We start from the raw sequence: 72,089 nt of genomic DNA, 5'->3' as shown, positions 1-72,089 counted from the left end.
TTAAAATGAAAAATGTAGTTAACTTTATAAAAAATTGATAATTAAAAATAGTTGAATAGTTTGATAAATTTGATTAAAATTAATTGCATTTGAATTTTATTTTAATTTAAATATAAAATAATAAAAAATATTAATCTCTTATTTTTAATTTGTTAATAAATAAATTTTATTTTGGGCTGGATTAATAAATAAATTTTAATCTTCCTACTATGTCTAATGTAAAAACTTTTAGGACTATTTTCAATATTTTTTTATGGACATGGGCTAAGCTCTTCTCGTATTAGACAGCAAGAACGTGGAAGAAGAAAACGATGAGAGGATGAGAATTTGGGCTTGGATATCTGAACGATGCCCAATAATGTATAAAACATAACAAGATAGGTTTTTACTTGGTGAAAGGAAAAAAAATCGTCCCAACTCCTAACAATTCATTCCAACAAAATGAGTTTCAAATAACTTTTTTTAAAAAAACAAATTCACCAAACCAAGTTAGTTGATTAAGTGGTCAATTTACTCATTGATTTAAACAAGTATCAAAAATTTAAATCCTGTCTTGTGCAAACATGCAATAATTTAATAATCAATAATAAACTCTTAAATAAAATTTATATCCGCCGATAGATTAATACTTCACCTGTTGAAACAAGGGATATGGGTGACGAACAACAATTCACCAATAAAACACATAAAAAAAATTATCTACAGACTAAAGAATCCATTACTATCAGTCAAAGATTTCTTATCGTTTATGGTCAATTAGTACCTTCTTTTGGGTGACTGGGTTTTACAATTTATTCCTAAAACAACATTTATAATGATTCATATGAATAAATTAACATCACCTATTAAAGCATAAATCGATATAGATATGCATGTGAATTTATAAATTGGTCAATAAATTAAACACAAAGATTCCTAGGGATTTATGAAACAATTTACCAACTAAAACACATAAATCGTGTTAGGTTGGAAAGTTCCACAATTTCTTTTAATGATTTAAGAAGTATAAAAAAAAACTCCGTAATTCAAAAAAGATCAAATATGTTTTTAATCTTTGAAAATTTTAACAATATTTTCTAATATTTGATTTGATTTAATTTTATTCTTAACATTTAAAATACATTTTAATTTTATATTCTAAATGCTTGAAATCAATTTTTTTTTTCTGTTTATGGGGTGATATGGTCCGCAATTTAATACCTTAATTATAAAAACAAATTAATAAATATTTTTTTCAATACAAAAACGGAAATCTATCTTTCTTATTATTTCCCTAAAAAAATTAAAAGGAAAAGATTTTTTTTTAATGAGAAGATAAATTGATATTAGAACGTGGTTAGTTGCTATCCCGTAATAATCTCATCAAATCAAAAATCAAATTAGATAGATCTCAAATATTTTTGAGTTCCTTTAATTTGAACGAATCCTTTCAAATTCAAACCCTAGAGAGGATTAACTATATATATGTATAGATTCATAGAAAAAGCAAAAATAAAACACCATGAAAGGGTTCCAAGAAAAAAGAAGAGAAACACAAAATCTTGAGCAGATTTACAAGAAGCTGGAACAAGATTGGCACGCCATGAAGCAAAATTCTAACTCGTTGAAAAAATCATTGAGCAGTTACAATCACTATTCTTCTGATTTAACGGAAGAACAAGGATATGAGTACGTTTCTAATTTTTCAAGAAAAATTACGTGTGAGCTTCAAGGTGAAGACAAGAAAGATTATTGTAACTTCGACCCGATTATCGTGTCGAGGGACAATGACATTGAAGCGCGTGAGGCGATCCATGAGCGCGTGGAGGCTATTGAAAGTGGCAAATTGAAGTGTAACGTGCCATTGTTCAATCCAAAGGAAGATGATGTCGAAATTTTTGAAGATATAAATTCGAGTCCTTGTTGTATCGACGAAATTAGGTCAAATTTTTGTGATTACGATGATAACGAGTATGAAAAATGTTGCCCTAATAATTGTTGTGCCCTAAATGGAGGTTGTAATTGCAGTTGTGATCCGTCATCGGTGTCTTCGTCGTCGTCTTACAATGCTGACGTGGACAATGAAGAGGCAGCTAGAGCGGTGGTGGATATGGTGGCTAGGGTTTTGGAGATGAGACTTGCTAGTGTTGAGAATAAGAGAAAAAGGAAGAGGATGTTTGCTAGTATTTTTTGTTGGTTTATTGCTTTTGTTTTTCTTGTGATTTTTATGTTTGTAATTTATGTTGGAATTGGTGTTGGTGGAGTGGGTTTAGTCCCGACGTGAATTTTCATCAAGTATATATCTTTAATTCTTTATTGTTATTATAAGGATTATTAAGGACATTGATAGTTTAATACTTATATATTGTATGAATATAATTTTCATTCAACGAGTTTTTATAATGTGTTGTCCAATTAATTTGTGTATGCAGAGGGATCATTTTAACTATGAACGCCATTTACATGATTATATTAGTTTTTGGATATTTACTTATTTTACTTGGATATCATCATATCTTGTTATTAACAATAATATGTATCCTTTGGTTTATCACACGTTTGACTCATTCGTCCAGAAAACAAATATGAAGATTTAAATTCTACTATGTAAAACACAGTAATTTATGGCTATCATCAAATTTTTAAATTAAAAAAAATAAATAGATCCTTGATTTTTTAACCTACAGACATTTAAATTTTTAACAATTTAAAAATATATTTAAATTTTAGACTTTTTTAAATCTTTCATTATATTGGCTTGATCGATATACGAATGCACACGTGGGAGAATTTTTAAAATGAGGCAATTATTAGATCCATATATATATATATATATATATATATATATATATATATATATATATATATATATATAAATTTAAAAAAAGTCAAGAACTTAAATGTATTTTCAAATTTTCAAGAATATAAATGTCTGTGGACTAAAAAGTCAATGATTTATTTATTCTTTTCTCTTAAATTAATTTATAACTTACATAATTTTACATAACTTTAGTGGATTATATTAGTACAAAAAGTTTAAAATTTATATATTTTGTAAAAGGGGTTTAGATAAACAATCAATTGTATATTATACTATATTAGTAAAAATAAATAATTTTTAAATACACAACTTGAAAAAACATCTAAATTTTTTTTTAAATCTTTTTTTTATTTTTCATTGGTATTTTTTTGTCTTACAGGCTAAGGATTAATCTGTTGTGGATCAGAGCTCTATTTAAGAGTTTACCAATGGGTTGTTGCATATAAGTGAAATTCGAATTTTTGACACTTGTTTAAATAAACTAGTGAATTAACTACTAAACCAACTCAACTTGATTAAAAGATTAAACTCTTAGTCAAATACACTTTTGTCACTTCCCTTTTATTTTATATCAATGGAATTTAGATTGAAAATCCAATCACCACCACAATTTTTTTTAGTGGATTGGACAACCTCCAATTCTAGGTACCTCAATGGATTGGACAACTCTCAATTCTAGGTACACAACACACCCACACACTTTTCACACATTTACCAAATTTTTTCTTCAATTACAATCTCTAAGATTTAAACCCTAAACCTTTGATCACCACCACAATTTTATTTTATTATTTTATTTTTGGCCTTTGGCCCAATGCCAAACAAACCAAGTGACTGGGTCATGAAACAGCAGAACTATACACTACGGAACTCATCTATCTTCATCCCTATCGCTTTTGATTTTCGTCAGCTGCGCAGCCATTACCTCCACCTGTCCGCCGTCGATTCCAGAGGCTGCGCTGGCACCGATTCTCGCCGCCCTGCTGCCTCAGGCCTTCAGTTCTGCTATGGTCCAGTTCTTCTCCCTTGCTGCAATAACCGATTTCCACCGCAGTTGCCTATTGCTTTCGTCCGTGGGTGAAGTCGATTTTCGCTGCAACTCCTCCATGAATCTTTATCGCCGGCGAAGCTCCGGTTGGCTCCTCTGCCACACCGAGTTTCTCCTTCCCTGGCTGATCGCCTTGCCCAGATGTGTTAGTGTTATTCACGGAGATGTTTCTCCTTTTCAGCGAAGTCACATTAGCACCGTTGACAACTAAGAGAGGGTTTAGAGTTTCAGAGTTTGGCATCAGGTCTCTCCGCCACATTGATTTTTCGAAATTCGGATTTCCTTGTCTCTGAATTCTAGAATGCAATGGGTGTTGAGTCTTGCCCATTGAATGGCTTCGATTGGAGCATCCATTATGGTTTGAAGCTTCCCTCTTTAATTGTTCTGATATCTCTCGTGGGGGCTTCCGTCTCCAGTTTTCCTCTAATTGGCCTGTCAGGGAACATTTCGCCACTCTATCTGCGACTTTATTTCCCTCTCTAGGGAGACCCATGTGAAGCCATAATTGGAAAGACTCTCAGCTAGAAGAAAAATGTCTCAAAGAATCGATTCCACCTCTCCTATATAAGTCCTTGATTTCATTGCTTACACAAGAGGTAAATTATCCGATTTTATTAAAATTTGCCCCAACATTAAGATTTGTAGCCAAAATTAGTGCCCTTCTCATTGCTTCTGCTTCTGCAGCCAAGCTGGAATGGGCTCTGATTCTCATTGATTCTCCTGTTAACAGTCTCCCGAAATTGTCCCGAATCACAATTGCAGTTGCTCCCTTTGCCGTCGATCTACTATACGCAGCATCTATGTTAGCCTTCAGCCAGTCCCCCGGTGGAGGTCTCCAGGTAATGCTCCTTCTGCTCATACTCCTATTTTGGTTTTGCCTGAGCTGCTCCGTTTTTTGCATTGCTTCCCTGATTTCTGATTCTAGGATTTTAGCTCTGATGATGGTAGCCTTGGGGTTGGGGATTGTGTTTTAGAATATATTCTGGTTTCTTGTTTTTCAAATCTGCCAAAGCATTCCGATTCTTCCAATCAGATCCTCTGCCTCTTCCTTTTCTTGTCCTCTAATTTTCCTGCACATTTCAAGCAGCCATTTTGCAAAAGATTTGACTGTCTCTGGTGTTGGTGAACATTGACTCTGTGCTCCAAACCATGTTGCTCTAGTCCAAGGGCATAGAAGAATTGCATGTTCCATGGTCTCTATTCCTTCCCTGTAAATTCGACAGATAGAAGTATTAGTTATTTTCTTTTTAAATAAATTATTATATAATGGTATTATATCATGTGCAACTTTCCATAAAAACATTTTTATCCTCGACGGAACATTCATTTCCCATATCTCTTTCCAAAGATCCGTCATATCTGTGCTTGTTGAAGGTCCCGCTCTCTCGCTGACCTATTTTTCCTTCTTTGCCACATGATATACTACCTTAACAGTGTAACCCCCATCCCATCTAAAAGGCCATATTAGTCTATCCTCGCTCCTCAATAGACTTATGGGTGTTTGCAGAATTTTGTTGCTTATGTTCTCCGAAAATAATTCTGTTATTCTTTTTTGTTTCCATCCTTCTCCCTCGGTGATGAGCTCGTTTACTCTGTCCACTGAGTAATTTCTGCTCAAAAGGATTTTACCCATGCCCATTACCCAGTTGTCTTCCCATATATTTATTTTTGAGCCCTTTTCCAATACTCCATCTCACATTCCTTCTCAAAAAATCCCTGTCTTGGATAAGGCTTTTCCAAACCCATGATCCCCCACTCTCGATGCCTGCTTCCCAAAAATCACTATCCTCAAAATATATTGCTTTTAGAATTTTTACCCATATTGCATTTGGATTTTCAATCATTCTCCATGCTTGCTTGGCCAGATAGGCTAAATTCTAACACTGTAAGTCCCTAAAAAATAACCCGCTATTTCTCTTACTTTTGCAAACCTTGCTATAGCTTTTCCCATATATCCCCTTCTCTCTCTCTCTCTCTCTCTCTCTCTCTCTCTCTCTCTCTCTCTCTCTCTCTCTCTCTCAGAATTTGCCTACCAAAATCTTACAACTTTTGATCCTATTCTTTGGCAAAAATTTTTGGGCAGCAAGATAATGCTCATAGCATAGTTGGGTATGGCTTGAATAACTGCTTTAATCAAAGTCTCCTTCCCTGCCTGGTTGAGTAGTCGCTCTTTCCACCCTTCAATTTTGTTGTCTATCCTTTCTTCCAGCCATGCCAATGTTTTGTTCTTCGACCTTCCCCAATGTGCCAGTAACCCAAGATATTTTTCAGGATTTTTCCAAGTTTGCATGCCCATAATCTCTTCTATATTGACCCTTGTCTGAATTGGTACCTGCTATCCAAACACTATGCCCGATTTTTCTAAATTTATCTTTTGTCCCGATGCATCCGTGTATCTGTTCAGAATTAAGATGGTTTGATAAAATTCCCCTTCTTTGGCTTCCGCAAAAAGAATGCAATCTTTCGCAAACAGAAGGTGGGTGATAACTGGTGCTGTTGGAGCAAGTTTAACGCCTGAAATGCATCCTTCCCTTTGTGCTTCTTCCATAAGTGCTGTGAAAACCTCTGCTGCCATGATGAAAAGGTATGGTAACAAAGGATCACCTTGCGTCAGACCTCTTTGAGGTTTTTTCCTCTTAGACAGCTTACCATTTATTTTAAATTTATAACTTGCGCTTTTGACACACTCCATTACTAACTGTATCCAGCTCTGCTCAAAACCAAAAGAGTGTAAAATATTTTTCAAAAAGTTTCACACTAACCTATCATAAGCCTTATTCATGTCAAATTTTACAGCTACATTTTGGGAGCCAAACCTGCCTTTTCTATTCAAATTGTGGAAGGCCTCCTGAATAATAACAATGTTATCTTGTATGAGTCTTCCTCCCACGAAAGCGCTTTGAGTAGGGGAGATTAATTTATCAAGAAACTTTTTTAACCTGAGGACAATGATTTTCATCACGATCTTGTAAATGTAATTACAACAGCTGATAGGTCTTAATTGGCTAAGACATTCTGGTTGTTTAACTTTGGAAATCAGGACCACCGTAGTCTCTCCTATGTCCTCTGGCATTCTCCTGCTAGCAAAAATTTTCTTAATAACATCACAGACCTCTCTACTGATGATATCCCAGTGATTTTGAAAGAATAAACCGTTAAGACCATCCACGCCAGGCGCTTTCAGGCTTCCCATACTGAAGGTTGCATCCCTTATCTCCTTAGCTAACACTTCCTTTAGAAGCTCCCTGTTCATTTTAATTGTGACATTTTTCGGGATAATTCGGGTGCATTCCCCTACCTTGCTTCTTGTGGTTGTAGCAAACAGATTAGTGAAGTGTCCCTCCACTAATTCCATGATGTCCTTGCTTTCTGTAATCCAATTTTTCTTTACATCCTTCAATCATTTGATCTTATTCAAGTCTCTTCTTTGAATTGTCGTTGCATGGAAGAAGGATGTATTTTTGTCCCCAAACTTTAGCCATTTTAATCTTGCTCTTTGGCCCCAGTACTTTTCTTCTTTCTTCCATAGCTTTGATATTTCAATCTTCAGATCTTTGATCCTTTCCTGCTACTGTTCTGAAAACTCTTGATTCTGCAGTTTTGTGATTTCTTCCTTAAGTTGGTTAATTTTCTTATCTGCTCTAGTGAAAGTTCTTTTGCTCCATTGCTCCAATTTCTTCTTGCAACTCTTGAACTTTACTTGTAGTTTTTCCCATTTATTCTTTTTATTCTCATTCTTTTTCCATCCTTGCTTGATGATCTTCTCACAATCTTTGCGATCTTCCCAATATGCTTCATACTTGAAGTGACGTTCGAATTTTTCTCTCGGTTCTAGCCTTAAAACCAAAGCGCAATGATCCGATCCTATCACTGGGAGGGCTGTGAGGGTTGCATTCTGATATAAGCTCCTCTATTTCCAGTTGACAAGCACCCTGTCTAGCCTTTCCCTTGTGACGAAGCCATTCCTAAGATTGCTAAACGATGTGAATTTTCCTCCCTTAAGATCAATGTCCATCAATCTATTGCCATTCACAAACTTCCTAAATTCTTCCATCTGCTCTCTTAGCTTTGGGTGTAAGCCCACTTTTTCTTCCTGATTCAAAATATCATTAAAATCTCCAATGAACAACTGTGGTTCATTTTGATTCTGATTTTGAGCTACTAAATCCCTCCATTGCTTCCTTCTCTACCTAAAATTGGGGTCTCCATACACAAAATAGCAATCCCATTTATTTCCTTTCCTATCTGTAATATAAGTTTTAATGACATTATGACACCAAAAGTAAATATCAAGATTCATATTTTTATTCCATAAAAGGCTTAAACCTCCGGACAAGCTCCGGAGTTTGACGAATGGGTTTTTGACGGCTTAGAATTTCACAAATGAATTCTCGTTGCAAGTATAGTTTCTAAACCAAGCAATAATCCTTTCATACAAAAAGTTGTTTGTCACTAAAACAAACCCCTAAATTTATAAACCGAAGTATTCAAACCTCGGGTCGTTCTCCCTAGGAATTGTAATGAAGTGTTTTGTTATTGGTTGAGTTATTTTTGGGGTTTTGATAAGAGGCATGAAAGATAAATGGCAAGAGAATAAACTAACAACTATAAAAGGCTCTTGGCAAGGTATGAAAATTAGAAGTCCTATCCTAGTTATCCTTCTCAATTGTGATGAGAATTGTTCATTGCTACCACTTAGTTAACCCTTACTAAAGAAAGGAAAGTCAAGTGGATGAATTGACTTGAGCCACAAGTCCTAGCCAACTCCCAAGGAAAGACTAGCTTTAGTGCACTCCAAACCAATTAGCAATTTCTCTAATTACCAATCAACAAAGGAATTAGATAACTCAAGTGTCACTAATTACTCTACCTAGTCCAAGAGGAACAAAATCTATACTATATCTAGAAGAGGCATTTCAACAAACACATAAAAGGCAATAAAAGTAAACAACATAAATTGCAAGAATTAAAGGGAGATCTAACTACAAAGGCAAAAGATCAACAATAGAAAAGTAAAGAAGAACAATTATTATGAATTACCTCTTATTGAATTGGAAGAATGTAGAAAGAACAATACTAGATCTACAACAAAATATAAGAACAACATAAAGAAAATTACAATAAAAGAATGGAAGGAGAATGAATGTAGCAACAAAGAATTGAAAGGTAGAAGTAGAAGAAAGCAAAGATTAAAACCTAGATCTAAGAACTAATCATAATCCTAATCCTAATTCTAGAGAGAAGTGAGAGCTTCTCTCTCTAGAACTACTTCTAACTAATCCTAATGAGTATGTAATGATTGGAATCCCCTTGGCTCTTCAATCCTTGGCTTTAAATAGCATCTTTGGCGCCAAAGTTGGTTGCAATTGGGCCCCACAACCCTTCAGAATTCGTTGGTTGCGAATTCATTAAAAAATCATATATCAGCACCGACGCGTACGCGCACAGCACGCGTACGCGTCCATGCGGTAATTCGCAGGTGCGCGCACGCGTCCATGGGCGAGTTCAACTTCTTTGACTTTTCATGATTTCTCCACTTTGCATGTTTTCCCTCTTCACTCCTTTGATCCATTCCTAGCCTTTTCAATCTGAAATCACTAACAAACATATCAAGGCATCTAGTAGAATCAAAGGTGAATTAAATTTAGCTAGTTTAAGGTCTAGAAAGCATGTTTTCACATCTAAGCACAAATTAGGAGATAATCACAAAACTATGCTATTTCATTGAATAAATGTGGGTAAAAGGTCATAAAATCCCCTAAAATCAATACAAGATAAACCGTACAAATGGGGTTTGTCAGAGTTCTACACAAAAGAATTTATTAAAACGGAGTTCTCTCTTTAACTTTCTTATTTTGCATTCCTTAGCTCTTGTTTTCATAAGGAAAATTATGGCCGGCTTGATCTTTTTGCAAAGATCTTTTAATTCGAAAACTGTCGCAGTTGTCACCACACCCCGACAGTTCCAACTTACTATACTCATGGCTGGGGTTGGGGCATGTATAGGCCCGCCTCTTCAGCCTCTGTACTACTAAGAGCAGTTTGCATTTCTCCTACACCTATGTCTCTTTCTGTTGCCTCTTCCTTCTTGGTCCTTTTGTTCTTGGTGCTGTCTTGAAGCAGTTCTTCTTCTTCTTCTTCCTCTTCCCCTGCATCTTTAATCATCAGAGTGTCCTGCTTAGCCCTCTTCCTCTTGATATTCAATTTGCTTATGATATCTATTGTGAGCCTCTTCTCCCACTCAGCATACAGAGCTTGTGTCTCCTTTCTCCCTCTTTTATCTTCATCCTCTTCCTCAGCTAGCTCCACAAAATATGTGCCTCCTCCCGTTGCTCTCTGTATGATTAAATTCTTCTCTTTTGCCATGCCATCTTTCTCTTCCTCCATTATCCTGAGCGCCCAAATTTTTCTCCATTCTCTTTTGCCTTCGTTTTGTTGTTTCATTCCTCCTGCTGCATTTGTTGTATTTTTAGCACCAAAAATTGGCCATCAGAATCTCCCTTATTGTTTTTGGTCCCAATTCATCCTCCGTATTGTTATACAGCCTTCTACATCTTTCTTCTTTTTTGCCTTTTTTTTGTATCTTATTGGTCCACTTCCATGAGGCTTGTATGGTCCAAATTGTTTGGACTTCTTACTTCTTGGCTAATGCTTTTCTTTTTTCTCTGTTGTTTTTTGATCCAATATCCAGCTTCTATTCCCTCTTTTACTGGGCCTGGTTCATTAGTATTCCTTCCTCTTCTGGCCATGATTTCATTTAAGTCTGTCATAATTTTTTCTAGTATCTTCTCGACTCTTCTTTTGTAATTCCCTTGATTTTCTGCCATCCTCAGCTGATTAAGAAGGATTTCTTCTACCTGCTCTGCAGCTCTGAGATCCATTTGCCCTAACTGCTCCTGATTTTCTGATGTTACTTTTTTTCCTTTTTCCTTCCTTCCCTCTTCCAGATTTCTACCTACTCCGCTGGCTGCAGATTCCTGTATTTCCTCCACTCTCTCATAGCTGTCCTGGATGTCACGTGCCTCCGTCTCTTCATCCCCTTCTTGTGATTTGCTTTGCTTCCATCTTCTTCCCTCTCTCCTATTCAAAGATTTTGCTTGTTCTACCCTTAACCCATGGGTATATCTGGGTACGTCTAGATTCCACACCGCCATGGCCATTTCTTTGTTGCATTATTTTTTGCTGTGCCCAATGACCCATTATTGATGCAATAACAATCTTGAAGGCATTCTTATTTAAAGTGAACTCATAAATTAGGGAGGTTTTTCCTTGCCATATAGAAACTTGTGGGTAAAGGCTTGAGAATATCCATGGCTACCCTTACCCTTAAAAAAGTTCTCATGAGCACATGGTTCCTCATCGGATCTTCCACATCAATAACAATCCCCATCATGTCTCCAATGATTCTGCCTGTTTTACTGTTCATGTTCTCCAAGGGTAGTTCATGTATCTGAACCCAAAACTCCATATATTGGTGACTGACCTCCGATATTGATTCATGCTGTGACTATAGTTGGAGATTTAGAAGATGACCTTTTATGCTCCATGGCCCCCTTTCAAAGTCTGCTGACCTCTCTACGTATCCTTGAAACTTATCATAACTTTGTTGCATCCCACTTCAGAAATGGAAACTCCTTCTGGTTTTTCCAGATTCCCATAATGGCATTTTTGCTACTTCTAAATGGGACTTCTTTACTTGATATAATTTGTCCTATTAAGTTGATGCTGTCTATTCTGTGTTCCTTTTGACTCTTTGGTTTGATGTTGATTGTTTTTCTTTCTATCGGTTCCCTTCCAAAATTTAGCATATTTTGTGACATTTTGTGTATCTTCTTTTGGTGCAGTGCCACCGGTAGATGTATGATCACCACCACAATTTAAATAGTGTGTAGGATTTTTTTTTTTTTTAGTTGGACCAAAAGCAAGTACAGGATCCGTTCTTCTTCGAACTGGATTAAGAAATCCAAACCCAAACGCAAACAAAAATACAAGTTATATAGAAGAATAGCTGAAAAAAATGGAAAATATATCCGCCACAAAAATAACAAAAAGGTAGGCTGTCGCTAAAAGTAAGTAACTATGGATTAGCAACAACCATATATCTGCTACTAGAAACTAACAACTAATTGTGTAATGCTCTACTACTGTGGCTATATTTCTCGTTGTGATGCACAACATTAGTTAAGTGTATTAAAAATATTCTAAATACACGTTAACTCTATCTAAAAGGTTATTAAAAGATAAAATTAAAAATATTAAAAGATAGATTTGACACAAATAAAAATATTAATAACAAAATTTAATGAATTTAAAATATTAGAAAAACAATTGAATAAAATTAAATATTAAAAATAATTTTAAATAAAAATAAAAACATCAGAAACAAAAAATATATTTTGTTTATATATATTTAATTAGTTTTTTTGTGGACTTCAATTTTTATCATTTGTCACTTGTCAAATACCCACTCCATTACTGACCAAAAAAAAACCCACTCCATTCATTTTGTACCAGCTTTTCTTCTAGCTAACAACCGAATTTTTGAAGCTAATATATCCACCTCACATCACATACCGACATCCTGACCTAAATTATTATGCCCTTCATTCTACCTAGATTGTTTTGTAGAAGTGGATGAAGGTAAAGGGACACTACTAAGTTCTTGTCACCGCTAAGGTATAAAGTAAATTTTAGCAAAATATAATAATGATTATGTCCGCCAAAAACAATCTCATGCATGTACGTGGATAAAAAAATCTTATCTTTCAGAAACTGTTACCAGAAAATTCTTATCCTTGTCATACTCCTTTTATGTTACATCTTCCATCAATAATTGAGACTTGCTGTGAAAAACTTTTGAATTATAATTATGAAAGTTGATTAATAATTACATTCCATGTTGATGATGGGAGCTCATCAACAGCGTCATGTTTAGGTCTCAGAATAGAATAAAATAAGATATTGTGACAAGATATAAAATACTAAAAATAAAATATAAAAAATAAAAATAAAAAAATAATATTTTTATATTTTATTTGATAATAAAATATAATAAATTATAAAAATTTAATTTATTTTTATTTTTTATTTAAAAAATTAAAAAATATATATATAATTATAAAAAATTAATAAAAATATTTAAAGGTGGAAGAAAAATAGCTACTACATTTTTAGTCACAATAATTTTTTCAAATTTCGATATGTTATCAAGATAAATTTCTCCATTACTAATAAGAAATCAAAATAACTACCTTTAGGCATGCTAATAAATTGTTTTTTTTACTAATATTTCGTATTATTATTATTATTATAACATAAATAAAAAAGTGAATTAATAGTGCTTAATAGTCCATTAGTATACATACATACATATGAGTGTAATATTATTATTGACTACTTTACATATGAGTTTAATATTACTAAAAATATTTCATAAACACATTAATAATATAAATATAAAAATTATAAAAATAAATTCATATTAAAATTAAAAACAACATAATTAAAACATAAAAATATAAAAATATTAATTAAAACATAAAAATATAATATTTTATTATTAATTTAATTATTTTAGTTTTATAATATAATTTTGTATCGAATTGGATCAAATTGAACCATAATTCATATCCAACTCTAAAAATAACACTAAATAAAAATAATAAATTTAAACTGACAGAATATAAGTTAAAATTGGATCTTGCGCCCCGGACAATTCAGTGGGCTTGATTCAAGCAGGCTGCCACCTAGATCATAAAGTCATGATTCTATGCCCTAAAATCACCATGTTCTTCAAATAATTAATGCATGGGTAATTAATAGTAGAATAATAAAGAATAATACTACGTCCTGATGAGCAGCTAAATAAGAATTGATGATGAGTAGTTAATCAGGAAAATAAATTGAAACTCATAAGGATCAAGATCTTTAATATAATTGACAATCATGATTCAAAGGGACTTCTACAATTGAGTTAGGTTCATCACCTAATTCAATTTCTGTGACTATGTTTGTCTACAAAATCAAAATAAGAATATAAAAATATAAAATTATATTTGACAGATGAAATATAAATAGAAATAATATATTAAAAATATTAAATTAATCTTATTTTATATTTATTTCGATAGAAATATTGAGAAGAGACATAATTTATTTATTTTTTATTATTTTTATTAATTTTTTATAATTATTTTTTTTATTGTTATATTTTTTTCAATTTTTTAAATTAAAAAATAAAAAAAATTTAATTTTTATAATTTATTTTAATTTATTATCAAATATAATATAAAAATATTATTTTTTGTATTTCTATTTTTTATATTTTATTCTTAATATTTTATCTTATTTTATTTTCATAGCCAAACACAACCTATGTAATCATTGTTGTGAGAACAAATTAAAACATTCACCCACCCATCACAATCACATCCTTGCAACAAATGCCCTCTAAACTTAAACCTACCTAAGCTCCTTTTTTCTGTGTTCCAAAAGTAACACCATCAAACAAAACAATAAACTTTTATTTATTTATTTATTTATCTATACCCAAAAAAGTTTTAAAATGTAATTCACCTCCAAACTTTAACTGATAAAATACATAATCATCATTCTTCTCATAATTTATTAGTATCAAATTATTATCTATATTTAAACTATTCATCCATACCATACTGATCATTTTGTCATGGTGATATATATTTTCTTGTATATTTTGAAAAGCCAATAATGTGGTCAGTAATACTCAGTATTAACGGTATTTGTACGTAGTTTTTTCAAAAACAGACCAAAATATCACCAAATTTCTATAAATAGTCCCGGCTAAAAAAAATACTTTTACCGATTATTTATTTTATTTTTAGTGATAATAAAAATATATGCTAATATATTTATCGGCAATTAAACATTAGTTATGTTATACTTTGTCATAATAAAAAAATTTTAGCAATAATTATATAATTATTGATAAAAATATTTTTTAATAGCAACAAAAATATATAATTATCATTATAATATATAATAATAATAATAAATATATAATATTGCAAAAACATAAATTAAATAAGATATATAGTAATTATTATGTTATTGTCGTAAAACATTTGTGGCTAAAAATGATTTTTGTTGCAGTGAGTTTGGAAGCCACACAAAATTATCATTTTTTGCATAACAAGAGAATTTAAAATTAATTTATAATAAAATATAGCAGTTTATAAATTTAAACTAATTTATTTCGATATCTATATTATATAAGGGGATATTAGAAAAGGTTGGTGTCTAATTTTTTTTTTTTAAATATCCTTCATTATATAACTTATAAAAAATTATTATATTCAAGCTTGATTTTATATCACCAACATTGGAATCTAAATATTTCTAGTTAACTTATAACCTACTTATCATCTTAATTAATTTAATTTTTATTATTTTTATACATATTTAATAAATAAAAAATGAGTAGTTATTGAGGATACACTAGTATAAATAATTGGCTGGCCATGATTTATATGCAAATAACTGTTTTTGTCGTCCAGGGTTGACTCAACATATATATATATATATATATATATATATATATATACAACTCTTCTTCGGCACAATGCTAATCCCAACCCAATACTACTTGAGAAATTTCGACCCAATAATAAAATTATGAATAATTCTTCAAATCACTCTCTAAGAATTTAAAAAAAGAATATTTTAATTTTCAAAAAAAAATTAATACACAAATTAATTTTTAAAGTTTTATTTTGACAAATAAATCAGTTTTTAATTTATTTTTCAGCAGAATAATTATGCATATTAATTTTAAAAAATTTTAAAAACGGATATTTTAGTCCCTAAAAAAAAATTAGTACACAGATCAATTCCTAATGTTTTTCTCCATTAGATATAACAGTCCTCCGTCCAAAAAAATAATAAAAGTATTATTTTTATCATTAATTATAAAATAATATTGTACCATAATTTTTTGTGTTTTTTAGATAAAAATAATAATAAATTTATTTATTAAATTTTTATGTATGTATTTATAATATATATATATATATATAGTCACTAAATAATAATAATAATAATAATAATAATAATAATAATAATCAATAAAATTGTTAGAGATTATTCTACAAGGAATTTAAAATTGAAATTATTTGATATTTTTGTATTTAATATAATAAAAAGATATCCTATTTTAAAAATCATGTTTGTATTAAAAAAATATTTTAATTTCAAAGCATCATTATTCATTTTACTTGTTTTTAACAAAAAGATTATTATTATTATTATTGTTGTTGTTATTTTTATTATTATTTGGTGACTATATATACATAAATATCTAATAAATAAATTTATTATTATTTTTGTCCTAAAAAAACAAAATAATAATAATAATAATAATAATAATAATAATAATAATAATAATAATAATAATAATAATAATAATAATAATAATAATAATAATAATAATACACTCTTTTCGTTAGAAAAATAAGTAAGGTGAATAATAATGTTTTGAATCCTAAATTAAAATATTTTTTTAATTAAAATAGAACACCTTTTAATTATATTAAATATAAAAATATCAAATAATTTTAACTTTAAAATTTTTGTAGAATAATCTTTAATAATTTTCTTGAATATTATTATTATTATAATTTAGTAACTATATATATATATATTATAAATATATACATAAAACTCTAATAAATAAATTTATTATTACTTTTGTTTAAAAAATATAAAAAATTATGGTACAATATTATTATATAATTAATAATAATAATTTATTTTTTTTAGATAGAGGACTCTTATGTCTAACAAAAAAAATTATTGGGGATTGATTTGTGTATTAATTTTTTTTGGGAACTAAAATGTCAGCTTTTAAAATTTTTTGGGATTAACCGAGTAATTACACTGTCGAAAAATAAATTGAGAACTGATTTGTCTGTCGGAGTAAAACTTTAGGGATTGATTTGTGCATTAATTTTTTTGAGACTAAAATGTTCATTTTAAAAATATTTGGAGACTGATTTGAGTAATTACTCTAAAATTATTTAAGCTTGTTTATGATTATTTATAGTAAGGGCAAATGTATTCTTGTTGCTCCAAAAATAAATAAAGAGTAAAGTATTGTTTTTGTCCCTATCGTTTGGGGTAAGTTTTAAAATTGTTCCTAATATTTTAATTGTCCTTTTTAAGTCCCTAATATTTCAAAATTGACTCAATGTTGTCCTGCCGTTAGGGATCCGTTAACAGAATTGACGGCGGGACAAAATTGAGACGATTTTGAAACGTTAGGGACTTAAATAGGACAAAAATGTCAGAGACAAAAACGATACATAAAAATAAATTTTAATTTAATTTTATCTTTCAATAATATAAATTTTTTACTACATAGTATTCAATTATTTTTTAATTACATCTAAGTAAATTACATTTGATCACATTACTTTCATTTTAAATAATTTTTTTATAATTTTAAAAATTTTTGATACATTAGACACAAAATGTATAATTTATATTTTATTATATATATTATTTTGTTTTTGCAAATTTATATACTAGTCATTTTACAAATATTTTATGATAACTAAAAATTTTTAAGAGTAAAATTATAAAAAAATTAATTTATTTAGAATGAAAATAATATGATTAAGTGTAATTTACTTAGATGTGATTAAAAAATAATTGAATACTGTATATAGTAAAAAAATTGATATTATTAAAGGATAAAATTAAAATTTATTTCTTTGTATCGTTTTTGTTCCCAACATTTTCGTCTTATTTAAGTCCTTAATGTTTTAAAATCATCTCAATTTTATTCCGTCGTCAATTCTGTTGATAAATTCCTAATGACAGGATAATATTGAGTCAATTTAAAAACGTTTATGGCTTAAATAGGACAATTGAAATGTTAGGAACAATTTTAAAATTTACCCCTTAAAAACAAAAACGATACTTTAATGAATAAAAAACTGATTGGTATATTCATAAATGACAATATACATCATGATCATGCTTGGATAGGACATGATATGACAGATACAGTACATATAAATTTTAAAATTTTATAAAATATAAAAATATGATATATATATATATATATATATATATATATATATATATATATATAATATAATATAAAATATTTTTAAATAAATTATAATAATATTTTAATTTTTTATTAATATTAAAATATAAATAATTTTTAATTATTTTAATCTTTTTTAATTATATAAAATATTTAAAATATTTTTATTTTAATAAATAATATATATTATTTTTAGATTTATTTTAAAAATATATATTAAAAATAAGATTGAATATATTAATATATAATAATACTTAAGTGTGTTTAAAAAAATATTTTTTATTAAAATACAATTAAATATGATAAATACACATATCAAATAAATATCAATAAATATTATATTTAAAATATATCTAATATATAATTATATAAACACAACGACTCAATAAAATATCCTTACTTCAGAATAATCCTATCATATCGGATTCTTTTTTCTAAAAAGATAAGTATATATCAATATTACTATTTAAGTGATGAAATAAACATGTACATACAAAAAATGATTAGTACGTAGGATTCGATTTGCTGAATTAGCCCGCATGTGATTTCTCTGTACCTCTTTGTTCTGTTTCCTTTGGGGTTCGTGATTATTATTATTATAGTACTGAACCACATGCATGCTAATCTTGCAACTTGGTTATAAGAAAATTAGGATTTAGCTAATAAATAATAAAAGTGTATGTATCTCGCATATTCTGTATTTTCACATTTTTTGCCAAATTTTTAATATTAGAAATTTAAAAAATAAAATATTTTTTGTCGCCAATATTTTAAACAAATGCCAATGTTATTCTTAATTATTTTTTATTATATTATTTATATCTTACAAGTTTTAAAAGTTAACTCAATGTTAGGGTTTGTTTGGGTGAGCTTTTAAAAAAAGATATTTTTTCGAGTTATCTTTTTTTAAAAGATCTTATAGAGAAGTAAAAGTAATTTTATGTTTGGATATCTCATGTAAAAAGGTCTTTTTATCTATCAATTATGTTTGGGTATAATAATATAAAAGTACTTTTTTATTTATTTATTACATGAAAAACATCTTTTTTTTTAAGGAAAAAAGATCTTTTAAAAAAAGATGTAAACTACAACTTCTCAAAAAAGATCTTTTTTTTATTTTACTAGTACTTTTACTTTTACTACTAGAAATTTGCCAAACACGTTAAAAAATAAAAAAAATCTTTTTTCATTAAAAAAAGATCTTTTTTTAACAAAATAATGGCGCCCAAACATGCACTTATTCCATTGTAATTGAATAAAAATTAAAAGATAATAACTAATGAAAGTAAAGACATATACAATAAATTTTGTATGTAGCACACTTCATTACATTACAGTATTTTTTCCCCCACCCATTTTAGATTATTTATATTTTAAAATTTACGTGCGTCGGCATTGGTTGGTAGAATAATTTAAGACACAAAACTATTCATAAGTTCAAATCATAGCAATGTATGGAAATTATTAATTTTTATTATTATTACTTTCTATCTTTTCCCTCCGTTTCTTACGGTTAATCATCAACACCATTATTTTTATTTGACTAAGCTGACTATAAAGATAAGTGTATATGCACTAATAAAACTAAAAGGCAATGACAAAGGAAACACCATAAGGATTTTTGGACAGATAAGGTTTTTGCATTTTCCTTTGTTTTCTTTTGTTTTTTGTTTTTATTTATCAATACAAGCATTTTAATAAGAGGGGGGTTGAATCTAATAATCTGTGGGTGGGTCAGTTCAGTGAATGATATGAAAATATCACAAACGTGAAAAAAAAAAAACACACTGCTTGTGTTTGATCTTTGATGTTATGAAATTGAAATGTGTTATTTATTTATTCATGGTAATAATTATTATTGTACCTTTGTTGAATATCTGGACTATATATGGAGTAAGATGAGGAACAGACTGATTCTCTGTTGGTTTCCCAAGGAGGAATATTGTAAATATATATTATTATTTTTGTGTTTTATTTATTTAATTCTAAGACTTTAGTTTTATTAAAAATGAAAAAAAAATAAAAATATATTTGTTTTAAGGTTAAAATAGAAATTAAAACAAGCTCCTGACTTTTTATGTATTATAGTGACACTCACCATAGAAACTTAACACTTATTAAAGTTAGAATGGTTTTTCCTTTCTTCATTTTGATATCCTATGTTATGAAAGAAATGTAAAAACACTAAAAATAATATTTTTTCAATTTATTCACAAAATCTTAAAATTAAAATAATAAAAAAAGAAAATTTTAAGTATAAAATTAATCATTTTTAATTAATATCAATTAATTTTTTAGTTTCATTACATATTTAAACGTTTTTGTTAATTAAATTGGTCTAAATTCAACAAAATCACTCACAAGCTTGTGGATAAATCACACATTTTTTCTTTTTCATGTGAAAAATAGTACAAAAAATTTGTAATCATGGCGCAAGACTTTTTTAACTTTGATATTCAAAATTCTTAATTTTGACACCAAAATATTTTAACCAAAACTTCAACTTTTTATTCTTTTTCTTTTTTCGTACAGAATTTATGTGTTTTTATTTATGAAGTTACATGTTTTTTCTTCAATTTTTTTTGTTTATTGTCAAAAAGGATAATCCAAAAAAAGAAATAAAAGTTACACAATAAAATGGCACACATACACAATTTGATCAATTAATCTCCCTTAAACCTGTATTTTAGTAATTAATCTATTTTTAATATTTATTTTTTAGATGCCTATTGTATATAACTATATATCTAGCCTATTGACTTAAAATGCCATTATTAAATTTATTTATTTATTTATTTTAGTGTGCATCACATCGTTATTTTTTTAAATATTATTTAAAAATTAAGAGTGATAGACTCATTAAAATTATGACAAAAATATCTTTTTCACCTGAAGCAAATTTTTTGAGAATTTTTTTAGAAACTAAAAATAAATTTAATTTTAATGCACTAAGTATAAAATTTTTTGGGTAAAAAACCTAATTGAGCCAAGGGAGGAGATGCTTAACCTAAATCCGCCAAAATGAATTTCGATACAGCATTCAACCAAAACGAAATTTTCATATAATTCGAATTTATATGATTCGAATTAAACTTGAATGTAGTTCGAATTGAGTAAACTCAAATTACATTAACTAATGCAATCCAAGTAATTCGAAACAAATAGTTTCGAATTAGAGAATAGTAATTCAAATAATATCAATTCGAATTACTTTGGAAGTGTGACGCTAGGTATAGTTCGAGACATATTAACTCGAATTACGTATAGAGGATAATTCGAATTTAGTTAATTCGAATTATGTATATATGGTGCGATAATGGAGTTGATTCGAATTAGTGGGAAGCGGAGCTCTATATATATGTTGTGAACTCATGTTGTGCTCAACAAAAAGGTGAGATGGCTAGTGAGGATAGTTTTCTAGTGCTAGTACACCACAGAGGATCGATTAAGAGAAAAACTCGCTCTGGGGTGAAGTTCACGGATAAGGATCCTCTATGTATTATCATGAGCCCCGGCACCAGTTACGATGGTCTCGCGAGCTCTGTGCTTGGCAAACTTGGTCTGGAAGGAGTGAAGAGAGTTAAGAAGTTTTTCTATCGCATTCCAATCACGGTGCTCCACGATACGGTGAAGTATGATTGTTTCACGATCGGGAGTGATGAGGACTTGCAGGTCATGTTTCTTTCTCGTAGGCAGTTTCCGGAGGTGAGGACACCGGAGCTGTTGGCTAAGTTCGTCGACGTGGTATCTAGCTCTGGTGGGTCGAACCGGAATGCCAACACTATAGCCACGGCGGCCGGTTCGAGCTCGAGACCTGCGGTTGCTTCTTCCTCCGTTCCAGTGTATGAGGCAGCGGTCCAACCTGCCGCCTCCCCATCGTTTGCTGTTGATCTCGCCGGCAATGTTGGAGACGAGGTTGGATATGATGAACATCATCCGACTGAAGTACAGTTTCCTCCTCCGGCTGGTGTTGGTGAGGCATTGTGTGATGATCCAGATGATGATGATGAAGTCGAGGCGGATATTATCGCTGATGAAAGCGGTGATGATGTTGGAGCGAGTGATCCGATAAGGCCTACTGGTGGTTCTAGTTCTGGCACCAATCAGTACCCACCCCATTTTTCATCGTTGGATCTGGATGCCATGAGGCAGGACGGACATCTTGGGCAGGTAGCTGGATTTGGCGCTAGAGATACCGACGGGTCTGCCGGTATAACAGAGTTCCAGGTTGGTCAACAGTTCCAGGATAAAGACGAGGCGCTGTTGAGTGTCAAGACGTATAGCATCCGCCGAGGGGTACAGTACAAGGTGGTTGAGTCTGACTATCGCCGGTACGTGGGAAAGTGTTCTGAATTTGGGAATGGGTGCACATGGTTGATTAGGCTGAGCCTCCGACAGTGCAAGGGCATCTGGGAAGTCAAGCGATACAATGGGCCGCATACCTGTCTCGCCACCTCCATCTCCAGCGACCATAGGAGCTTGGACTACCACGTGATAGCGACATTCATCATGCCAATGGTTAGGGCTGACGCATCCGTCAACATCAAGGTGCTTCTAAATGCAACGGCAGCACATTTTGGCTTCAGGCCTACCTACCGGAGGGTGTGGATGGCCAAGCAGAAGGCGGTAGCAATCATCTACGGGGACTGGGATGAGTCGTACAACGAGCTCCCTCGGTGGGTCTTAGGAGTTCAGTTGACTATGCCTGGCACTGTAGCAGTCCTCAAGACATGCCCTGTTCGAGTTGGTGGACAGGTGGATGAGTCTCAGGCTTATTTTCATAGGATGTTCTGGACTTTTCCCCCTTGTATCGAAGCATTTCGGCATTGCAAGCCGTTGGTGAGTATTGACGGCATCCATCAATATGGCAAGTATGGGGGAACGTTGCTCGTGGCGATTGCACAGGACGGGAATTCCAACATACTCCCTGTGGCATTCGCACTAGTTGAGGGTGAGAATGCTGAGTCATGGTCCTTCTTTCTCTCCCACCTCCGACAGCACGTGACACCTCCGCCGGGTCTGTTAGTTATTTCAGATAGGCATAACGGTATCAAGGCAGCACTTGAAGCACCTGATGGGGGATGGCTACCTCCGTCTGCATACAGGGCATTCTGCATTCGACATGTTGCAGCGAATTTCGCCCTGCACCCGGGCCATATCTGGAACTCGCCCTGCACCCCTCTGCGTCGCCTCATCCGGAATAGGAATACCTCTCGGATCCCCCAATAACATCTCCGGCGACAGGAACCTCTTTCCGTGCTAATGCCACCATGTCAAGAAATCATGAGAAGGACCGGGGTCTGGCACGATGTCGAACTGTAAAATGTGCTCCGCACGCTCCTGCCAGTGAAGATGCCAGTCAGCTAAGTGCGCCGGGAACCAACGGTCACCTCCTCACCCGTCCTTCGACATCAAGAAGTCGATGTTCAGGGCGGGACGCGGCGGGGGGGGGGGGGGGGGGGGCTGAACGCCACCAAACTGCGGTAAAACTCTATCAACCTGATGCCACTCTACCACAGCAAAATAAATCAACGACGTCACACACCGCCATAACATCGTATGCCGCGGCTCCAAGACCTCCGGATGGACAACCTGGATCACGTCGAGTGCGCTATACGGCATCCATATGAACTGAAAAAAGCAATCAATAAGAGTTTAACACTTCCGTTAAACGATATAAACTGAAACAACGACTGGAGCTAAGTATGGTTTCAGCGTACTTACATCCCGAGGCTGTAACAAGTCGATCTTCAGGCGAGCCATATGTACCCGAGGTCCCTTGTTGCTAATCCCAGGATTGTAACCAGACCATCTGCAAAAGAGGTTAAACATTCTACTGCATTCATCACTCACTCTACAATGCATGAAATTGCTTCCATAATATAAAAAAAAAATACAATAATGATACATAGCAGAAAACAATAACGGTACCTCGAGGAAAGGGGCCAGCTAATCTCATCATACCCAGTAGGCCTAAATGAAGGAAATCTCCAGAAGATCCAAGACTGTAGTAACTGTAAAGGCCCAGCTAACTTCACGACGTGTCTGTTGGTGACTCGGCACATGCACCGGTACAACCATGCTAGTGCCGCCGACCCCCAACTGTAGCCACCCATCTCCTCAAGCCGAGCAACATACGGTAGCCATCTGATGTGTATATGATTGCCGGACTTGTCGGCAAATAGCTGCGTGCCCAATAACATCATGATATAGGCACGGGCAAAGCGCCTAACTGTCTCCTCATCAGCCCCGTCGGGACACTCTCCAAATGTCTCCTGGAACCAGGTGCAGTTGACTGCGAATTTCTGAACCTGGTTCTCGGGAGGTAAAACCCCGAGCAACTCATGGAACCACTGCCAAGCTGGCCTCCCACCCTCAATGTACAGGTGGAAGTCCGTCAAGCAACCACTGACGTAATGTCCGTCCACTGGCAACCCCAGCTGGTATGCAACGTCCTGAAGCGTGATAGTGCACTCCCCAAACGGCATGTGGAAGGTGTGCGTCTCAGGCCGCCACCTCTCGACGAATGCGCTGACTAGGGGCTCGTCTAGTCGGAACCATCTGTCGTTTAGTCTCGCAAGATGGTACAATCCGGCCATCTGCAAGTACGGAACGTACCTCTCATCAAGACGCATCCCCTGCTGCCGCCTAACGCTGGATATGCAACGACGAGGCTGGCCAGTACATAAACCGCATAATTAGAACAGATCCACAAACCACTAAGATATACAATTTATTTCGTAAAGAACCAAAAAATAAATGGTGCAACACAAGATACATGAAACAGGCAACCAACATTGCATACACAAACCGCTAACATGAACCACGTGCAAAAACCATCAACAAATACAACAATCACTAACAAGTAAAACCGTTAACAAAAACCACTAGCATACACCTCTATCATAAACCACAACCTTAAACCACTAACCGTCACTAAAACCACTATCCACAAACCATTAACAAAAACCGCTAACAAAACAAAATAAAAAAAACCACTAACAAAAACCACTGGCCTAAACCACTACCTTAAACCGCTAACACTAACATAAACCGCTATAAAAAACCATTAACAAAAACCACTTGCCTACACCACTATCCTAAACCACTATCCTAAACCACTAAATGTTACATAAACCATTACAAAAAACCACTATCAAATACCACTATCACAAACTGCTTTCATCAATCACTACCATAAACCACTAACAAAAAACACTATCAACAGCGCAACATCATAAACCACTAACCTCGTCGTTGATCATTCCGGCGATATGAGCAACTCCATCCAAACGATAAAGCCTCCCCGGATCGTCCCCCATCCCCTGAATAAGCCTCCCTTGTCTTACTCGGCCCGAATGTTGGTCGTTTTCTCTGGGATTTGGTGGGGTATGAGAATGACAAAGTGATTCGAATGAACTTGGTTCGAACTCCTTATAGCCGAAACCCTTGTAATTCGAATCAACTAGATTCGAATTACTCATGTTCACAAAGCCCTACTAATTCGAATCAATATGATTCGAACCCCACTCATGTGTCGTTTTCAATGTAATTCGAATTGACTTATTTCGAACTACACTATTATAATTCGAACCTACTCGTTTCGAATTACTAAGGAATTTTGTTTGATAATTCGAATCTTATTGATTCGAATTACATTGGAAAATATATTGTACGTAATTCGAATTGATTCAACTCGAATTACATGGAAACCTAATTCGAATCCTATTGATTTGAATTATATAAAAATGACTTCTGGTGGATTGAGGTATCAAACTTTGATTTGGCTGATTTCCGTAAAAATGAGCTCCCCTTGGCTCAATTAGATTTTTTACCCAAATTTTTTTTATATGTATATTTAATTTTATATCACCATATGAATAAAAATAATTACTTTTAATCATCCACATGTGAATAGTAATCTAAAAAAATAAATATGATTGAATATGGTATAAAATGGTTTAAACTATCAATGTATCAAAATTAAACTTATTAAAATTTTCTTGTATTTGAATGACAAAAATGCAAATACACCGATTAACATTTTCTATGTAAAATTTTTTTCTTATCATAACTTAACGTTCGTAATTCTGTTAAAAAATATAATTATTACTATAAAATTTATTATATATAACTTTTCATATCATCATTCCAGATGTTGTTCATATTTTTAGTATTTTAAATTAACAAAGACTTACATCAAACATATGCAAATAACATTTTTTTAACTAATTATTAATATATGTTTTTTTATATTATTAAATTTTAAATAATTTAATCTTTTAAATAAATATATATAGAATATAATTATTTCTAATTATTCACAACTGCTCCTTACAAAGGATATACAAAATGAAGCTAACCTCTTTAGTACTCAAATAACTTTCTCTACATTCTTAGTACATAAAAATGGAACTATGCTGCTCTCAAAAAATAACTTTGCATGAGAATAGGAAATGAAAAAAAAAAATTAGAGCTCCATTTCGTAAATGACTTGTACGACAGTGATTTATCTAATATCAAATGGTAAAAGCTTGTTGTGTTTTGAAGTATGATAAGAAATTTTTATCATTTATATTTATTAAGGTAAGAAACCAACAATTTGTAACGAGTGTGATTATATTATTTTAGATTAAAATCTTTTTAAAAAAATTATATGATATTAATATTTTTTTAAAAATAAAGTTTAAGAGAATAAAATTGTATTTGTATATTTTAAATATTAATAAAGAAAGAGTAAAAGATAATAAGAATAAGACATTTCAGAAAAAACAAAACACTCTTCATAAAAAGAACAAAAACAGAGAATAAAATATTAAAATTAACACAAACAAATATTAATAGCAACCTCCACTTCGCTTATCCCACCCTTCACACCAATTCCAACCTGAAATCAAGAACAACAGCTAATACAAATGGGAGAGGCATGTCACAACTATTCTCTATCTCTCTATTTTCATTATCAAATTTACTATTTTGTTTCGCTCTAATTTTGCTGTTTTTTAGAAAGAAAATAAATTAGAGAAAACAAGAGTAGCGGAAAAAGAGCAGCCAATAGAACCAAAAAAGGCAGAAACAATTGTAGTAGAAGATAAAGGAGTAGAAAAATTGATGGAAGAACCAAAATCCGAAGCCGCAGTTCTACCTGAAATTGTGCTAAGAGTGTTCATGCATTGTGAAGGTTGTGCCCGCAAGGTTCGTCGTTCACTGAAGGACTTTCCAGGTTTGTTTTTTTAATCAGATAATATAACAATTGATTGTATGTACTCTAGTCTCTATGTACTCTATTATCAACTATATTATTGCATGTATCTTTTCCACCTTTTAAAGTATTTAGATTTTTTATTTATAAAAAAGAAAATTATAGATTTTGGTTATACCACTCTATTTTTAGGGGTAAAAACAGTGATAACAGATACTAAGTCTCAGAAAGCAGTGGTGAAGGGAGAAATCACAGATCCACTTAAGATTGTGGAAAGAGTGCAGAAAAAGAGTCATAAGAAGGTGGAACTTCTATCTCCAATTCCAAAACAGTCTTCATCAGGGGATGAGAAAAAATCACCAATAGAAGAAGAGAAGACTAAGCAAAAGAAACAAGAGGTTCATTAATTATTAATTTTAAATCTCTCTCCTTTCGTTTGCATTAATTTTAATTTTTTGTTCACATATGCACAGATTATAACTGTTGTTCTGAAAGTTCACATGCACTGCCAAGCTTGTTCACAAGAAATCAAGCGACGAATACTCAAAATGAAGGGTATGTATGTCCTATGTCAGTTACCTTTCTTTTAATTTTTTTTCCTTGAATTATTATTTTCTTGAATCATGCAAATACTTAATCTGTTTTATTCTGTAAATTTAATTATTTAAATGAGTAATACTATAAGCGAGTGTTTTTCATTATTGATTAATTTATTATTGATAATGAAGGAGTGGAATCAGCTGAAGCAAATCTAAAGAATTCATTAGTTAGTGTAAAAGGCGCCATTGACGCTTCGAAGCTTGTTGACTACGTGTACAAGAGAACAGCAAGATATGCAGTAATAATAAAGGTAGAACCACAGAAAACATCAAAGATTCAAGAAGAGAAACCAACAAATTCAGAAGAAGAAAGAGCAAAATTAAAGGAAGAAGAAAAGTCACAACAAGAACAAGTTGATAGCACTGAAAATAACAAGAAAGAAGAAGAAAAGAAGAATAAAAAAGAAGAGAAAGTAGCTGAAGAACAAATAAAACAAGAAGAGAAAGAAAAAGAGGATAATAATAATAATAATAATAATAATAATAGTAGCAAAGAAAAAGAGATTAGTTTGACTAAAAATGAATATTACTATTACCCACCAAGACATGAAATGGAGTTGTATGCATATGCCTACAATTATAATCTTCCACCACCTCCACCTATTTCTCTTCTTAATAATGCACACCCTCTTTATTATCAAAACTATCCTCCTCAGATGTTTAGTGATGAAAATCCAGATACATGTAATGTTATGTAAAATTCTAACATTTAAGATAGTTGTATCTTTTCTTCTTTATTTGTTCAGTTATTATTGTAATATTAGCTGATATGATATGATATGATATATTAAATGTTTGAAAGTATAATCTACATAAGTAGGTTGTGAAATTTTTTTGAATCATTTGTATGTTCTATATATATATTTGTAGGATAATTATTAACTAATTTTTCTCGGTTCACTTAGTTTTGTGTCAATGGTGTCAGCAATGAAGCAAGTAGAGGATGTACTATGCATTTATGAGTAACAACTAACTATATTATTGTTTCAAGAAAAAATTGATTACTAAACAGAGAATTTGATATGCACATGATTTTTTTGGTGACTTGATATGCACATGATTGTTGATTGATATATGTTATTTCAGTAACCACTTAAAAAATACCAAAACTAGTAATAAAAGAGTAGGGTTGGGAGAAAGTACTTGAAACTGAATTTTAACTACTATGATATTATTGGATATTACATGTACTACAATTAGAAAATTAACTTTTATGAAAAATGCTTTGGTTATTGGTCACAGTTATTAATGTAAAATTTTTATTTAAGCAATATATATTAATTGTAAAAATATTTAAAATAAATATAGTTTATAGATAAATATCTTTTATACTGAATTATACTCAATTTTAATTTATAAATAACTTAAAAAAATTATATGTTTATATTATTTTTCATCACAGGTATAATATTAAGATGTCGTAATACGATGAAAGTGAAAATTTATGCATGGAGTAAATTCAGTAGAACTGACTTGTTCTTAAACTTCAGTAGAAAATAATATTATGAAACCAAAATACAACATAAATTGCATTCCAGTATATTCTTTTGGTTATTAACTATATATATTTTGATATATGATAGTGAAAATGAATAAGATTTAAAAAGAGAAAATAATAATAATAATAATAATAATAATAATAATAATTGTGATAACCAAAGTTTGAATCTCTGAGTAGTGTAGTGCATGATGATGTATCTGATTTTTGTAACATCCTTAAGCTAGCATTAGTAGGTAGTTGATTGACTGTAATGATGATAACAATGCTATTGATTAAATTAGTTTTGATTAAGCTTCTTGAGATTTGTGAGTTTTAATTTGGAATAGACAAATTTTATGACAAAACTGTGTGGTATGCACTAAAAGCTATATTGATCTTATGATACTTGTTATTTCACATTTAAAACGTTATAACTGATCTTGCTTTTTTATTCTTGGTCATTAATGTAAATTGACTAAAATTATATATATGATAAAAAAGATAATAATAAAAATAAATAAATTATTGATAAAATTCTACTATAAAATTATAAGTTATTAAAAAATACTAAATAACCTAAAAGAGTATTCTTTAAAGAATTATAGTTAACATATTTAATATTACAATTTTATATTTACTTAAAATCTTCTTTCACTTGTGGTAGTGTGTCCTAATAATAATTGTAAACAAAAAAAGTAAATCATAAGAGGTTTGAAATTTTTGATAGGATCAGACAAAAAATAATAGAGATAATTTTATTTAAAAAATACTAATTATTAAAAATTTTAAATTTTTAAAAAATACAAACACCCGTTCACAAAATTTTACCAAACTAAATCTATATATATATTTTGGTCATCCTTAATTACTTTTTCTTTTCTTGTTATATACCATATAATATTCAATCCTTATTGTTTTCATCTAAACTATTGAAATTGACACTTACCTCGTGGAAAGTACATCCGTTATCACAATTGGCACTTTTAGGCACTGATAATAAGTTGGTTTTGTTGACTACCTAAACCCAGCGCCACAAATTGGAGAAATTTGAACCAATTAGATGATACTCAAAATTAGTGAACCTTTCATTTGTCCAATCAAAGTTAGAACATAAATCGATATAAATTGGCTGGATGAACGGTTCATAAACTTCTATATATGTACTAAAAAAAATTCATAATATCTAATTGATGATCAACAATATTTTCTAATTTTCCTAAAATATATAACATAAAAATTAAATTTATTATAAAAATTTTATTAGGTCAATAAATACTAATATATTCATTAATTTATCATTTTGTTCTTCAATATATTTAATGATAATAAATATCGTAAAATTATTTAAGACGATAAACATTTTATTTTTTAATAAATATTTTAGAACTAAAATCCTAAAAATAACACACACACCAATTTTTTTTTTCAATCTTTTTTTATATATTAAATGCATTCTAATGTGTAAATTTTGCATTTGAAAACTCCTAACAAGTACTCACTAAGAACATTAGCAAAACCCTACAACTTATGGATAGTACCAAATGACAGGCTTAATTAGCTTAGGATTTAGATTTGGATCTAAAATCATTGATCATAAGAGTAAAGAATTTATTATGTTATTAAACTGAGTTATACATTATTTTTGAAAAAAAATTACCTATTATCATTAGACAGAGCAAGGGAGTGTCACTTTTATGTTTTAACACTTTTTATATATCCAAACAAATTAAAGGACAATAAAATACATCAATTTGATTCTATTTAACACACCCCACAAATTAAAAATACTTGAGAGAATCATTAATTATTCAATTTTTGTTTGTATATATGCTGATATGATGAACTTGCATGTTTTGTATACTGGTTAAAAATGTGCTGTTTGCAATAAAGAGAAAATGGAGACACATAAATGACATTTCTGCATTGAGGAAGATGGTGGGGCCACTCTTATCAACTAGCTAGTAACTACCATGCATGCATTGTTACAAATTAATGCTCTTGCGGATTGAGTTATAAATGAACATTACTATTACTTTACTATATGTGGACAATTTAATTAATAAGTAATAATGGTAGCTCATACTACTAAAGTACTAATTGTTTTGTGGACCTTTTTTCATATGTTGTTTGGTTGGAAAATAATAATTTTGCAAAGCCATGCATATATATTGGTACCACATACAAGCTCATAAATAATGAGGAGAATAATAATAATAATCTTAACGACCATGAGAGACCACTTTGTTTTTTTCCACGAGTAAATATCTCTAAAAAATTATTTATTTTTTAAATTGATTATTAAAAGAATTTTTAATTAAATTTATTTTTTAAATATTTTAAATTAATTATATTAGTCTTTTGTTACTTTTTTGTTGTGGCATCAAAATTAAGTTTGCTAATGTGACATAATAAATAATACCATAACACATATTTAAAAATTTTAATTGATTATAATTTAATAAGTTTATAAAATTAGATCAAATCAAAACCTAATGCATTAGAATATCTCAATTTAATATTGATTTGATCTAATTTTATAAATTTATCATGTTATTTGCCAATTAAGATTATTAAGTGTGTGTTGTGATGTCATTTAACGTTTTACATCCGCAAATTTTAACTACATTAGCACGAAAATAGCATAAGGACTAACATGTGACTAACTTAAAATCTTTGAAGGATAAATTTGATTAAAATATTCATTCGAAACTAATTTTAAAAATAAGTGATCTTTTAAGAATTAATTTGACGATTTATTTTTTTTCATAGAAAAATTTTTCTTTAACACGTATGAAATTTAATTTTTATTTATAATAACAATAATAATTTTAATTACAAACTTTTATGTAAACTTTAGACACATTAAAAATCATATACGCCCAATTTTTCTTATTCAATATTACAAACTCAGTTTCTCCTATCTGATTTCATGCTTAACTCTTAAACTCTATGATACTCAAAGAACCTACCCAATTTATTAGGTTCTAGGTAGTCCCTTCTAAAACAAGTAGTATAGGACATAGTTATGTGCTTCCACATGAAGGAGGAATCTTTGGTAGAGAGTGAGTGATAGAGTGATAGAAGAGACTTGGAAATAGTTAGTGATGGAACAACTACTAGTATAGTGTAGGATCATTCATATTTCACTATAAATTTAAGAATTTAATTTTCTTGAACCCTCTTTTAATTTCACGTGAATGAATAGTATTTCACAAAGAATCTTTAATTGTACTATGGTTATTATAGCGGGTTGTTTGTATTTGGTCCGGTTGAAAATTTAAGTTCTATGTTGCTATTTATGAATAATTATTTATTTAATATTTAAAAAAATAAAATATTAATATTATATTATGATGCACGATAACTCACATAAATATAGGATACGATACAATATAACATATAACATAAATATTATATCAAAAAAAATTTATCACAAAAATATATCTCTTACAGATAAAAGGATTTTTTGTTTTATACTAATTTTTTTCTTGAGATAACAAAAATTGAATTTCTAAATATTTTCGTTATACAAGATTTCTAATATCATATCCTGAAACGGTTTATCATAAAAATTTAAATATCAGATAGAAATTTATAAATGTTTTTCATGGGATTTTTTCAACCGAATAGATTAAAAATTAATTCCTCACGAATCTAAAATTTATTTAAATATTTATTATTGGTCAATAAATTATTGCATACAAAAAGCAAAATTCGAATTTCCATACTTGTTTAAAAGTGAGTGGACTAATCATACCACCAATTCAAATCGGTTAAATTCAATTATATACATTCATCTATTTAGTTAATTAGTGAATCGATAAAGAAAAAAACAGGGCATAAATAATATAAGGAGTGCATTACTTTAATTTTGGAAGCAATTCCATTTTAAAACAAATAATGCAAAGTGTTAGCTATTATTATCAACATATACATGATTAATTTCCTAATACATATATATACATAAGACACGTGACAGAAAAAAATAAAATATTTACAAATGTAAAGAAACAGATGAAGAGGCTAATTATCAGAGTTAATTATTATTATATACATATATAATTAAATTAAATTGAATCAGCATAGTTCTTGAAATGCCATTCAGTTCTGGCTCTAACGACTTCAGGTCTTTGATCATCATCTAAAAGACGAAGCAAGTGTGTGAACTGCAAATTGTTGTTTACTTTTCTATTAATGGAATTGTTTGCATGAATGAGCTTTGATGTTGGAGTCGCCATTGATTCCAACATGTTAGATTGTGTACACTCTCTCCTAAACTCCAATGTCATGCTTGTCATGTAATAATCTTCTAGCACTTTCATTGGCAAGGACTAATGCAACAACAATCAATAATAATAAGACAACCAAGTTATTAATAAATAACATTGATTAATAAATCATAAATGTAATAAAATATTAGGTAAAATATATTTTTTATCTTTAGAATTTGTCTAAAATTTTAAAAATATTTTTTAATTCTGTTTTATTTTAATTTTATTCCAAAAATTTTTTATTTGTACTAAATATATTTCTGATGGTTAAATTTTTAAAAAATTTAAAATTAATTCAGTAATAATACATGACAATTATTGATAGTTATTTTTGTAAAACTGTTACTAAATTTGTCCTAAATTTTTGAAAAATTAGCTATCGAAAAATATTTGATGTAAGTCGAAATTTTTTGAAACAAATTAAAATAAAATAAAATTTAGATATAATTTTAAAAATTTTTAATAAATTTTAAAGATAAAAAATATATTTTATCCTAAAATATTTTGAGTCTGATGAGTATTACCTCCAAAATCCATCCAATGTATTTCACATTGTTAACATGCTGGTTAGCATCCATGTCGTTCCACCTTGGCTGTATATTTGCATGCACATAATAAATAAATCAGTTTCTTTTTAGATGGTTATAAATAAATCATTTATTAGATTAATAAATATTTTAGTGATGGATTTATAAGTCTTTAAAAAAAATAAAGTACTATTTAAGTCTTTGAGAAAATTTTGTTATAAATTTATAGATTTGACTTTTACATTTCTAAAAACTTGAAAGAGACTCATAAAATCTATCGTTACAATTCTTTAGAAACTTATTTGATATTTTTTGCTTTAAAAACTTATAAATCTATAACCAAATTTTCTCAGAAATTTATTTGGTACTTTGCTTTTCTTAAAGGATCTATAAATTTATAACAAATTTTTATTTATAGTATTACTCTAATAATAATTTAACAAACAATTTATATATACCGCTATACTATAGTAATTTACTAATTTGTTTTACACTAGACACTATCTATTGGTTAATATTAAAGTATGTGGGCCTCTTGAGTGTTTTTAACGCGGTGTAATTTTATTATTATAGAAAAAAGTTTACGGATAAGTAATTTTATTTTATATTGACTAATATTTTTAATTATAAGTTTAATATATTTAGTTTAATAGTCTAATGATATATTTTTAGTCAATTTTTTTAAATGTTATTGACTAATTATAGATTAAAAAACAATAAATTTTACTAACTGTTTAACATTATTCATTATTATATATAGAACTAGATGAAAAATTTTTAGGGATTAATAATTTTTAGTTTTTTTTTTGTTATTATTTGACTAGTACAAACATTAAATGATTATCTTTAATAAATATATTTTATTAATTCATGTATGCGAATATATTTTATTAATTTATATGTATAAATTTTAAAAAAATATTAGTATAAACTATATTATTTATGTGTATAAATTTTTATAAATATAGATATAAATTATATATTTTTTGCATGTAAAATCTTTATAAATATGTGTGTAAATTATTATTGGTTAAGTACTAACAAAAAATAATATTTATTGATCATATAGCATTATTCGAACAAGATAAATTGTTTTACTTGTTCAAAATTGTCTAATAATTTTGAGTTGAGCTAATCAAATATGCACTTTGGTTGAATAATAATAACTACTATGAAAATCATGTAAAGAAAACTTACAGCCAATCCAGTTTGGATGTTCTCAGCATCTTGATCAGTAAGCTTATGAATCTTTTCAGAATATGTGTCTTCATTAGAAATGGCAAACCTATTAATATAGAATGGTGTAAGCTCTTCTCTTACTTCTTCAGGTATCTTGCAAAGTTTTCTTGTTTCTCTATTCATCATCACCCACGTACTGCATCAAACCAAGTCATTTTTATCATGCATGTAATTTTCGTCTTTTCTAATTTATTAGACAACTTGAATTCTCAGTAGAATTAGAAGTTTAAAAATTTAATCAGAATTAAACTAGTTAGAATAAAATAATATATTTATATATAATATATATATTTTTTAAAAAATTTATTTTTTATATTTTATTATTTAAATTGAGTAAGTATTAAAAATTCGAATTAATTTAACTATTTGGCATGCAGTACCTTGTAGCCTTTACAATGACTTCTTTAGTGAAGTGATCTCTGATTACCCAATCTCTGCGCATTCCATTCTTTCCATGTGCATCAACCCAAGTATCAATTTCAATTATATCCCCCCTGTCATATATGTCACAGCCATAATTAAATGTATTTAAATGGTTATAATGATAAATTTGAAAAGAAAAAAAAAGCAAGAACTTATTATTTTTATTTATGAAAATTTTTAATATTTATAAATAAATAAAATTAATTTTATACTCACAAAAAATGAATAATAATAATTTTTATTAGAAAAAAATAGAATACTAACAAATTTAATAATGAATGAAATTAATGTTAGCCATGGTTAGGTATTTTGATAAATAAAAATAATAGTTTTTTATGTTATAAATAAAATAAATATTATAAAATTTTAAAAGATACAAATGAAAGAAGAAGAGTAACTACCAACTGCTATATCTCTGGACTTGAACTTGAATGCGAGTAACAACCCAGATGAGTTTTCGGATGCTCATCTGGCGTGTTGCTCCAAATCCATTCCCACCTATTCCAGAGTTTGCCACATGATTTAGAGCAGTTTCCTAAATATATTATTAAGAGAAAAGTTAGATAATTAACAATTATCTTTTTTAATATATCTTACATTTGAGTCAAAACTAGTTAACAATAAAGACTCAAGTATAATTATTTTTATATAAATTTGATAGTTAAAAGTTGTCAAATGACTAAATTATAATCTAATAATTCTTAACTATCGAATTCACATGCAAACAGCAACAATTATAGTCTCTCTAAAAAATTGATGACTGTATCAAAGATGCACTTATTATTGCTAATACTAGTATATCGCTAAATTTTGAATTGGTTAATTTAAATGTCCCCTGACTGTAGAATAATAGAATATTCCAAATCTACACCAAAATATTGATGACGGTTTTCAAATATCGTAGAACCGGATGAGATACGATAAGATAAAATACAATAAAAAATGCAATAGAATCAAACAAAAGACAGAAATAACGAATTACCTATTTTTAATCAACCCTTTCATTACAAATTCAAAAATTCAAAATTGCAGGTAAGTTTTTCACCCTAGTGAAATTTGAGAGTCTTTTTTATAGTGCATGAACGAAATTAATTAATTAATTAATTAATTAATTACCTGAAGAAAATTGAGGATGGTCTCCATAGTAGCAGTTTGATCTGGTCCAATCTCATAAGACCTTATAGCAAATATCTGCCTATAGACGAAAATACCCTCCTGAAACCTTCCATGCATGCAAGTTACAAGAGCTTCCTCTGCTGAATCTTCCTTTAATTTTCTCAAAGTCAGAGGAGCCTCTGCCACACGCACCCCATTCACCTTATCATAATTTTTATTATTTATGTTATTATTTTCTCCATTATTTATTGTTCCTCCTAATCTTCTATTAGAATTTGCATTCACCATTAATGAAACTCTTCTCTTATTATTAGGTGATGGTGATGAAGAATGAAACCCTAGCTTAACCACATTGTTGCTCAAGCTACATGGAAATTGTAACCCTAAATTGATGGATGCCACCATTAATGTAAGTTGCATGCTAGTTAATTAATTTTTTTTTCTTACCATTAGAAGATTAATTAATGTTTGTAGGTGTAACCTTTTTTGTTAACTATTATATGATTAGTGAAAGGTGCATGTCGGATTCAAAGCCTAACCAACCAAATCGAGTGGGAGGGAAAATTGGTGAGACATGCATCGTTAATAACTTGGATTAAAAAAAATAAAAAAAGATTGTTTGTGATTGAAGACATGTTTCAAATTTAGATTACATATATAGAGATACCTCTTGTTTTGAAATAGCAATAGCTAGAAATAAATTATGGGGTTTTTTTATGCATAGGTAAAGCTAGTTAGAAAGGAGGGAAAAAATCTCAAAAATACTTGCATTTTTAAATTCAAGAGTAGTAAAAAAAATGAATAAAAAGTAGTGAGTGAAGTCCATAATTTGTTGTTCTAATGGTTGATAGAATAGATGATATTTGTCAAACAAATCAAACCTTTTAAGTTTGCTTTTGTTTTTTCAAGAATAATTTTGTCCAAATTATTTAAGTGGAAGCGGATGAGTGAGTTGACCACTTGACCAACCCAAATTGATTTTTTCGTCTCCATTCTTAACCACTTATAATTTATTTTCTTTTTTTTTTTTTTGTCAAAGCCTATAGTTTAGGTTGACGGAGACCATTTTATTGAATATTATTTGGGCCACATGGAAATGAGCCCACTATTATTTGGATAAGGCTTTCAATTAGAGCATGAAGAAAAACAAAAAACATAAGGTCCATGGATTTTTTTTAATTTCTCACCGTGGGACCAATAAATTTGTTATATGTACAAAGTAAGATTCTAACCCTCAACACTTAAAAAAAATAATTACTCTCAATATTATATTTTTAATACACCATTAAACGAATACTTCTAATTTTGTCGAGCTTTAAAATTGTGAGTTATGTAAAAAATTAAAAATATTATAATATAAAATTAATAAATTAAATTAATATCAATAAGAGTTTTGTAGATCTTTTAAGACTATAGGAGGTTTAGATATTAAAAAAATAATTTTTTTTATAAATTATAATTTATCTAAGCTTTGTTTTTATTTTGGGTGGTCTACGAAATCATTACCTAATGTTTAGAACATAAAATTCAGGTTGCAGAAAAAATTGGAAGATGAGGATCATATATTGGGGCAAGAGTTTGATCCTACTTAGAGCTATTTTTCAAGTCAGAACCCGTCATAACCAGTGGGATTTTTAGCTTTATTTAAAAGGAAAAAAAATAGTACCTGTAAACCAACAAAAGAAAAAAAAAAGTACCTAAACCCTGTCAATCCTTGTCTTTTCTGACACCATTTTAACGTTTTTTGTTCTATTTTATTTGACCCAGTAAAATGAAGAATATCGTATTGTGGCTTAATAAAATGTTTGGTATTAGTTACTTTTTCGTTTTTGGTCTTGGATGGTTGGTATTACTTTAAATGCCCCTGCTCTAACCCTTTTTTTTTTCTCATGAAAAACTCAAGGCCCATTGTTAAAAATAGAAAAATCTTTAACAGCATAATTTCAGGATTTTTTTTAATTTAAATTAATTAAATATTTTATTTATGAAAAAGTAGGGCAGCTAAATGCCTAAATGGACATTTAGGCCTAACTCATTTAAGTTGATGGGTTAAATAGACTGATCCATTTAAGTTTGTTTTATTTATTGGTTATAATTGTTCAGTTCAAATTATTTATGATTAGTCTAATAAATTAAACAATGAATCCGTTTATTTTTTTATTTTTTTTTTTAAAAATATTTTAACAAAAATTATTATGTTCAGATTAAAAACTTTAAACAAATATTTTTTTTTAAATTGATAGGTCGAATTTTTTTTAGTTAGATAATAAAAAATATTAATTTTTGAAAAATATAAAAAAATTAAATAGACAATAACCTGTAGACTAATATATTTAATCCATCATTTTTTTTTTCGAACAGGTTAATCGAACTTATTTCATTTAATCCGAAATTTTGCCCCACAACTAAGACAACAAACAGCTACATGAAAAACCTGATATGTCATTCACAAATAAAAAACCAACCTTCCTTTTAATTATAAAGTAAGTGTCTGTATAATAGATGGTTAATTAAAATAAAAATAACGTATTTAAAAAAAAAGTAAGTTTCTCCCCATTAATACCTTGTATTTAGATTTTTGAATTCACCTGTCTACATCTTTTCAGAAAATAATGTGATGCACATATCAGTTTTTATACGAATTTCAAATGGATATTTTTAAGGTACAGATGCAAATTTAAAGATATGCCTACGTGGTAACATCTAAACCACACATTCTAAAGCCACATTTTTCACTCAAAACCGTAACTCTTTACAAAGAAAAACGTCACCTAATAGAAAAAAGTAAATTAGAAGAATTAAGAGAAAAAATAATTAAGTTATCAAAATTAATAAATCAAAAATTAATGATTTTAACTAATGTCAACTGTAATGACACCGAATTCTTAAAATCAATACAAAATGATTTTTCTCAAAATCTTTATTTTACTATAAGTTTTATTGAAGGACTTCAAAAACCTGAAAAAACATATTTTTCACATGGAATTTCTAAAAAATGTTACCATGGAAATGATTCCCCACATCTTTATCATACTTTTAACCCACAATTAAATTCTATAGTAGATATGCTTGAAGAAATATTAGTATCCATAAAATTTCAAAGAAATAAGGAAAAAGAGAATCCCAAAGAAGAAAAATTTCAAAATATAATCAACATAACAGATTTAAAAGTGAAACCACCACTAAAATTATGAACATTGAAGAAAAAATAGAAGAAGTCACAATGCTTTTTAAACAATTAAAAATGGCTCAAGAAAATAGTATTATGGAACAGGAATTTCAAATAGAAGAAGAATTAGTAAAATCTGAAAATATAGAAAATGAAGAACACATTTTAGATTATTCAAGTGACGAAGAACCAGCAATCCCAATACAAGTAAAAAATGAAGCTGAAACATCTAAGGATAATCAATCTCAATTTAAATGGAAACATGTTTTGATAATTATGCTTTTAAAAAAGGATTTATAAAAAAAGATTCAAAATATACAAAAATACCATCAAAATACGTTCCTAAAATTCAGGAAATGGAAGGGGAAAGAATGTTTGACTTAGACTTTAAAAAGAATGAAAAAGAAATTTTCGAAAATTGGTTGAATTCCTTTTTGTTAGAAGCCTTTACTAATCCAAAACTTAGTGAATTGTCTGGAAGAGATATTTGGAATTACATAGGGTTTCGTACTAAAGGAACCATAAGAGATTATATGACATCAATAGAAAACCAAATAATAGAAGAATTAGCAACAAAAACAACAGCTTATGATAAGATATTATATATAATAATGATTCTATATAAAGAATTTTTTGGAAAAATATTATAGATCATAGACAAGAAGTCTATAATAAAGAATATCAAGAAGCAAAAAATCATTTAGCTAATATTCAGATATATGATCTATGTAATGTAGAGTCTTATATATGTGAATATAGAATACATTATTATAAATTAAAAGAAGAAGATAAAAATCATTATCTTAGTATGTATATAACAAAATTTCCATATCCTGCTAATGAATTTACAATGGGAAGATTTATAAGAGAAATAAATAGAGGGACAATTGAAAATAATTTTGGTGGAGCAACCACTGCAATAAGAGAGGAAATAAAAGAACGTTGTATGCAAGAAGCAACTCAAAAAAGATTTGCAAATATAATTAGAATTTGCTGTCAGGATAATGAAGAGATACCCAAAAAATATGGGCTTAATAAAAATTTTCAAAAGAAAAGAAAATACCAATTTAGAAAAAGAAAATACTATCCAAACTGGAGAAAAAATAGGTATTTTAGAACAAGAAATAACAATAAAAACAAAAGGCAAAAAAGTGACTACTGCCCAAATAAAAAAGAAAACTGTAAGTGTTGGTATTGCCAAGAAGAAGGACACTATGCAAATGAATGTCCGAAAAAGAAGGATAAAAAAGATCTTACTAAACAAATAGAAATTGCTAAGTCTTGTTTCATGAACCTTTAGAGGAATCTGATGATAACTTAGACTATATTTTTTAATATGTCTCAGAAACAGACTCAGAGACTGAGTAATAATGCCACATTTATTACTATAAAAATAACAGAAAAATTTATAAATGCTTTTATAGATTCTAGAGCAACACAATGCTTTGCTAGTTCAAATATAAAACTTGATTGGAAAAAATAAAAAAAACCATTAAGAGTTAGAATAGCTGACAAATCAATACATAAAATTGACCAAAAAGCAGAGATGGCTGAAATTTTTATTCAAAATTATAGGTTCATTGTTCCATCTATATATATGTTAGATTCTGGAATGGATTTTATCATAGCAAATAACTTTTTAAAACTATATCATCCATTCATTTAAGAATTAACATATATAGTTTTAAAAGCTTCACATGATTCTTCAATAAATCAAAAATCAAAACGTATAAAAATACCAACTACTACTATAGATAAGATCTTAAAATTTAAAATATTTTCTATATTAGAAACATGTTATTTAAATTTATACTTTCAGATAAACATTCCAAAAAATAATCTTGAAATAAAGATAGAGGAACTTTTGGATGAAATTTGTGCTGAAAATCCTTTAGATATTAAAAATACAAATAACGAATTAGTAAGCATTAAATTAAAAGATCCTACAAAAGAGATAAATGTTCCAAATAAAATTTCTTATTCCACAAGAGATAGAGAAGAGTTCTCTTTAGAATGTAGAGATCTTTTAGAAAAAGGAATTATAAGATTAAGTAAAAGTCCTCATGCGGCTCCAGCCTTTTATGTCGAAAACAATAATGAAATTAAAAGGGGAAAACGAAGAATGGTTATTAACTATAAGAAGATGAATGAAGCAACTATTGGTGATGCTCATAAACTTCCAAGAAAATATTCTATTTTAGAAAAAATAAAAGGAGCGACTTGGTTTTCATCTCTTGATGCAAAATCAGGATATTGGCAACTTCGTTTAGACGAAGAAACAAAGAAATTAACTGCTTTTACTTGCCCAACAAAAGAATCAACAAGTGTGTTACTCTATGAATGGAATGTATTACCATTCGGATTAAAACAAGCTCCAGGTATTTATCAAAGATTTATGGAAGAAAATCTAAAAGAGTTAAATGAATTTGTTTTAGTGTACATTGATGATATACTAATTTTTACAAAACAGGATAAAGAAGATCATCTTCAAAAATTATTAATAGTTTTAGAAAGATGTAAAGAAAAAGGACTAGTTCTTAGCAAAAAGAAAGCAAGAATAGCAAAACAAGAAATAGAGTTTCTTGGATTAATTCTATCCACTCAAGGAAAGCTAAAGCTTCAGCCAAATGTCCTAGAAAAGGTAAATTTATTTCCTAATAAAATAGAAGATAGAAAACAATTACAAAGATTTTTAGGATGTATAAATTATATTTCTGATCAAGAATTTTTAAAGAATATAACAGAATACACTAAAAGCTTATTTCCAAAAATAAGTACCAAAAAAAATGGAAATGGGATGAAAAAGACAGTATGCAAATTCAAAGGATTAAAGAATTATGTGAAAAACTTCCAGAACTTTATATTCCAGAAGAAAATGACTACTTAATAGTAGAAACAGATGCTTCAGACATAACCTGGTCAGGATGTCTAAAAGCTAAGAAAGCTATAAAAAGTTTGGAACAAGAAAAAGAATCACTAGATTCTAAATATTCCCCAAAGGAATTACTTTGCAGGTATATTTCAGGGACCTTTACTCCAACAGAACGGAGATATACCACTCATGAAAAGGAAACTCTAACAGCAATTAAATCTCTTAAGAAATGGAAAATTGATTTACTACCCAAAGAATTTACATTAAGGACAGATTCAAGTTATCTAACAGGTTTCATACGATATAATTTAAAAGTTGATTATAATCATGGACGATTGGTAAGATGGCAATTATTTTTGTTACAATATCCAATAAAAATTGAATATATTAAGGGTGACAAAAATGTTATTGCAGATACATTAACAAGAGAATGGATTTCGTCTACAACGCATTAGATCAAGAAATTCAGAAATACGAACAAGAACTTGAAAAATGCAAGCATTGTCAGCAAATAAGGACACAGATCCAATCCTTCAAAAAGGCCATCGAAGCAATGAAATCAACACAACAACCAAAACCATCAGAGTTCAGCCAGCTAAGCGTGGTGGACAAATCAGGTGAAGAAAAAATTCCAGAAAATAAAATAATTGCTGAAATTATCAAAAAATCCACCCAAGATAAAAATATTATGTAATTTATAATGGCCCCATGAAAGGAGTATATGATGCCTGGGAAAAAGCAGCACCATTTACACATAAATCAAGGATAATTCATAAAGGAGGGTTTTTAACACTGGAAGAAGTAAAGGAATCTTTCAGGGAATATGAAACTCTTCATCCAGAGCAAACCCTAAAAAGAGCAGATAAAGCTCCAATTCAAACCCAGAGAACAGGAATAATAAGAAACATTCCTACAAGGACCGAAATCAAGGAAAAGAAAAGGGTCTGTAGATCAAATCTCAGAGAAACCCTTAACATAGTCCTAAATTGGACTGAAGAAAAAAGGGCAATCTTGGGATATTATCCTATTGCCAAAGAACAGCTAACAAAGCTGGTTATATTTCCAGAGGCTTCCCCATCTGACACCTATCAGTTTTTCCAGTATGGATTAATTAATACAATTTTAATTTTTAATGATTTGAAAATTATTAGTGAGTTTCCTGCAGGATTTATTGATGTAGTAAAGAGATTTAAAAATATGATTGACAACATAAATCCAACGGATATATCCCTAAAATTTACGAATAGTCAACCTATTTTTAATGAAGAAGAAGAATGCTTGGTTCCAGCACATCAAGTAATCTTCATGTCCGTCTTCCCAGGAAATTTTCAACCAATTGATCAAGTTCAAGATTTAACAATCTACAGTCATGAAGGAAGACTAGCCAGCACACTAGCAAGGGTCTTCGAAAGAACTCAAAAGATAACAAGGGAATCTCACACAAGAATCAATTATAAAAGCAGAAATACTTTGCTTGTGTCCAGTAAAAGGAATGAAATTGAAGAAAGAGAGATGAGACTCTTAGTGGAATTTGAATCAGCATTCTACAACTTATCTGGACTCTTAGAAAAGCTCCCCGAAGGGATAAAGAGGAATATATGCTATTTGATAAAAGACAGAGAAGACCACAAGTGCCAGCTATGTGTCTCAGAGTTATCTGAAAAAAGCAATAATGAAACGGAATCAACCCACATGATAAATGAAGGAGACAACGCATCTGAAGGCCACATAATGAAAGAAGAGGACAGCACATCTGAAGCATCTCTCAACATTATTGCATAGTGACGTAAGCGCTTAGGTCATAGAGCACCAACAATGTAACTGGTGCAAGATAATAAACAATGACGTAAGCAATGACGTCATAAGAAGGGTAAGGATGGGAATTGTCCATCAGACCCAACCATTATAAATAGGTTGCTTAGGCAATTGTAGAGATCATCAAACCATAGAAAGCAGAAGGCTAAGAGTACTCATATGCTAAGAGAGCAAGGAGGAAGCGACCGAGGCGATTCTATAGTTTGAAGAAGAATTCCCTTAGAAAAAACCAATTCTAAACTCCCCTCTGGAGTTAGTATCTACAATCTCCCCTCTGGAGATAAAAACATCTTATGTAAAATATTCTAAATAAAGGAAGTTTTTCTCCAGAAAGGTACGCCTTTATCTTAATCTAATAGTTATGAATTATTTAGAAAGTTTAGAATTAACGGAAGAATCTGATTATTATAGATTATCTGCCTTATTAGATAATGAAAAACATGTTGTTCTAAAAACAGAATTAAATCTCAAATCAAATGAAAATTTTAATAAACAAAATCTTTTAAAAGAAGTTTTTAATAGAAAAAATATAATATACTATGGAAAAATTCAACTTGAAGCCCATATAAAGATAAAATCTGCTAATGGAGAACTTGAAATAGCTTTGATAAATGATGAAGAATTAAGTAAACAGATTGAGAAAATTAAGGATCAACAAAAAAGATCTAAAATTGGATGGATTCATATTAGTACTATACAAGTCTTAATCAAATCTACATATATGAAAGGAATTAATTCACCAATAAGCTTAGCAATCTGTGACAAAAGAATTACTGATGACCCAATAGATCAAATAATTGGAATTGTTCATGGAAACTTGGCAAACGTAAATGTTAAATTCAATGCCCATCTTGGATATGCTATACCTTTATCAACTGAAAACCTTGGAAGATCTATAAGTTTGGCTTATAAATTTCATAGAAAGAATCTAATGGAACAAGACGATGAACCTTTTTCAATTACATATGCAATAAATTATGCTTTAACAAATAGCCATCATAGTATAATATTTAAAATCAGAGAAAGAATTTATGTTGATGAATTATTTCAGAAAATTGTAAAAACAGAAATACCAAAATATAAAGCTACTGAAAACCCAGTTCTATTATTAAAAGAACCATCAGAAAAATTAGTTTCATCGAATTTTAAAATAAGAGAATCTAAAATTAATAGCCCTTTAAGTTTATCCAAGTTAAAGATTAAAGAAGAAAATTCTGAAATAAAAGAATTAACAAAAAAGTTCGAAAAATTAAATGAAACCCTAAACATTAAATTATGACAATAAATAAAGAAAAAATATATGTAACTTATCAAGACAAGAAACAAGAGCTCTTTGAAAGAGAAAATCGGTTGAATTATTTACAGTTTTCTGAAATAAATCAAAGAGCATTTGAAGCTCTAAAAATAATTTATGACAAGTTAAAAAGAGAAGTCGAAGAGCTAGAAAAATTAATAGAATCTCTAGAAAATAGTGATGAATCGATGATAGCATTTGCAGAAATTCTAAGATAAATAATGAAGCATACAAAGATTGAAAGACCAGAAAATAAAATAAAAAGAAAAAAAGCGAAAAAATTAAAAAGTAGAATAAAAGAGTATAAAAGGGAATTAAATAATCTTCGGATCGAAATTAATGACCTTATAATAAAAAGGATCGAAATAAGAATAAATATAAACAAGTTAGAGTTAAATTTAAAAAATTTATAAATGCTTGGAAAACCATATTATGACTTAAAAGAATTAAAGATGTTAAAAGAAAAAATGGAGAATAGAGTTGAAAAGTTAAAAAGATATTTAGAAACAACAGAAAGTGTAGAAATAAAAGAGGTTATTGAAGATTTGAGAAATTATATTAAAAAAGACAAACAGATAAAAGATTTTATATGCAATAATCCATGCAAAAAAGAATATTATAAACTAAAACAAGATTGAAAAAACTATAAATCAGAACTAAAAATACTAGTAATAGTAAAAATGGTCAAAACTTTTGGTTATAAATTGGCAAATAAAGTACCACCAATCAAATCCATACAAATTATACATTTATTTGAAGAGTTAATAGAAATTTCGAAAAAGAAATTAAAAGAAAAGTCGACTTTAAAAATTGCTATCAGAGCCAAGTTAACGATTAAGGATAACACTTTATCTTTAAGCAACACTTTTAGTAATACGTTTTTTAAATCAATAAAAAATAAAAATCTGTATATTCCCATCTGTATACTAGATGAACCCATCTCAAATATATTTGATATATGAATAGTATTTTTAGTATTATCCATTTCAATTATTAAACTTTCAACCTCAAAGATTACGTGATGAGTCAGTCATCAAGATTCAACAGGTACTATCAAGCTGACACCTGTTGCCGACCTTCTTTTCCTGGAAAAGACGTGCACACGTGGCTTGTGTTTTGAGCACATACCATCTCAGGTGACATTATTATTATTGCACTAACAAAATCGTCTTCAATTGATGATTTTTATTATAATTATATTAGGTGTATATTAAATTTAACTACTAAAATTAATTATAAATTATATATTAAAAATAAATTAAATTATATATATTTATATAAAATATATTAATAATTAATTTTAATGTACAACAAATATTTTATTTTAATTATCACATGAAGCATCTCAATTCTCTAGTCTTGGACGGTGCTCTAATTATTGTGACACGTTAAAGTCAGAATCTGAGAATCCGATCCAACCTCTTCTCTCCCACTTGGCGCCTATATAAATTATCACCTTTATTATTTATATAAAAATAATAGTTTAAATATAATTCACACAATCACACTTTATCTAACTATTCTGATCAAACTTGGTTAACATGGAAATTTTTTAAAGTTGTATTAAAAAAGAATTAAAATTAAGAAACTGAGATAAATAAAAAAATTAAAAGAGAAAGACTAAATTAAAATTTTATATTATATATAATATATAAAATATATTATTATATCTTAATATTATATTTAATTTAAAATAAATATAAAAATTTATAATAAATTTAAGAAGTTAAATAAAATATATATTTCTAAAAATATTATTAAAATTTTAATATTATTATATTTATTTTAGTTTTTTGTATTTTTATTATTAGAAGTACTAAAAGAACCGAAAGTTTCTATTAACTAATAACTACAATTTTAAATCTCAAATTTCAATCTCAGTTCCAGTATATAAAAAGAAACGCTACTTAAATTTCGTTCTAATAATATCACATATTCAACATTTACCATAATTGTAAATCTAACTAATCTTGTCCTACTTGGTCAACATGTATATTTCTTACATTTCATTCTACTAATACCACATATTTAACCTTCATTATTTATATAAAACTAATAGTTTAAATATTAATCTATTATATTAAATAGTTTAATTAAATATTTTAAATCATTATTTGTATACAAAACAATAATTTACTCAGATAATTAACTTTTAAAGCTAACAATTTATAATTTAAAACTATGTTTTTAGAAAAAAAAATGATAGACTAAAATCTCTTTGAAAAGGACAAAAAAAAATATTGTATATCAAAATATTATATACATATATATCACCTAAAATACAACAATTAAAAAGGAAAAAAAAAAAAAGAAAAATTGTGATCTCTATCTATGTTTACATTCTTTTGTGTATGTTTCCAATGAGGGCCCAAGGATTCTTGCAAGTAGTGATATGATTTTCTTTATAAACAAGAAAGTTGAAGATTTTGTAACTTCACTTTCACACATTCATAGTTTTGGACAAGTGGCCAAACCTCATCATCAATCAAACAAACACATCACTTTCCTTTTCCAATATCTTTCTCTTCTTCTTCTTCTTCCTCAAAATCTTCTCTTCCATAAACTAATTAATAAGCTTCTATTAGTTTCATCTTCAATTCTTCTCTTTTGAAAATAACATATATAATATATATGGCGGGCAATAAGTTGTGGACTTTGCTCACACACCTTCATTCCCTTGCTGGGTAATAATTCTTAGCTCAAATTTTTGTGTTATTTAATTTTTATGGCTTCATATCTTGAATAATTATTACTAATTACTAATTAATTCATGCATCATGTATTATTATTTTCTTGCAGGCCGGTTTTGACGCTAGTGTACCCTTTGTAAGTATCAAAATGAATTCATTTTTTTATTAAGAGAAAAAAAAAAGGTACTCATAATAATAATATTATTATTGTTATGATTATGATAGGTATGCATCGGTGGTAGCCATAGAATCTCCATCAAAGGTAGATGATCAACAGTGGCTTGCTTATTGGATCATCTATTCGTTTCTCACACTTGCGGAAATTGTTCTTGAATCTCTTTTAGAATGGTAAGTTTTCAATAATATACCTTGCTCTTGTGTTTTATTTTGATACTTGTACGAATAATCTGCTTCGATTATGGTAATTATGGTTTTAGAATTTTTATATCTTGTTTTTCTCTTTAAGTTGGTGTTTTATCTATAAGAGAAAAATTCGTCTATGAAATTAAATGGTGGATAAAGTAAATTTTTTTTTTGAAATTTTTAAAAAATTTTAAAATATTTATATTTTATTTTATTTTAGTTTTATTTTGATAGTCTTTTATCTGATTTGCATGTGTTAAAGGCTATTTTTTTTTGAAAAATTAATTATCATATATATATTTGATCTAAACTAAAAATTTTAAAGACAAAACTAAAACAAAATAAAATTTAGAGTAAAATGATAAATAAATTTTGAGAATTATATTTTAGACATATTAGTCCTTAAAAAAATTACTAATAAAGTTTTATAAGATAACAAACTGGATAAGTTAATTTAAATTTAGATTTTCTATTCTAATTATAAAAATTAATTTAAAATAGTGTCAACATTTATTATTTTAAAAAATTTTATTGGTATTTATTTTTTTTAGAAACTAATTTATTTGAAGTATAAATCTTTAGGAATTTATTTGTTATTTTATTCTAAAATTTAAAAGTATTTTTATAATTTTAATAAATTTTAAAGACAAAAATATACTTTACGGATATTTTATTCATGCTTGTGAATAATGGAATGAGATGAAATAAGATTCGGGGATTGAATTTGCAGGGTTATAATTTGGTATGACGTGAAGTTATTATTTGTGGCATGGTTGGTATTGCCACAATTCATGGGTGCTGCTTTCTTGTATGAGAGGTTCGTCAGAGAGCACATACGGAGATATGTTACTGGAAGGGGCCAGGCCCACAACCAGCCCAGTTTGATCCAGGCCCAGCCTAAGATTCACAAGCAACAAACCAAGAAATCTCCCACTGGGTCCAAGCCCAGGAAGAAGTTTGTTGACTTCATCATACCCAAGAAAGTAAGTTCAATAAAGACACTTTTTTTAGATAACAGCTAATCTTATGCATTATTCATGTATTACACACTTATACAGTACACTTACACACTACATGAGTTTATTTAAGATTTTATTTTTCCTCTTATAAGACTTGAACCCGAATGTGATTGCCGTTAAGGAGGGCAAACCCTAGTTATATAGCATCTCTATTATTCAAATCCTAAGTCTTTTGGGCTTATTTAGTGTCAATTACGTTAGCTTATTTGCTGCTAAAAAAAGGAAAAGACTTATATAAGTTACTTTTTTTGTAGCAATAGTATTAATCAAAGTCTTTTTCCTTTTTTAACAACAAAGAAGCTATCGTGATTGACACTAAATAAACTACCCAAGAAAGTAAATTTACTAAACAATTTTTTTTTTAACTGATCAAAAAAGCAAATTTTATTAAAGAAGGTAAAAGTTATGGTTAAAAATAATTAATTTTTTAATGTAAAGAGTACTTTTATTTGTTTATTAATCTAAGAAGATTTTGGCACTGGGTAAATTATTAAAATGGTGAAAATAGCCACTTCTTTTGAAAGATTTAAAAATATAATAGAAATAAATGAAATATTATTTTAAGTAATAATTTGTATTTAAAATTGTATATTTGATCTAAATTTTTGTGGAACGTTAGATAAAATGTTGAGAAAGTTCATGAATTTTTTATCTTTAGAAATTCAAAGGTATTTCCGAAAAGATTTGCAGAAAAATTAATTGGCATAAAGTTATTAAATATAAAAATCTCTTATTTTTTAAATATGTTCGAAAAATTATATCAAATCTGGATATTTGAAGGTTTTTTTTTTTTGTTTGTCTTTCTCTATATATTTGGTTAATGATAATCATCAATTCTAATAAAATTGTGGTTGCTATTGTCTTGGATTGGTACAGGGTGATAATCAAGAGGCATATTGAACTAATAGAAGATCGGCGATGAACAATTGAATGTTTTTTTTTTTTTTTTTTGGCGTTAGTTGGTTTAATTTCATGTTTCCATCTATGTATATATGTATTAGTTAGTAATTAGAATCATAGATACCGTGTCAAAAGTTTAAATATTTGACTGTTGTGTGTGTAGTGTGTTTCATACTAAAGATATACTCCGTTAACGAAGTTTTCATTTTGAATATATTAGTTAATTCCGGTTATGGATATTTGTATTATAAAAAAATGATTAAAGTCGTTTTTAAAAAGTAATTTGTTTTTCAAATTGATTTTTGAAATATTTTTTTAATTAAATTCATCATGTAAAGATTTTAAGTTAGTTATATTAATTTTTTTTATCATTTTTTGTTGTTGATAGTATTAGGATTTATTTATATGATATGTTAAATGATATTATAATATACATTTGATTATTTTAATTGATTTTAATATTATAAATTTATGAAATTAGATTAAATTAATTTTAAATTAGAGATTTTAATATTTTAAAAAAAAATTTCATAGTTTAAATTAATTTGATCTAATTTTATAAATTTATCATATTAGTAGTTAATTAAAATTTTTAAGTGTGTATTGTAATGAAAAGTATTGGAAATAAGAAAAATGATAGAAAGATTAGTGTGATTAATTAATTTTTTACAAAAAAAATTAATTAAAAAATTGAAATAAATAATTTTTTAAAAATAAATTTGATCATTTTTGCATAAGAAAAATGTGTGTATATAATATATGATGTATAACTTTCACTTAATATGTGATTCCTTACTTGAATTTACATTTTCTGTTTTTTCATATGTGCTGTAACTTCAACTTGGCCTAAGGCTGAAGTAAAACGGTAAAACCTAATTCATGTTTATGTTGAGCTTTGATTTAGGGTAAGCACCAGTAATGATCACCGAATAATTCCCTTGGCTATATATTGAATTGAGTATATAGTTGGATTTCACAAGGTGCAACTTCAGAATGTTTAGATTTGTTTATTAAATTTAATTTTAATATATTATTATTATATAAAAAAAATTTAGACCTGTATTTAATTATGTATATTATGTTAATAAAAATGATTAGGGATAAACATTATTTTAATTTCTAAAATTTGAGTCAAAATCGAATTCGTCTTTATTTTTTTAATTGAAAATCATCTTTAATATTTTATTTGATATTAAAATTATCTTATTAAAATTATCCTTTCTATTTTATAAAATAAAAATATTCTTATATTTGTGTTGTCTTCAATCTTACCATCTACGTACCATTACTATTTTTACATTTTTTTACTTCCATAAAATATTAATAATCAAATTTAAAAAATATTAATTTCATCCATCATCAATAATAACACATAATTTAAATTCAAGAACAATAACAATATCAAATTAAATAACACATAATATATATATATATATATATATATATATATATATTTAAAAAAGGAAAAAAAAAAGAAGAGGAAGAGAATGACAGCACGACATTGACATAGGGAAGAGTCATCGTCGCCACTGGGAGGAACTAGGGAGGGAGGGAGGGAGAGAGAGAGAAAGAGTTTCCTTTTTCCTTTTTCTCATGGTCTTAGGAAGAGGGAGAGAGTTTTCTTTTCCCTTTTTCTCATGGCCTTAGCGATGATGCCAATCGTAAAAGAAATGTTACTTTTGATCTATACTACCATAACAGCGACGGAAGCGATTTACGATTTCTGCTGTCGACTATTGCAGAATTTTTATCAGGTTCGTGAGTTGACCGACTTTTAGAGCAGTTCTTGCAGATCAATACGAACGTGTTTAGGTGTTTGAGCAGTTCTCTGCTGACATCTTCTTTTTACATTAAATTCATATTCACCTTCTTTTTTTTTTATCTAAATGTGTATATGATGGTTAATTTGATTAGGTTGACGAAGATAAAAATAAGATTAGGATTAGAGAGATGAGAGGAGCAAAAATTAGGGAAAGAGGTGAGAAAGAGATGATTTGAGATAATGGAAGATAATGGAAGCTAGTGATTGAAGATGTTGGACAATAATGACGAAAGAAAGATGAGGGCTTTCATCTAACAGTGACGGTGAAAAGATTGATGATGAAAAATGAGGGCTTTCAACTGATTGAAGATGATAATATTTTTTTTTTAATTATCAAATTTTATAGACGGTAAATTTATCAAAAGAATGATTTTAATATTAAATTAAAGTTGGAAACCATTTTATACTAAAAAAATTTTAAAGACGATCTCAATTTTGATCCCATTTTTAGAAACTAAAACAATACTTATCCTAATTGATAATGCTAATTATATCAAATAATCCAATATAAATATTATATTTTTTTCAATTCTATTTTAAATTGTAATATAACATCAGAGTTTGGTTAATTTTTTCCTGATAAAAAATCAACACTCTCCTATTTAGTTTTCTTTCTTTTTTGGCCACCTTTCTGTTGTTATATTGGATTATCTAATACACAAAAGAGACTTATTTTTACTAATATTTACAACAACTTTCATAATATTATAATTCTCAACTATTCTACTTTACTAAACTCTCAACTATTCCACTCATCATATTATACTCTTCCCAACTACTCAATTAATTATTTTTGTCTAGTTGTTGTTGAGTGTATGGATCAAACAACTAATATTTTTACCAATATTTATTAGCCTACTAGTTTTGATCCCTAAGATCTTGAATTAAAATCAAATTCGTCCTTAATTATTTTTAATTGAAAATCGTCTTCAACATTTTATTTAGTCTTAAAATCATCCTTTTCAATTTTTAGGATAAAAATATCCTTACATTTGTTTTGCTTTCAATCTTACCATCCACCATAACCATCCTTACTACCACTACTGGCACATTTTCTTATTCCCATCAAATACCAACAATCAAATTTAAAAATATAAGACAATTTGCTTCCGCTTCCCTTTTTTTAGTAGCCTTAGTGATGACACCGGTCGTGAAAGAGGTGTCGCCTTCGAGCTATACTATGACGACAGCGAGGGAAACGATTCAAGGCCTCTGCTATTGCAGAATTTTTATTAGGTTCATGATTTGACCGACTTTTGGAGTAATTCTCGCAGATTGAAATGAAGGCGTTTGGGCGTTTAAGCAGTTCTCGATTGATAACATCTTTTTCTTTTTCTTTTTTTGCACTAATTTTTTTTTACACTCTTTTTTTCATCTGAATGTTTGTGTGATGGTTAATCTGACTAGGTTGATGGAGATAAAAATAAGATTAGGATCAGACAGATGAATAGAGCGAAAATTGGAAAAAGAAGTGAGAAAGAACGAGGTGATTCAAATAATGAAAAATGATAGAGGCTGATGATTGAAGATGATAATGGTAAAAAGATGAGGAATTTCATTTGATGACAACAGTGGGAAGATCGATGATAAAAAATGAGGACTTTTATCTAATTGAAGATGATAAGATTTTTTTTTAATTATCAAATTTTATAAAAAATAAATTTGTCAAAAGAATGATTTTAATATTAAATGTAATGTTTAGAACTATTTTATACCAAAAAAAAATTAGGAACAATATCGATTTTAATCCCAAATTTTAAAAATTGAAATAATACTTATTTCAAAGAGTTATCTTTCACATGTAAATAATTATTAAAAAATATATATAATTAAATAATTAAGTAAAATATTTTAGAATAATTTTTTTTACTGTTTAATAATCTTAAGGAAAAAAAAAGACAAGAAATAAAAGTTTGAGCCTCAAGAATTAATCTATAGGATATCTTCTATAACTAATTATTTAATTGAATAAATTAGATTCTAATGATTTTATTTTAAATCTTAAATACATTTATTTAATTGAAAAAAAAAATAGATCGACATAAATTTCTTTAAGCATGGATGATAATAATTTTTATTTTAAGCTTTTATAGAATTATATAAATAAGTGAGTTAAGTAATAAATTATTGTTATGTACGATAAATTTAAAATTATTATTAATATTTTGTTATTATCTAATATTTTTTTTATCAAGTTAAGATATCGTACATAATTAATATTAAAATTGTGGGCTAAAACTAATTTGAAGGGTTTAGGGGTAGACTTGAGGTCTTAGGTTTAATTGACAATGCTAATTATATCGAATGATCTGATTTAAATATTATATTTTTTTAAGTTCTATTTTAAAATGTAATATGGTATCAAAATTGGTTAGTTTTTTTCTGATAAAAAATTAATACTCACTTATTTAATTTTTTTTTTCAGCCACATTTCTGTTGTTGTATTGGATCATCTAATACATATAAAAAATTTATTTTTATTAATATTTATAACAACCTTTATATTATTATAATTCTTATCTTCTCCACTAAACTTTCAATTACTCTACTTTACTAAATTCTCAGACTATTCCACTAATTATATTATATTCTTCTCAACTACTTAACTAATAATTTTTGTTTAATTATTGTGGAAATTATGGATCAAATAACTAATATATTTACTAATACTCATTGATCTATTAGTTTTTGTAATCTAATGTCTAAATTTAAGTTTGTCTCGTTAATTTCCATCTGAATTTAAAATAGATATTAGAATATAATATGATTAATGGAGCAGTTGAGAAAACATAGTTAAAAGTTTAATGAAGTAGTTGAGAATTAGAATATTATGAAAGTGTTCGTAAATTTTTATTATATTAGGTGATCTAATAAGTCTTCTTTATTATATTAAATGATCTAATATAAAGATTATATTTTCTTCAACTCTATCTTAAATTATAACATAGTATCATAATTTTTTTTTATGAAGAATCAACACTCTCCCATTTAAATTTCTTTTTTTTCGACTACCTTTCTATTGTTATATTAGATTATCTGATATAACAAAAAAACTTATTTATATTAATATTTACAATTACCTTCGTAATATGTTAATTCTCAATCACTTCACTAATCATATTATACTCTTCTCAACTACTCAACTAATCACATTCGTCTAATTATTGTTGAGACTATAGATCATAGCTGATATTTTACTAAGATTCACTGTCTTATTCGTTTTCAGAATCTATTATCCAAATTCAATATTGTATCCTTAGCTTTTACTTAAATTTGAGAGGGATATTAGAGTATAATATAATGGCCATGTCTCTCGTAATTTTGAAAACGGTGGCTATAAGTGACTAAGGATTGACCATTAAATGAAGAAGTGACACTTGTCTTATGTCAAATTATAATTAATTTTTACCGTATACATAAAATGCTGCTTATCATTAATTCTGTGTCAGTAATTTAAAATTTTATTGTATCGACAAAAGTGAAATTTATGAAAATAAAAAGTGTATGTAATTTTTAATGTCCATTTCTTTAAATAAAATTAAGTTGTTCTCTTTCTTTTTATATTCTTGGCTGAATGAAGCTCCAAAAAAAATTTCCTTCTCTAACTAAAGCAAGAAATCAGAGAACCATAGAATCAAAGAAAGCGAGCAGAAGTGATATCTTCTTCTTATTCTCCTTTTTTATGGAGTCAAGTCGCTAAAGACCACCATCCTTCCAACGTCGAGATAGTGGGTGATGTTTTCTTTTTTCTGGACCTCCAGGATAGTGAAAGTGTCGGCAAATCTGAAAACTTGTTCCTCGACTCAGTTGCCAAATCTAACCTCACTAGCCCAACCAAAATTCGAAGGTAACGCATCTTAATACTAACAAAGAGGGTCTTCCACACCTCCGTCGCAAGTTCTCCACCACCCTAAAGTGGGATTAAATCCTTTTTTTTTAATATTACACATTCAATCTTTTAAGAAGAATAAATTTATGATTTTTATTTTTTTTTTATTATTTTATTCTTCCTTTTATGGAAGTAATTAAACAAAGGAAGAAAATTCTTGCACCTTGTTATGAAAATTATCGCACCATGTTAAAGTTCTTGAAAAACCATTAACTGGGTCAACTGTATAATTTTTTTTCGAGTATCAATATATGATAGGTGGGTTATATGTAGCCAGCTTAACCACCAAACATTAAGAGCCACCATAGACAGCACCTAATATAATTACTGAAGTTATTGATAAGAATATAATATGATTAGTGGAGGAATTGACACTTTAATAGAGTAGTTGAGAATTAGGATATTACGAAGGTTGTTATAAATAGTAATATAAATATGTCTCCTTTGTTGTATCAAGTGATCCAATGCAAAGATTATATTTTTTTGAGCTCTATCTTAGATTATAACATGGTATCAGAGTTTAGTTAATTTTTTTAAATAAAGAATCAACACTCTTCCGTTTAATTTTTTTTCTTTTTTTGGCCACCTTGTTGTTGTATTGGATCATCTGATACAACAAAAAAATATATTTATACTAATATTTACAGCAACCTTAATAATATTCTAATTCTCAATTATTCCACTAAACTCTCAACTGCTCCACTAATTATATTATACTCTTTTCAACTATTCCACTAATTATATTCGTTTAATTTCTATTGGGACTATGAATCAGATAGTTAATATATTTACGAAGACTTGTTACCTTACTCGTTTTTAGAATCTAATGTCCAAACCAAAGATTTTTTTAGCTTATACTTGAGCTTGACGGGTAATATTTGAGTATAACATGACTAGTGGAGTAATTGAGAAGGATATAAATGTATAATATGATTAGTAAAGTAGTTGAGAACTGGAATATTACGAAAGTTGTTGTAAAAGTATTGTTTTGCTTCTTAAAGTTTAAGGACAAAATCAAAATCAATCATTTATCTTTTTTTTATTATGATAATTGATAAGCATTGTTTTAGTATTAAAATTATCCTTTTGATGACAATTTTACCCTTTATAAAATTTGATCACCAAAATAAAAACGCTCTCCTCCATAGTCTCCTTCTTCCTTCTCATCTTCTTCTCCCGTTTTCACCCTTTTCAAGTCACTATCTTCTATCATCAGAGCTACTTCAAAGTAGTTTTTTTCTCTTTCTCTTTAGTGAGCTCCCTCCACGTAGTTTGTCTCTCCGTCTTGCCTCCTGTCACACCACCAATAACATGATTTGGCTATTCGTCTTCTCCGGGGTTACACCGCCGACGACGCGATTTGGCCTTCGTCTTCTCCCCTATTACACCACTGCGACTCTCTTCAAGTTTCCAGCATCACTGTCTGCACATCCCCCTCCGTCCTTGCATGCGCCTCTATGTCGTCCTCTGTTGCTGCATCTTTTTCATGCAGTGCCGTCACCATTCTCATGCACTACCACCACCACCATGCAGCTCTATCGTTGCTGTTATTACAGGTAAGTTAAGATTTAAGTTCCTAATTTTCTAAAATTAGGGTTTAAAAATTTTAAATTAGGGTCTTCAATGATTTTAAATTAGGGTTTAATGATTTCTGAAGTTAGACTCTCTCTGTTTGTTGTTGTTATTGTTGTTGTTGTTGAATTTAAAAGATTTGAAGTTTAGTATTGTTGAATTTGAAAGATTTAAAATGTGGTATTATTAGTGGTGGTGACACATGACCATAGAAAAAAAGACTGTGTGTGGTGGTGGTGACAAAGGAGTATTATGTCATTTAAAAAAATTATTGTTAGAAAGGATAATGTTAATACTAAATATAATGTTATGGCTCATTTTGATTTTGATCTCAAATTTTAAAGATCAAAATAATACTTATCTCTAAATATTAGTATAAATAAATATTTTTTGTTGTATCAGATAATCTAATATAAAAACTATATTTTTTCAGCTGTCTTAAATTATAACCATATGTACTTTTAATAATGTCCAATGTCAATAACAATGAGTAAATAGTCAAATTAGTCATTGAAAAATTACTCATTTTTTAAATTTGAAAGATTTTTTCAATTAAATTCGTCCTTTAATAATTATAAATTTGTTATGTTAGTCCTTCCGTCACTTTGTTTGTTGATGGTGTCAAAATTTGTTAATGTGACACGTTAAGTGACACCTCAACACATACTTAGAAGTTTTAATTGACTATTAACATGATTAGTTTATGAAATTAAATAAAATTAACTCCAAATTGAGGAATTTCAATGCCTCAAGTTCTCCCGACAATTGGATTTTTATTTGATCTAATTTTATAAACTTATTATGTTAATAGTCAATTAAGACTCCTAAGTGTGTGTTGGAGTGTCACATTAGCAAATTTTAATATTATCAACAAATAAAGTGACAGAAGGACTAATATGAATAATTTAAAATATTTAAAAGACGAATTTAATTAAAAAAAATTTTGGAGACTAATTTAAAGAACGAGTGATATTTTAGAGATTAATTTGACTATTTATTCCGATAACAATAATATAAATTTTTTTAAATTATTTTTTATTAATTACTTAGGTAATTTTGTATTCATACGCACATATATATTACTTTGTTTAGGATAACTTGCTAAATCAAGTGAACTATAACTCCCAAAAAAATTGAGCTACTTATGCTTTTTGCGAAAATGAAAAAGAAAATAAAAGTCCACCTTAATTTGTTTGTTACTTCTAATAATTTTTCTAAGACATTCTTTATTTTACTTAAAGTTGCATTAGTATTCCTCAAAATTTCTGATCTTATATTCTTATTACGTGATCCAAAGTAATAGTAACACAAAACAGTTAAAACTTAAAAGTGTTGTTGTACTTTAGTCATTTTCAAAATGTTTAATTTTTTTTTAAATTTAACCCGATAAAAAAATGTAGGATTTTATTTTGGATTTGTCTGAGTTTTTTGTATAGATTTTTTTATTGGTTATATATATATATATATATATATATATATATATATATATATATATATATATATATATATGTATATATTTTGGAGAATAACAACGATTGAATTTTAGATTTTTTATTTGTAAAAATTCTGATATGTTATAAAATTATTTCTCCTTAAAAACTTAAAATAATAAGAAGGAGGCACATAAATAAATATGTCTCTAACACTAACAAATACATGTAAATTAAGGAAATAAAGGAATGATTAGTGACTTTATTCGATAATGAATACTTTGGTCGGAGTAAAAAAAAAATAACATTATTGCGAAACAATTTTTTTCTTTTTTATTATTAAAAAACTGTTTTGAGAGTTAGTTATCTGTCAAACAGATTTGTATTGTTATTTTTCTATAATTTTAATTGCAATAAACAGCTGACATTGTAAAGGTGAAATTCAAAGAAAAGCAGTTATATGATGACCGAGTTTAACGGCAATCTAAGTTGACTTGATTTTAATTTATTAGGTTATTAATTTCTTCTAAACAAACAGATAGATTATAACATGTTGTTTTACTCATTCCACCCGAAAAATTATCTCACTGATTTCCTTTAAAAATGGCCAATTTTGCTTTTCAGAATGTCAAACCTCTCTTCTTCCAACTCCAAATAAAAGAGAAGGTGGTTTGGTTATTATTGTGCTCCAGAGCCATTCATGCAATGATTCGTTAATTATTGTTCATTGTTGCTGCTAACTCGCAAGGGAAAATTAAATTATTAAAGTGGAAATTAAGAGGTTTTTCTTCTTTTCCTAAGGACTCCATCTCATTCATCATTCATTTAATTTATAATGGATTTAATTTTTTCTTTGGTTTAACTACTCTGTTTGATTCGTATAGCTTTAATAAATTTTCAATTAGGTAATTATACTTATTTTCTTTTTAATTGATTGAGTTTTTATACTACATCAAATTTTGTAACTAAGTCCCTGTTAACATAAAAATATTATAATCAACTGAATATTATGTTAATTAAAATAGAATATTTTGTTAATTCTAATATTTTTGTCATTGCAGATACTTAATTACAAAATTTATATGATATAAAGACCTAATTAAAAATTCAATAAAATTATAAGGACGGACAAAATAATTAAATATTTTTGCTTTTTTTCTTTTTTACCTTGTAACTAATGTGGTAATTTCTTTACTTTATTTCATTTGTTTCAAGTCGTTATGTTAAAATTTATTTTTTGAGGAAATTAATGATGCTGCATTATTGCTGTGGTATGAAGTTTGTGATTATGCATGCTCTTGTTGTTTCTCACTAAATTAGTTTGTTATTGTTGGATATTGTGAAGATCATAATGGGCATCAATTGCATTGATATGTAAGGATATTTTAAAATCTTGAAGATTAACCCATTAGTGTTTTTCTTTTTTTTTTTTTTCCCTAAAAAATACTCTATATACACACTATAAATTAGGCCAACCATAATACACGTTGTTTCACACTTCTTTTAAACAAAATAATCAAATTTCACACAGTAAAAAAAATCAAACATACAATAACTAAATAAACATTTTAACAAACACCAAACACATATTCTTATATGTATAGTATCCTATTTGAATTTTTAATTATACTAGTTTAATTTTCTGAACACATTAATTTTTAGTGTACACGTAGCATCTGATTAACTTGCTTAATGACCAATAATTTGTTTTTCTTCGTGTATCTCAGGTGTGGTGAAAATCAGTTTCTTAGAAAGGAGCACAGTAAAAAATCATCAGAAAACTAAGGAACAACAATAACAATAATAAACAAATCATCAATGGCTTCCATTCTTAGAACCACTGTTTTGATAATAATCCTAAGCATGTTGGTGTTGGAGCTACAACCAGCAGTTGTTGTTGAATCAGCATTTGCCACTCCTCTAAGCCCTTGCACCGCTTCAAATTGCACTGTAGAATGCAAGAAAATTCTGAAGGAGAAGTTTAAGAGTGCAGAATGTACAACATCTACACCTAATAAGTGTGTTTGCTTTGATTGAGAATACTACAGTGTTTCAAATTGTAATTAATGACTATCATTTATCATCATTGAACACAAACACACACTCTCTCTCTCTCCTTATTGTTATTCTTTCATTCTTTTTAATATAAATAATCAAATCCGTTTTATTTTTAAGGTGGTGATGTTATTAAATTATTGGTGTGCTTGGTTTAAGGTTAAAAAATTTGAGAATATTTTGTGAGAGAATTTTATATATTAAACTCGTCTGTTTAATATTATAAATTGTCTAAAGTTGTTTTAAATGTTTTCAAAAATAAATTACAATTACTTTTGCTTTATAATATATATTTAGAAGCTAACTTATATTCACTCTTTACATGGAAATAGTAAGTATTTATGCTTTGTGTTGGGAATAAAATGTCGATAATTATGATAATATAATTTATTTAATATTCCTGTAAGATCATTTCCAAAAACAGATTAGAATAACTTAAAATAAGTTAGAGTTCTTTTATTTTAAATAAAAGTAAAAATATTGTGGTATCATATTCTAAACTTACACATATCTCTCACATATCTCTCGCGTTTGAATTTTGAAGGATTATTAGGTGTTAATATACCCAAGAGCCAAGAAGTAATAAAGTAATTGATAATCATTTATTATGTTTTATAAATTTTATTCAAATAATATAGAATCTTTATGTTAAGTCATGTCTTAAGAGTTTCAAATTGTTTATCTAATTATCTTAGCTTTAAACCATTGTCCGTTTGGACTAATTCTAAACTCAACCAAATATAACTCTCCTATACTTAACTGTTGAAACTGTACATGAAATTTATTTGGATATGAATTACCTCCACTTTTACCAAGCAATCAAACATACCCTAAGTGTCAAACAAAAATTAACAGAGCATAATAGAAAGAGCTTTCTGAAAGTGGTTAACGAATTTACTTCTGTGCTTTATGGTGTGGTAAACTGGTAATATCAATGGTCCAATAATGATAAGCCATAGAGCACAAAAATCAAACAGATACAAACAATCTGGTCTAAGATTTGACATAAGAATAATCTTTCCGTCTAGTGATTCCAGATCTAAATGTCCTCCTTAAAACATCAATCCGTTCAGTTAAGATAGAATCTTTTAGCTCCTCTATTTCAGCGTGTTCCTTTTCCATCAACAGCTCCAGATCATCAAAATGTCTAACCTTGTGTTGCAATTTCTTAACCTAGGAAGCATAAAAGATAATTAGTAAAATGAAAATTGAAATAAAGAATTGGAAATCAAGTGAAAAAAGTTTGCAGGGATGAATTCTTTTGAGGTAGTAGCAACCTGTGCGTCAATTATAGTAGCTACTAAAAGTTCAACCTCTCTGTCTTCCTGGTCCGCTAATAACTTTGCTCGTGCAGCAGCAGCTCCGAGAGCAGTTGCAATGGCGGCTCTTACACGCAGTGTCAAGGGTATGCCATCCTTTTGGCCTCTGGCATCTATTTCTGCAGGAATAAGCTCTCTTGTTAAAGGCGAAATGCAGCAATAGTTCAAAGAATCGTAACTAATGGTGTGATACAAGGCGCCAGAAAATATGAGAAATTATCATTCATGCGTGTTGTAATTTTTCAAGAAGTAAATAAATAAAAACTATTTATTTATCATGATAAGAAAGCTTGAACTGAACATCCCCAGATGGAGAAAGGACTCAAAGTAGAAACTAAGACAGAATCTTACTGCAATTACAGACTTACAGGAGGCACTGACACATACTTAACAGATAGGCTATTTGTTTGAATAAAGGCATATCAGAATATCATCTTCAAGTAAAAACAGTAAAATACCTGATTGATTGGACGACTTCATCTCTACACCTTCATCCCCATGGGCTCTGAACACAAACACACAAGATAAAAGGATTTAATAAACTGAAGGCACAACTTAAGAGCATGTTACCATCTAGCACAACCCGAATGATAATAAAACCAAGTGATTTTTATGTGTGGAAAACCTTGCTGAATTATTTGCAGAGTTCACACTAAGAGCATAATCCTCTTCAACATCAAATATCTCCCTTGGACACAGGTTCTCATCACAAAGTGCCATAGTAGCAGCATCAGCTGCAGCCGCTGTGATATGAGGATCAACCACACTAGCAATAAGCCCCACCTAATCCAAAATATCATTAACTAATTTTTATACTTATACATGAGAAATGGAATGTAAATAACTGAATGTGAAACAAATTAAAAAGAATACAAATATCACTTGAGATCCAAATTAAATATATACAGTTCATTCTTCTGGGCTCTGGCTAATATATACTAGAGCTGAGCTGTATACCTCATTAACCAATAAAGCAAGTCTTTCAAAAATTCTATGAATGTTATGCTCATAAAAGCACCCTAGCAACAGGAGAAGTTCAACCAGGTTCTGGAAAGTTCCTGGCACAACATAGGAATTCAAAATTCAGGATTACACCTAGACCTTACCTGCATCAATAGTGAACTGCTGGTATCTGAGAGAGGAGCAACGCGTTGTCTTTTTGAAGGACTTTCCTCAACAGCATCTCCATTCTGCTCGTTTTCATTCGTAAGATCGTGAGACTGATCCTGCGCCTTTGAAGTTTCTTGATGGTTAGACGATGATGATGATGACTGAACTTGTTTTACATTGTTCACGTAGCCATTAACACTATTACTGTTACCATTTCGGTGAGCAGAGCCCAACATGAGCTCCCCAAAGGGCAGCTCAATGAGTTTTGAGATGCAATCAAGTTTACTCTTTGTTTGAACACTTTGAGCCACTAGGTCCCAGTTATCCCCATGCTTCATAACAGATTCTAAAAGGAGAAGTGTTTCTCCCTCAGTCCACACAGCTCCCTGTTCGCCACTATTTTCACTGGACACGGTTAATGTGAAATCCTCCGCAGACCTATTATCTCCATAATTTTTATTTGTGAAACATTTTGCACAAATCATGAAATTATCCTGTGACATTACGAACACAATAGGACAGCAAATCATATCACTATCGGTTTAAGAAATATTGCATATCGAAAGATTAATCACCAAGGACATAATAAAATTAGCATGCAGTTGCAGGAAAAAGTTGTAACTCGTTCATCAGCGAGCCAATACTCAAAACCCCTTCAATATCCAAAATTCTTACCATACTGAAATTGTTCTCTTGATAAGCAAGGGATAATAAACCTTGCCACAAACATATTCAAAACAGAAATGTTACATAGATTTACAATTTACTTTGTTACAAACAGTGCTCCCCACCACCACCCCTTTCTTTTCACCACCTGATTTGGTTTTCTTCCACAATGAAACAATTTAATCCCAAATGCATGTTAGTTAGTAGCACATCGATATCCAGTGAAGATGAAAATATAGGAGCATTAAATTTTCAACAGAAAGCACAACAATGAGGTGATTTTATAGATAATTTAAACATAATATTCTTTAATTACAGAACAGAACCACGAGAACAAGAACTTTACTTAATAAATAAAATACCTTGCTACTTCGGTAATGTCCAGAATCAATTTTATCGCCACAGAACCCACAATTCATCTCCTTCTGCTTCTGCTTCATCAAATCCCCATACACATCCGAGTAACTCGCCAGCGGCGGCAATTTCACACAATCCGAACTAAAACCCGAACTCGGACCCGAACCATCCTTAGTCGTTGCGCCACGTGGCAGTGTAATCGGCTTCAGCGAGTTCGGTGTCGCAACTACCCTTATCCCATTGGGCGCACCTTCCTCAACCCTAACCCTCCACCCTTCGTCCTCAGCACCACCACCACAACCTTCCGCATCGGTGTCCCCTGAGGTTGCACCGTAGTTGATCAAACCCCAACCTTCGAGCGCCGTGAAGACCTTGCGGAGGAGCGTGACGTCGCCGACGAGTGATTTTCTGACGTCGGTGAAGAGGAGCTTCCTCGTAGGATCTTCCCTGTACTTGTTGATGACGAAGTCTCTGTACTCCTTGTAGATCTTGGGTGAACGAGACATGGATGTTCCATCGAAGAATTCTCTCAGCGTTGTTCTCTCTGTCTCGTGGATTTCGTCCCATGCGAACCACCCTGCAGCACCGCAAAAACGACCTCGTTTTAGGTTCAAAGTAAATTAGGGTTTGCAGAGAAGAGAGTGAGTGAGTGTGTTTCGTTGTTGCTTACTTGAAGAGCTTGGGATAGTGTAGAGTTCGAGCTCCGAATCGGAGTCTTCGGTTCGACCCGGGTTGGAATTCGGGTCTTTTGAGAGCTCCATTTTGTGGCGGGGTTTCCGGCGCTTCAGCTATTACTTCTCCGGTGTTGTTCAGATTTATATTGGCGGTGTTCAAGTCAGCTACAAATTACCGTGTTAAAGGGTTTTCTTCTTCTAAACGATGTAGTTTGGCTCCTCTATTTATTTTCGTTATTTTCGTTTTACTATTTTTATAATTTTTAAAAACTCGCTTAAAATAAAATTCAAATGAAATTTTTTTCAAAATATTATTTGTATAACAAAATCAAGACAATTAAATTTTTAAAAATATTGATCTTAAATTAATTAATTTAAAAAAAATACCAATTAAATTTTTAAATAATAAACGGTAGACATATATATCATTCTGTCAATAAATAATACGAAACAAAGCAGAAATATTTATGTATTTTGTTGTTTAGTGTTGTCTCTTTACATTTTACTGTCACATGAATAGAAAAACGATATAATTTTGGACAATGAAATATTTATTTATTATCTTATATACTTTATCAATTATTTTTTATTTATCACAAATTCTATCAAAACAATTTAGTTTCGCTTCAAAAAATCTTATTTACATAACTATCTTTTATAAATAGACACGTCAATACATATAAATATCATCATTAAATTTTAGTGAATGAATTGATAGAAAGACATTATAAATGCATAATTTACTATCCTCAAAGACTAAATTAATATATTTTTTTAAATTAATTAAGTTGAAGTCAAAATCTTCAAAAATATAATTATCACTTTATTCTATTTTATAATTATGCAATTAAAAATACACATCACTATCTAATGCACTCTACCCCTAAAACAAAAAAACACACACAAAATTATTTCAATAAAAATGCTAAAAATATCTTTTTATAATGATCTATATTTAAAAATATAATTGATTTATTTTATCATATTTTAAGTAAAGATAATATTTTTATAGTATATACAGACTAAATCCTAAAATATATCATTCAAAAATTAAAATAAAATATCTTTAAACAATTCTAAAATTTGTATTGGAATATCCATAAAAAGGTAATTTAGATTTCAACAAGTGCCTGCCCTCGCAAAACAAGTCAAAGTGGTAACGATGATACAACGAAAAAGCTCCCTCCTCCTTAATCATGAACCTCCTTTTTTTTTAACTTAACACTACCTCCACCTACTCATAAATCGAGTTACATATACCTTTGAGTTTCATCTTCGAACAACATTTCGTGGCACCACCAACTGTTATTAGCAACAATGATGATGATACTACTGTATTTTTTCTCTACCCTCCTCCTCCTTCTTTGTTTCAATACTGCAAAATCTAATTATTTTATATCATACTATAAAATCTAATTTTTTTTTTGGTTTTTCATAGTATTCCATAACTCTTGACACTTACTTAAACGGACTAGTAAACTAATCACTATACCAACCCAATTTAATAATCAAACATGTTTTATCTTGTAATCAAACTCGAGAATCAAGATTATACTTCACAATTTAGTTAAGAATCCACCTATAAATTCAAAAACCATAATATAATCAAACACATGCTTTAAATCATATTTCAAAACTTAGTTATAATAATCCAAGTCAAAATTTTCAAATTATATTATAATCAAACATACTTTAAATTATGTATCAAAATTTGGTTATAATCAAACACGATGAAAGTAACAATTAAACATAAAGAACATGTTTATTTATTTTTTGGCTAACAGAAACCATATTAACAAGAAGATTTTAATTTCATTAAAAAACAAAAACGAAAAAATTTATGAAATTAACATTATTAGTGTTTTTCATATTTGCTATTGATATGATGGGGTAGGAGCGTGCATGGTCCGGCCCGAAGACCCGGCTCAGCTCCGAGCACATTAGGGATTAATTTGGTGTGACTTTATCGGGTCTAGGGCCGGGTAAGGGCCTAAAAAATAGACCCGGTTATTATTTCGGGCCGGGTCCTAACCATGGCTCGGGTCACCCGAAGCCAGCCCGGTTGCTCGGTCATCGTACACAATTAATATTTTGTGTTATTAATAATGGATGGTGACTATTCTTATGTGAAATTTAAATATTGTAAACCTTAATATTTTGTGTAATTAGTTATTATAAGACTATAAATTAATGTTTTATGTTTAAAATGCATAAGATTTTAGACTAATGCATAATGTTGTGTTATTTGTATTGATTTAAATATTTGGTGTTATTATACAATATTAGTATTGATTATAGTTATACTTTAATTTTAGAGAAGAGTTGGTTCTTGTTATATTTTTCTAAGTGAATTTTACTATGTCAAATAATAGTTGTAGTCTTGGAAATTTGGATATTTTCACATGCTAGCTTATAAGAAGGTATCAAGGTAATGTAATGTTAATGACCCGGTTTTCACTCAGTTTTTACCTGGTATAATCGTGGCCCGAAAGTGTATAAGTTTCATCGGGTTTAGGGCCGGATTCGGGTCTACTAGATAGACCCAGTATATATTTCGGATCGAATTTGGGTCACATCGAATCCGGTTTCACCCGATTACATAGTTGTAAGAACTGGACCGGACCGGCCGGTTCGACCAGAAAACCGGTGAACCAGACCCATAATCGGTCCGATTGAGTGATGTAACTGGATAAGAAAGAGAGCCGTTTCGAACTGGGTTGAACCAGCCGATTTTGATGAAAATTGGAAAATCGGCGGTTTCTGATTAACCGACCGGTTCGGAAATGTTTGTTTTTTATTCCTTTTCCAAAACGACGTCGTTTTGGTTTATTTAAAAAAAAAAACCTACGGGCTACCAAACCCCACCCCACCCCAGTTTCCACTTCCCCTTTTCCCCCAACCCTAACGGTGCCTAACCCTATCTGCCCTCCGCCTCACCTCACTCTGCCACAGACTCACAGTGTCACTCACCCAGCCGCCAGCCGCCCGCCGTCATCCTCTTCGTCTCACCGCTGGTCTGAACTCTGAAGGAACCAACTCAACCAAGGAAGTAGGAACAGGACAGACCCGCGGCTGTCTCTCATCACCGTCGTCGTTGCCGCGCCGTTGCCGCGCCGTTGCCCTCGCCCTTGCTGCGCCGTCGAACTCGCCGTTGCCTCGCCCTTCTGCTCTGTGACTCTGTCAAACAGGTTAGCTCCAGTTCTGTAATCTGCTTCTACTCTGTTCTGCACTTCTTGCTGACTTGCTGTTACAGTGTTATGAATATGCTTGTTAAAATTTCTGGGATGAATATGCTTGTTGAAAGCTTTAGTCTTTTTTTGTTATGAATTATGTTTTTTTTGTTGATTTGTTCTGTGTTTTATATGCTTGTTAAAAACTTGAAAATTTGTTGTTTTGTTGATTTGTACTGGAAATATGAAATATGAAATATGAATTATATGCTTGATTTGAATCTATGAAATATGAATATGCTTGTCTTGCTGAATAGGAAATTTAACTATTTAAGATTGCTTGTTGACTAATGTTTGTCTAGGTCTCTAGGATGAATATGCTTGTGCTGTGAATTTAACTATTTATGCCTTTAAGGTTGCTAGATCAATTGGATTTGGAAGATGATCGGGATGATGATGGAGCTAATAATTATGTGAAAAATGCAAATCAAAATGAAACCAATCAGGATGTAGCTCCACATTTGTCAGATGAAGAGCAACTTGCCGACTTCGAAATCACTCCTTGGATTTAATTTATGAATTGTTATCCATATTGTGTTTAATTAAGATACTAATGTACTAGTACTAACTACTTTCATGTTTATCTTTGTATTAGTTATATTTAGACTTTGAAACTTGGTTGTTTTTAAAATGTTGGTGAAGAACTAACGATATGTATTTTGAATTTATTAAGTTTATGACTATTTTTAGTATTTTATATTTTTTATTTATGTGAAACCGGTTTTACCGGTTCAACCAGCGATTTATTGGTTGAACCAATAAACCAGTAAACTAGTAACCTGACCGGTTCGATCACCGGTCCGGTTCTTACAACTATGCCCGACCATGCACACCCCTATGATGGAGTTGGCGTGGGGTAGGTGAGCCTAAGAGTGATGGTGGGAATTAGCGCCTATTCGAAGTGGAATTGATTTTTCAGATATTGTGAGTTATGTAACATATTTTTATAGAGGGCTACTCAGATAAAGACGGTGAAAACTTTTTTTATAACGATATCTTTTAATAATTAAAATTTAACACATATAATTAATTAAATCGTGTTATTTTTGTCAAAATTATGCTAGACAAATTGATTTGACCGAAAAATAGTGAATCAAATCTTGAACTGGTCTAAATTAATATTATTTTTTATAAAAAAATGACTACAATACCCTGTTATAGAAAATGACTAAAATACTTCTATTATATATATTAATTTTATTTTTTAAATATAATAATAATAATAATAATAAGAGTATTTTAATCATTTTCTATAATAAGGATATTGTAGTCATTTGTTATAAAAAAATAATATTAATTTAGACCAGTTCAAGATTTGATTCACCGTTTTTTTGTTAAATCAATTTGTCTAGTCTAATTTTGACAAAAATAACACGATTAATCGATTATATGTGTTAAATTTTAATTACAAAAAATATCTTTAAAAAAAGACGTTTTAGATGTCTTTATTTGAGTAGCTCCTACTTTTATATTAGTAGTTAATTTTAATGTATATTTAATATAATTTTTGTAAGAAGCTTGTTGACAAACATTTTTACCCAACTTAAGCTAAATTATTTCAAATAATAAAATAAATAAGTAATTTTTTTAATAAAATAGAAAGATCAATATTACATTTTTGTTTTTATTTTCGATTTTAGAATTTAGTTTCTTCAGATAAGAAATATTTTTTGTCTAGTTTCTTCAAAGTCCAAACAATAAAATAAGGTGTACAGGGCTCGTCTTACTCACTCAAAGATGAGAAATCGAGTAAAGTATATATTTTTGTCTTGAAATTTATTAAAAATCTTTAAAATATTTTTATATTTTATTTTATTTTAATTTTATTTTAGAATTTTTTATTTGTATTAAATATATACTTACAGTTAATTTTTTAAAGAAGTTTAGAACTAATTTAATAATAATTTTATACTGACAATTTTAAAATAAAATAAAATTTAAGAATATTTTTTAAATTTTTAATAAACTTTAGGAATAAAATCTAATTAATAATATCAACTCATTAAAAAAAGGAGTTAATTGATACAATTGAATAATCAACTCACCTATATGTCTAATAAATATTTAATATTTGAATTTTATTTCGTGTGCTTAATTTACTGATTCAATAACAAAATTTTAAAATAGAGTTCGAATTTGTGATAACTTGTAAAATTGGAATATATATTGTTGGAAGATGCATATTATAGTGGATAGTCAAAACAGTCAAGAGAGAAATTTTTTTTTTAATGAGTGAATGAATGACCATTACATAAAATGATAAAATATCTTATTTTATTTTTATTAATTTTTAAAATAAAATGAAGCCTTCTTCTTCGTTATATGCATGACGAAACCTCTTCCTCTTAGAAATAGTCTTGTGGAAAACCAAAAATAAAAAGAAAAGGAGCCAAAGACAAATAAAAAAATAAATAAATATACCATTCATTCTTCGCACTTAACACCTTCACAGGTCACAGCACAGTTTGCATGCTGCACAGATTCACACATATCACAACAATAACAAATTTTTACACATGTAGCAGGGGAACCAAAAATTTTATATGAAGGGGACTAAATTAAATATATAATATAATATAATAAAAAATTAACAAATATAATTTATAAATTTTTTTTAAGTATATTAATATACTGGTGTTTTAGTAAATTTTAATATGTATATCAAATCAATTATATTATATACAAATTATATTCAATAATATACGCGTATTATAAGATTTTAGTATTTTTAAACTTCTTTAATAATACTTTATATAATTATAATAATCAGTTATTATATCTAAATTGATTTTTTAAAAAAATTTCTTTTTAATATATGCAATTATATTATTTTGTTAAAATTTGTATTTCATCTTTGTTTAAAAAATCTTATTTTAATAATCTTAATACATAAATTCAATTATTATGTTGTCATATGAAAGTAAAATGTTGTAAATTCTTTTTTACATAGAATGCATAAGAGAAAACATTGAAAGAATAAAATTTTATTAAAAATAAATTACAAATTTAATTTATTTGAATCATCTTAATTTTTAAATAGGTTAACTTA

At 28.9% G+C, this 72,089-nt stretch overlaps 5 protein-coding genes and 1 long non-coding RNA gene across 6 annotated transcripts; 3 read left to right on the top strand and 3 right to left on the bottom strand.

The window, feature by feature from the left end:
- Positions 1 to 23,196: 23,196 nt before the first annotated feature.
- Positions 23,197 to 25,421, bottom strand: LOC112705488 (protein MAIN-LIKE 1-like). Its single transcript, XM_025756312.1, has 5 exons — positions 25,188 to 25,421; positions 23,869 to 24,611; positions 23,662 to 23,749; positions 23,437 to 23,568; positions 23,197 to 23,277 (listed from the first exon to the last, which is right to left on the bottom strand). Exons 1-5 carry the CDS (start codon positions 25,419 to 25,421, stop codon positions 23,197 to 23,199), a joined length of 1,278 nt encoding a protein of 425 aa, XP_025612097.1.
- A 1,308-nt stretch (positions 25,422 to 26,729) lies between these two features.
- Positions 26,730 to 28,545, top strand: LOC112708136 (uncharacterized). Its single transcript, XM_025760291.3, has 5 exons — positions 26,730 to 26,861; positions 26,944 to 27,160; positions 27,332 to 27,537; positions 27,613 to 27,694; positions 27,868 to 28,545. Exons 1-5 carry the CDS (start codon positions 26,853 to 26,855, stop codon positions 28,434 to 28,436), a joined length of 1,083 nt encoding a protein of 360 aa, XP_025616076.1. The 5' UTR covers positions 26,730 to 26,852; the 3' UTR covers positions 28,437 to 28,545.
- A 4,645-nt stretch (positions 28,546 to 33,190) lies between these two features.
- LOC112708494 (palmitoyl-acyl carrier protein thioesterase, chloroplastic) lies at positions 33,191 to 37,390 on the bottom strand. Its single transcript, XM_025760634.3, has 6 exons — positions 36,795 to 37,390; positions 36,080 to 36,213; positions 35,636 to 35,749; positions 35,214 to 35,391; positions 34,014 to 34,082; positions 33,191 to 33,549 (listed from the first exon to the last, which is right to left on the bottom strand). The coding sequence occupies exons 1-6, from the start codon at positions 37,212 to 37,214 to the stop codon at positions 33,286 to 33,288; spliced, it is 1,179 nt and encodes a 392-aa protein (XP_025616419.3). The 5' UTR covers positions 37,215 to 37,390; the 3' UTR covers positions 33,191 to 33,285.
- A 10,803-nt stretch (positions 37,391 to 48,193) lies between these two features.
- Positions 48,194 to 51,149, top strand: LOC112708135 (HVA22-like protein e). The gene is made up of 5 exons (XM_025760290.3): positions 48,194 to 48,628; positions 48,744 to 48,770; positions 48,860 to 48,982; positions 49,728 to 49,980; positions 50,893 to 51,149. The coding sequence occupies exons 1-5, from the start codon at positions 48,576 to 48,578 to the stop codon at positions 50,914 to 50,916; spliced, it is 480 nt and encodes a 159-aa protein (XP_025616075.1). The 5' UTR covers positions 48,194 to 48,575; the 3' UTR covers positions 50,917 to 51,149.
- A 9,059-nt stretch (positions 51,150 to 60,208) lies between these two features.
- On the top strand, positions 60,209 to 61,803 carry LOC112708493 (uncharacterized). The gene is made up of 2 exons (XR_003156352.3): positions 60,209 to 60,410; positions 61,357 to 61,803. It is a non-coding gene; the product is annotated as an uncharacterized lncRNA (long non-coding RNA).
- A 753-nt stretch (positions 61,804 to 62,556) lies between these two features.
- LOC112708134 (SWI/SNF complex subunit SWI3A) lies at positions 62,557 to 66,019 on the bottom strand. Its single transcript, XM_025760289.2, has 7 exons — positions 65,807 to 66,019; positions 65,142 to 65,713; positions 64,110 to 64,607; positions 63,629 to 63,786; positions 63,462 to 63,508; positions 62,962 to 63,122; positions 62,557 to 62,857 (listed from the first exon to the last, which is right to left on the bottom strand). The coding sequence occupies exons 1-7, from the start codon at positions 65,895 to 65,897 to the stop codon at positions 62,678 to 62,680; spliced, it is 1,707 nt and encodes a 568-aa protein (XP_025616074.1). The 5' UTR covers positions 65,898 to 66,019; the 3' UTR covers positions 62,557 to 62,677.
- Positions 66,020 to 72,089: the final 6,070 nt, after the last annotated feature.

The sequence above is a fragment of the Arachis hypogaea genome, chromosome 8 (genome assembly GCF_003086295.3).
Source record: "Arachis hypogaea cultivar Tifrunner chromosome 8, arahy.Tifrunner.gnm2.J5K5, whole genome shotgun sequence".
Taxonomy (NCBI): Eukaryota; Viridiplantae; Streptophyta; class Magnoliopsida; order Fabales; family Fabaceae; genus Arachis; species Arachis hypogaea.
This window is presented reverse-complemented; position numbering and strand designations above follow the sequence as displayed.

What these genes read in the sequence shown, in the direction of transcription:
- LOC112708134 (XM_025760289.2), bottom strand. Translation starts at nt 65,897, where the DNA reads ATGGAGCTCTCAAAAGACCCGAATTCCAACCCGGGTCGAACCGAAGAC. An exon ending in GCAGTTCACTATTGATGCAG is followed by an intron (nt 63,787 to 64,109) that starts GTAAGGTCTAGG and finishes ATTTTGGATTAG; the next exon opens with GTGGGGCTTATTGCTAGTGT. An exon ending in GAAGTCGTCCAATCAATCAG is followed by an intron (nt 63,123 to 63,461) that starts GTATTTTACTGT and finishes TTATTCCTGCAG; the next exon opens with AAATAGATGCCAGAGGCCAA.
- LOC112705488 (XM_025756312.1), bottom strand. Translation starts at nt 25,421, where the DNA reads ATGAGTAATTCGAATCTAGTTGATTCGAATTACAAGGGTTTCGGCTAT. An exon ending in CCGGAATGATCAACGACGAG is followed by an intron (nt 24,612 to 25,187) that starts GTTAGTGGTTTA and finishes TGTACTGGCCAG; the next exon opens with CCTCGTCGTTGCATATCCAG. An exon ending in ACTTGTTACAGCCTCGGGAT is followed by an intron (nt 23,569 to 23,661) that starts GTAAGTACGCTG and finishes TGCTTTTTTCAG; the next exon opens with TTCATATGGATGCCGTATAG.
- LOC112708135 (XM_025760290.3), top strand. Translation starts at nt 48,576, where the DNA reads ATGGCGGGCAATAAGTTGTGGACTTTGCTCACACACCTTCATTCCCTT. An exon ending in CACCTTCATTCCCTTGCTGG is followed by an intron (nt 48,629 to 48,743) that starts GTAATAATTCTT and finishes ATTTTCTTGCAG; the next exon opens with GCCGGTTTTGACGCTAGTGT. An exon ending in ACTTCATCATACCCAAGAAA is followed by an intron (nt 49,981 to 50,892) that starts GTAAGTTCAATA and finishes GGATTGGTACAG; the next exon opens with GGTGATAATCAAGAGGCATA.
- LOC112708136 (XM_025760291.3), top strand. An exon ending in TTCACTGAAGGACTTTCCAG is followed by an intron (nt 27,161 to 27,331) that starts GTTTGTTTTTTT and finishes CTCTATTTTTAG; the next exon opens with GGGTAAAAACAGTGATAACA. An exon ending in ACGAATACTCAAAATGAAGG is followed by an intron (nt 27,695 to 27,867) that starts GTATGTATGTCC and finishes TTGATAATGAAG; the next exon opens with GAGTGGAATCAGCTGAAGCA.
- LOC112708494 (XM_025760634.3), bottom strand. Translation starts at nt 37,214, where the DNA reads ATGCAACTTACATTAATGGTGGCATCCATCAATTTAGGGTTACAATTT. An exon ending in GTCATTGTAAAGGCTACAAG is followed by an intron (nt 35,392 to 35,635) that starts GTACTGCATGCC and finishes GGTTTGATGCAG; the next exon opens with TACGTGGGTGATGATGAATA. An exon ending in ACATCCAAACTGGATTGGCT is followed by an intron (nt 34,083 to 35,213) that starts GTAAGTTTTCTT and finishes GCAAATATACAG; the next exon opens with CCAAGGTGGAACGACATGGA.